The sequence below is a fragment of the Motacilla alba genome, chromosome 28 (assembly GCF_015832195.1).
Source record: "Motacilla alba alba isolate MOTALB_02 chromosome 28, Motacilla_alba_V1.0_pri, whole genome shotgun sequence".
NCBI lineage: Eukaryota > Metazoa > Chordata > Aves > Passeriformes > Motacillidae > Motacilla > Motacilla alba.
In genome coordinates, this window is record NC_052043.1 from 4,668,441 (window position 1) to 4,729,388 (window position 60,948).

Sequence of the window (60,948 nt, forward strand, 5' to 3'; positions counted from 1 at the left end):
AAATAAAGCAATGCCGAGGTGAAGATCTTGTCACATTTATAAAGAGAAAGTGTTTAGTCACATTGGCTTTTCCTCCCCCTTTTTACACAGCTCTGTTATTAAAAGCTGTTTTATGCCTTTATCTAATAGCTAGGTAAGTAGCAAAGATATAAACATCAAATGCATGATCTTAATCTATAAAGTAGATTATAGATTAGTAGGGAATAGTAGATAGATAGATAGATAGATAGATAGATAGATAGATAGATAGATAGATAGATAGATAGTAGGGAAAAGTTATTCTTTATTGCTCTCAGGAAGATCCTGAGGCATTGTGATGTCACAGGAGATGTCTGACTTTCTTCAGCAGCCCAGTGCTCACCTGGTTCAAACTCCATTGCACCTTTTCCCACACCAGTCCTCCAGGCAGCAGCAGCAACACACACATCCACTGCTGAACTCTGACTGAAACACGAGAGCTCATGTTGGGACCCAGCAGACCAACAGTAGAGGACAATTAATTATCATAGAATTGTCACAGAAGACAGGTTACAGTTACCCACATCACAGCCAGCTCAGCAAGCTGCAGAGGAAGGATGGGAAGGGCCTGTCAGCACCAACACTGGGATGTGACACCATCTGACGCCATGCTGGAGGAGCCTGGGGCCATTTGGAATCAGTCTGGGCCACAGCTGAGTGCTCACACGTGACCATGGTGGCTGACATGCCTCAGCTTCAACTGGGGATGAATTTTCCCCAGGAGCTCCAGCTTTGCAGCATCTCCAAGCTATTCTTGTGAGGGATTTTTGAGAGATTGTGCTTGGCTTCTGTCATGAAATCTTATAAAATTTTGCCAGCTGAGGTTTAGACCGGATATTAGGGAAAGGTTCTTCCCCCAGCGGGTAGTCAGGCACCGAACAGGCTCTCCAGGGAATGGTAACAGGCCCTCGGCTGCCAGAGCTCCAGGAGTATTTGGACAGCAATCTCCAGGGGGAGATTGTTGAGGAGTCCTCTGCAGGGCCAGGAGTTGGACTTGATGATCCATTTGCTCCCTTCCTACTCAGGAGGTTCTATGAATCTACAATGCTATGAAATAATAAATTCAAATGATATTTATTTTGTAGGCCATTTAAAGCAGATAAATCAATTAAGGCTTAGCCAGCCTTTGAATACAAATTCATTATGTCAGACAGAGGTGGTGCTGCCCAACTGACTTGAGAACTCTGAAGATTTTAGAACACTTATTCCAGATACAGAATCCATCACAGACTGAGGCAAGGGCTCTCAGCCTCCAGGAATCCCCTTGGGCATCCCAACCCACAGCAAGAGTCCTCAGCTGCAGACCTACTGCTCCAAGGAGGGCTGACCCCACTGACAGCCTGGCAGGGCTCCACCATAGCCTAGTCAGATCTGACTGATGGCCAGGTCAGGTCATGCCCACCTTGGTGGGCTCTGACCTGCTGCCCACCACAGCCGCTCTGAAAGGTGGTGGGGTCCAGCCTGCACAGAGAGGTCAGTGATTCATCCCTGAAGCCATGCCACAGCTCAGGCCAGTCCAGGTCCCTGCTGGGGAAGCACCTGCACAGGTGCTGAGGACATGGTCTCCTGACTGCTGTAACACCTAGCAAGCTCCTGACTGAATGACTGGAATCTCTGAGTTAACCCCTTTGAGGGCCACAGCTAATGTGGGTCATGTGAGCAGACATCCTTAAGACACCCCAGCTATTCAGAAAAGTGTTCAGCATGTAAACACAAACCATATTGTTGGAAACAGGACCAAAATATCCCACCCATCAGCAGTACTACTGGACAGCCACACACATGTGACACAGCAGCCAGCACAGCCACACACTGACCAGCACAACATCCTCCTGCTGCTGTTCCCCAGGGCTGGGGCAGCTCTGCAGGTGGGCTCTCACCTGAGCACAGGGGCACAGGGGCAGAATCCCCCCTCCCCTGCTGCCCACGCTGGGGGCTCAGCCCAGCACAGGGGGGGTTTCTGGGTCAGTGCCCATGGCCGGGGCAGGCTGAGCCTCTCACCCACCAACACCCCAAGCCCTTCCCCCCAGGGCTGCTCCTGATCCATTCTCTGGGTTTGTGCTTGGAATGCTTGATCTCAAGATTAATAAAGCACTCTCCAGTAACATTATTAAAGCACACATCAGGCTCTCCAAAAGTCCCCACTGCTAGTTCATACTATCACACATAGTGCCTTAGTGATTGGTAGGTTTTGTCAAACATTCAAAAGTACCAAAAAACCAGGTGCTTTCCCTAAGCTGTTGGGGAAACAAAAAAAAAGTAAATTAAACAGTGTGTTTACTGTGCATTTTACTTCTGCTTAATATCTTCCTGGAAAATGGGGACTGGAAAATTATGATAAATGTAATTAATATTGTCTAACTCACAGTCTGACAAAGTGTTTTTCACACCAACAGCTCGCTGGACAGATACAACTATGCTACAAATTCATTCACAACCAGAATAAAACCACACACAACCACAAGCTTCATAAACTGTGAGCTTGAAATAAAGATGACTCCTGGCAACCAGGAAAGCTTCTGGCTTGCTTCCTCACATTTTGTTGTTTTTCTGTTACATCTTTTACCTACTGATAAATTTTAAAGGACATTATTTCAGAATCTATGCTAATAGATGGTGGCTGCTGCACAACAGACATCATGAGGGGAGTATTTACAGAGGTCATTAATACATAAAGGAAAAGAGAAACCAAAGAAACAGTGAGGGAAAAATCAGCTTCAATAACAACTTGTAATAACTGCACATTTAAATTGAATTAAAACTTTTCCACATCTATCTGCAAATGATTAAGTGTGGCTCATTTAATTAGAGCAGCTCAGTGCAGAGAAGCCTGAACCAACACATTCCTAGCCACTGTGCTGCTGGTGACAGTGCTGCTTCAGGGCTCACACAGCCATGCCCAGCCTTTTCTTCACTGACCACAGGAAATCCAGAAAAAGTTCTACAAGTCACTGGGAATGTAAATGGGGGTGATCTTTCTGCAGCACAACTATGACAAACATGCTCCAGGTGACATAATTCACCTCACAAGTGAAATGACAGCAGAGGCAGAACAAGAACAGCAGTAACAGGTAACCTCAGGGAAGGTGACTCCCATGGGAGTGAAGCAGCAAGGGTGAGTCCATCCTTCTGCAAATGGCCAGAAGGGAATTCCAAAGATGGCAAACTGCTCCAGACCATGGATGTTATTCCTCCTCAGGGGAGGAAATTACATTTGGAACAAAGACAAAAGCATCAAGGAACAGGACAGCAGGAAGACTGAGGAAAGCACAAGGAAACACCATAGAAAGACAAGAGTTATCCAGAAGGATGCTGTTAGTGGAGCAATACAGGAGCCATCAAGTCTGGGTGATGGAGCCACAAACCCAAAGATGAGGGATCAGAAACCCAAAGATGAGGGATCAGAAAGGTTTGATAAGCAAAGTCTTGGAACAGAGCTGGGGCATGTGTTGAGGCAGGCATGAACCAGAGAATAATGGAGAACAGGGGCTGAAAGCCTGTGGAGAGGAAGACACAGGAGAGTGAAGGTGATCTCATAGAGGTGAGAAATCAGAGAACAACATGCAAAACCCTGAAAAAGGGAAAGAAATCCAGACACAGAGGAGCCAAGGAGGAATGGTTGAAGGTGCCAGGGCACATTTTCAGGGGGAATCACAGAATCAAAAAATGGTTTGGGCTGGAAGGGACCTTAGATCCATTACATTCCACTCCCTGCCATGGGCAGGGACACCTTCCACTATCTCAGGGTGATCCAGGCCCCAGTGTCCAACCTGGCCTGGAACACTGCCAGGGATCCAGGGGCTGCTGGATCCACAGCTGCTCTGGGCACCCTGTGCCAGGGTCTCCCCACCCTCCAGGGAACAATTCCTGCCCAATATCCCATCCAGCCCTGCCCTCTGGCAGTGGGAAGCCATTCTGTCTTGTCCTGGCACACCATGCGCTTGTCCAAAATCCTTCTCCAGCTCTCTTGGAGCCCCCTTAGGCACTGGAAGGGACTCTGAGGTCTCTCCCCTTCTCTTCCCCAGGATGAACATCCTCAGCTGTCTCATACTGAATAAGCGCAGGAGATCAGGGCAGTGCCGGCTGCCCAGGACGCTCCAGCATCCGCAGTACCCCTGTGCCTTGGAGTCAGCAGCCTGTGAGGGGCCAGACGAAAAATGCCCAATAAATTCCACGGCCGGGCCAGCCGGTGCCGCCATTTCACTCCTGAGGGCTCGGCGGCAGCGAGGCGGGGCCACAGCAGACCCCGCCCCCTCCGCCGGCCGCCATTTCAGAGCCGCGCCGGGGCAGCGGGCTGTGTCGCTCGGCGGCGGCCGAACGGCACTACCGGGGTAACAGTGCTGCTCTCCGGGGCTTCGCAGCGCTCACAGCCGCCGGAGCCTGGGGCGCAAGCGGCTGCGGAGCCGGCACTGTGCACTACGAGTGTGTACGGGGGCTGCCGCTCACGGCTGTAACCGGGAGAGTGCACCCGAGATAGGGCGGCTTCTGGAGCCTCCCTGCTGTTCTCCGTGTGGCGTCTGCGCCATTAGGAAGTCATCCATCCTTTATCCATCCATCCATCCATCCATCCATCCTTTATCCATCCGTCCCGCCTTCTGTAACCCGGAGTCCCCAGCTGAGGGCACTCGGCTCGTTCAGCTGGAGCACAGGAGACTGAGGGGAGGCTCCTCGGGGCTGCAGCTCCTCCCCAGGGCAGGCACAGGGCCAGGGGCTGAGCTCTGCTCTGGGACAGGGACAGGAGGCCAGCGAGGGCTGCAGCTGTGCCAGGGCTTGCCATGGAGCTCAGGGAAAGGTTCTTCCCCCCGAGGCTGCTGGGCACTGCCCAGGCTCCCCAGGGAATGCTCCCGGCCCCAAGGCTGCCAGAGCTCCAGGAGCGTTTGGACAGCGCTGCCAGGGGGGCTCAGGCTGGGGTTGTTGGGGTGCCTGTGCAGGGACAGGGGCTGGGATCAATGATCCCCGGGGGTCCCTTCCAATCCAGGACATTGTGATTTTATGATTCTGTGTTTATTCACAGCCAGGTACAGCGATTTGTCCTTATGCTGCTGCTTTCATCTGTCAATTCCCGCTGCACATTTCCCTCCTGTGTCAGAACCACGTTCACCAAGGGCTTCCTGGGTTGCCCTGTTTTCACTGAGCTTTTTTTCATGTTTCAAGATATCCCAAGACACGACTTGACCAAAAAAACTTGTGGTGTTCATGTTGCATTATCTTGAGAGGATTTCAGACACGACACTTGGCTTTACCTTGCTAAAGTTCCACATTATCATGAACCCTTCAGGCTGATCTTTTCATATTGAACTGAAACACTATAACAGACCATTAATGTATAGCAAAAAGCATAATAGCTTTTTTAAAAAGGAGATAGTTCCTTTAAAAACTCACACACTATTTCAAAGGACACCTTTTAATTGCCAGCACATCTTAAATAAGTGTTTATAGTGATAGATGAAAATATGAGATTGCAAATACACTGTCAAAAGATAAAGGCATCAACGCTCTGTGCAGTGTTGTACTCATGGCCTCAATTTTTGAAGATCTGAGACCCACCTCATGTCCAAGAATGGGATTGTTAATTAAAACCTGGATGATATGAGGAAAACATCAAATTTACAGTAAAAGAAAGCTGCCACTGATGTGAATGACAATATTGTGATTTTGGGTCTGGCAGGATGAGCAAATAACAGATGCACAAATGTCTTTAATGTTTTATGAGGCCTTGAAGGATATTTCCAAACCTGTCAGGCTTGGAATTTTCATGTGAGGATTCCCCATCTGGCACTGAGAGCTATTGTAGAGAGGAAAAGAAAATGGCAATGTTTTTAACATCGCTCTTAATCTAACATCCTCAGCAGGCTTTTCATGGAGCTGAAGATTAGGATCTCTGTCACACTCTGCCCATTGCATATGGCAGAGGCTGGGCTGTCCCTGGCTGTCACATGTGGAAGATCAGGACATGGCCCAATGTAGCAGGGCCACTTGAAAGGGTTTCTGGGTAGTTGAACCAGAAAACATCAGTGCAACCATGCTGGAAATTTACCAGACAAGGTCTTGCTAGAAGCCACATCAGGATAGGCAGAGAAAGATATTTGTATTTCCATTGAGTAATGTGCCACGTATTCCAGTAGACAGAGTATTTCCACATGTGTGCATAGAAATACCAAAGAACACAAACTCTTGTCTTGCTGCAATTCCCATCCTTCAGGTGAGATCTCACTCTTCTAGACTCAAGAAAGAAGCTAGAGAAGGAGAAATTTGATTTTCAGGTATGTCACTCAACTAAGTAAAACTCAAATGATGAATTGTCTGTGAATGAAAAGGAACATCATGTATTGTAATGCAGAAGCATTCCGATTTTTCTTCCCCAAAGTTGAGCACCTTAACGCAGGATTTACAGACCTGAAGCTTACATGTCACACACTAAGCATGCTGCTTTGTACCAGGGTATTATTGTAGAGTACTGTTGGCAATGACAAAAAGACTTATTTTTCTGCAGAATAGTGGAATTTTACTCTCACAGATGTCTCCTGTGCAGGGAAAATGGGTGCAGATACAAAGGGATGCCCTTGGCTACGAAAAGTGAAAAAGGAAGAGTGAAAACTCTTGGGCAGCTGGTCCTTCAGGCTGCTGCAGAATTTCTCAGAGCACAGTGATGTGCTGGCCACCAGTTTCTCTGACAGATCATCATTTGCATCTCATTTACACAGAAAGCATTTAATCTCCTAACCAGTCACCAGCATTCCCGTGGGCTGTGCCCGTGGAGATTCCCTGTGCCCGGGCTCCGCTGACACCGGCCCTCAGCCCAGGAGAGGCTCGGCTACCGGTGGGCCCAGGGCTGCCGTGCTCCATCTTCCACCCGAGCCTGGCTCCCTGGCACAGGGCACCACTCGCGTTTCTCCTGCTCCAAGAGCCCGGCCGGCCACCGGAGGCACGTTCTCCTCCGGGCTCCTTTCCTCAGAGCAGTGCACCCGCGGCCGGGCCGCCCGGGGCGCTCACACAGCTCCCGCTGCAGGGCCCCGGCCCCGCTCCCCTCCCCCCCGGTGCGCGGCGGGCTCCGCCCCCAGCCAGCACTTGACGGACGGGCGGAGGAGCCAATGGCGCGCGGGGCACGTGCGCGCGGCAGCCAATGGGTGTCGGCGGGCGGTGCGGGGGCGGGGCCGTGGCGCTGGAGCGGCTCGTTGTGCGCTGCGGACCGATCGCCTTCCGCTGCCCGGGCCCGGCCGCCGCCGCCGCAGGTGAGGCCGCGCGCGGGGCCGCGGCGCCCTCCTGAACAGCCCCGGCGGCACCCGCGGGGCCGGCGCGGGAAGGAGCGGGCGGCGGGGACCGGGTGGCCGGGCCGAGGCCTGGGCCTGGCAGGGTAGCCCGGCCTGTGGGGGGAGGGGCCGCAGGGCAGCGCGGGCCCGGGGCGGCGGGCGGGCGGCGGGGTCGCGGCCTGCGCGGCCCGCGGGGGCCGGATGGGGCACGGGCGGGGAGCGGGTCCCGGAGCCGCCGCGCTTGCGGCGGGAAGGCCGTGGGTCGCGGTGCTGTGATGCGCGGCGGGTCCGCGCCGCGTTTCAGGGCCTTTCTCCGTCCGGTTAATGGCCTCATCTTTCATGTTTATTTTTCCCGTGTCTGTGCGGGCACAGCTTTTAAATCTCCCACGTTGGTTAGGACCGGCACGTCCTTGTTGACTGGCGGTACCCGAGGGTCCATGCCAGCGCGGTCAGTGCCGGTTGGCATCAGTGCTGGCAGCGGCTCCGGTGCTGGTGTGGCGAGTGCTTGGGGCCGCAGGAATCGGGGCTAAAGCAGCAGCCGCTGCTGTTTGTGCTCGTGGGAGCAATTCAGTGCAGAGCGTTTGCTCAGTTTTAGCGGCTGGAAGAGGCAGGACCGTCGTGGGGCACTTTCGCGGCAGTACGAGTGAGGGCTGGCGTGGGACAGCCGTGGGGAGGCGAGTGCTTCTGCCGGGTTCTACTGGGAGTGCGGGAGCGTTTGCTGGGCGCGGAGTTGTACCCGAGACTTGCTGGGAAATGAAGCACGGTTTGTTTCTTGAGGACTTGCCCGGGGATCCTGTGATCACTTAATGAGGCATCTGGGGAAAACAAAAGAGGAAAGAGTTGGGAAGGGTTGGGATTAATTCCTTTTGTTAACGCCTGTTGTTACATTTGATAACTTTTTGAGGTCTTTTTAGTTTTGTTCATTTTACTCCCTGATGGTGGGTGTTGACTGCTCATGTTGCTCGGCTCTCACCTCTTTGCGAGTTGTTGTTTCCCTGTACTCCTGTTTTAACCACTTTTTTTTTCTGGAGCTGTGTGAACCGTTCTGTGACTTGTTACATTACAACTAGGACGATGCACATGTTCCATAGTCTTTATCAAACCTGTAGAGTTTATGGGATTTCTTAGATTCCTGTTGAGTCCTGGGTTATGTCTATGTGTGTGATGAATAATAAAATCAAAAGTCCTGAGCCTGTAAGTCTGTGCTGCATGAGATGTTACTGTGAGTGTCCTGTGTTTTGTTCTGAAGCAGAGTAACTGTGTATATAATGATCCCAGTGCTCCTGTGGTTTCCATGATTCAAGGTGTTCAGCGGTCAGGAGTTACAGCTGTGGTTGCAGTAGGCTCTTTCCAGGCCTGCCTGGAATATGAACAGGAACATCTTAAGCTGGTGTGATTGTTAAACGTGTTGTGCAGTGAGTTTATAGCCCTGCTGTGGGTGGTTCTGTGGGACCAGATGAACTCCTCAGGGAGTCTTGTGCGGTACCGAGTCTGTGGAAACAGCAGCAGCCGTAAGCGCAGTCTGAACGGAAATGTGAATGTTGTGTGTAGCAGCTTACTTATCTGTGTTTGCTGAGCAGTGTTTGGTGCTGACATGAACTTAAAGGGAAATGTGCTCTGAATTCAAGCACTACTTTCTTTCTGTTTCTTGCATGTTCTAGCACTTTTTTTTTCTTCTGGAAAAAGCCCTCCTTGTCTTGACCTGAGACATGCCATTTTACTTTCAGAATCCATCTCTTTCAGCTGTTGTACCAGCCTACTTTCTCTCTTGAAGCTTTGGTCTCTGTCTTGTTTCTTGCTTATTTGTTGTGAGCTCTCTGAATTGATTCCCAAAGTTACTGGCTGTCACTCTGACCACATGGGGATAAGCTGCCTGTGAAGTTGGTAGACTTTTACTCACCAAGTTTAGAAAGCTCAAACTTGCTATGTTCTTAGAGTTCAAGAAGAAGTTCAGAGAAGCTGTTCTTTCTGCACTTCCAGGTACTTCAGAAGTAGCCCAGAAGGCATTTAGGGAGAATGACAGGAGTATGCTGAAAATGATCAGGACACTTCTGTCTGATGTGCAGTTCTGTATTCAGGCACCTGCAAGCTTCAAACTGCTGGCCTAAATGATCCATTTGAGTATACAACCTCGTTCTATGTAGGTGATGTATGCAAAAATAGATTCTAATTTTTTTTTTTTTTTTTCTGAGGAGAGAGGGTGGAAATAAGCTATACTGAGAAGGCAGAGATGTTTTTCATGTGTGTGGGTTTGCTGCCTTTGGGGGTTTTTTTGTTTGTTTTTAAAATTAGTAGCAGTAGTATAGTACTGCAAAGGTATAATTTTCCTATCTCCTACTGCTTCCATGGCCTCCATATAGGAACACAGCAGCAAACTACATGTCTCACCAGGCCCTCAGTGATGGATTTCCAGCTAGTTGTTTTGTGCTGGTGAACGAGTTGGATGCTGTCTTTTCCTCCTGCTATTCGCTTGCCTTCCTGCCCCATCAAGGTGAAAGTATCTCAAGATGGGTCAGTGTTATTCAAGGTTAGATCAATGTGTGGAGCATCTGTTGTCAGAAAGTGTCTGGAATCTATAGTTCTTATGTCCACTTCTTCTCATCTCCTGCTCTCTCTCTCAGAAAGGAATCATTCCCTTACAGCACAGTTGTCTCCAGATATCTTTTGTGTTGGTAAAAAATTGCCAAGGGCAATTTATGGACAATCTGACACTGTCTAGAAAAAGGAAGATAATAAATTATTTCCTTTTTTTAAAGATCTGTTTATCATAAATCTGTTTTTTTTTTAATACCAGTGCAGAAGGTGAGATAGTCCAGGCTGCGCGAAGTTCTTCACTGTCTCTTCCCTGTGTAGAAACTTGGTGGTGTTAACTGGCAGCATCATTGACCCAGGGGCAGACAGCTGTGGAATCACAGAATGCCAGAACAGCTGGAGTTGGGAGGGACCTTGGAGACAATTTCATTCCACCCTGTGCCACAGGCAGGGACACCTTCCACTGTCCCAGGCTGCTCCAAGCCCTGTCCAGCCTGGCCTTGGGCACTGCCAGGGATCCAGGGGCAGCCCCAGCTGCTCTGGGCACCCTGTGCCAGGGCCTGCCCACCCTCACAGGGAACAATTCCTAATTCCCAAGATCCCATCCAGCCCTGCCCTCTGGCACTGGGAGCCATTCCCTGGGTGCTGTCCCTGCAGGCCTTGTCCCCAGTCCCTCTGCAGCTCTCCTGGAGCCCCTTCAGGCCCTGCCAGGGGCTCTGAGCTCTGCCTGGAGCCTTCTCCTCTGCAGGTGAGCAGCCCCAGCTCTGCCAGCCTGGCTCCAGAGCAGAGGGGCTCCAGCCCTTGCAGCATCTCCGGGGCCTCCTCTGGCCTGGCTCCAGCAGCTCCATGTCTTTCCTGTGCTGAGAAGTGTATTGTGATGTGAAAGTCTGAGCAGAGCCTGGTATCCTGTCTCTGTCAGGGCTGGCTGTTAACCTGGGAAGATGGGGAAATGTGGATCTGGCAGCAGATGTTCACTGTCTCAGCCACAGGTTTCTGATTGCCCTTGTTCCTGCGGCTCAAGCTGAGAGGAGTCCCAGTCCCTGCTGGGTGTTGGACCAGCAGCGGATGGTAATTATGGCCAGCCTGTATCTGATTTCTGACAGCATCCCAATGATGATTAATTTTGTTCCTAGGAATTGAGTGCAGTTCATCAGACTGGTAAAGTAAGGTCATTGCTCTGAAAAATGCAGCTAATTTTTTTGCCCTCAAATGCTTTTGTCTCTGAATGGCAATAAAAGCATTGACAAAAACACCTTAATGGTATTATTATATGAACATGAATAAAAACAACTAAGGGAGGCGTTAAAAACCCTTCCAGGCAAATCTGATTGCTAAAACTGCTTTACTGAAATATTAAAATCATGACAGTTGAGATTTGTTAGACCAAAAATGTGCTCAAAACTAAGTTTATGCCCAGTGTTTTTAAAACAACATTAAAAAAAATGCTTAAGATACATTGTACTGAAACGAGTGATTCAGCATATGGAAATAGAATTTGTGGAAATGCAGCAGCAGATTTTAGTAATGGCCGCTTCTGGTGCTGCGCTATTTTTAGTGGCAAAAGTGTTGGAATCTTAAGTGCAGTCAAACTGAGGAGAACAAGGGTAGTGTCCTCGTTTCAGGTGTGCAAAGGGGACAGGAATCAAAGAGATGAGTTCTGTTACCTCTGGAAAACCCAAAGGGTAGGCAAGTAGAAAGGTTTGCTTTTTTTTCCCTCATACACTGTATAAATGCTGCTCTTGAATTTAAGAGACAATCTGGATTTTGTGATTTCTCCCTCCCCCCAAAATAGCTTTTGATGTTTGGTCAGGATTTGAGGGGAATTTGAAGGAATAGTGCATGAATGCGCAGTGAATCAAATGCCAACAGGGCTTGCACTGCACTGTCCTTGTCCTGTGCTTTGTGTATTCATGGAGAGGTCTGTGCTTGTGGGGTGCAATATGCAGAGCTATTGGGGTCATGAAAAGAGGTTGTATAAAGAATAAAAGGTGTTTTCTTGTAGATTATGGGGAAAAGCTCTGTGATGTAGACAGGTCTGGATTAAGTAATGGAGAGACGGAGAGATAAGTGTTCTGACTGAAACATGTGGAGCACTAGGAAACTTTTTTTTTTCCTTGGGAGGCAGGTAGGCCTAGGGGAAGGTTTTCTGCTGGTGTTGCTATTCAGGTGAAACCTATTCTCTTGCTTACAGCAATTTCAGAGAAGACAGTATGTTGCTTTTTCTTTCCCCGGTGTCTGTCCTACTGTGTTGTGATTAAACTGTTGCTTCTCAATCCTGGTATGACAGCTGCCTGCAGAGCAAGTTTTAGCCTGACAATACTGTGTTGGGTAGTTATTGAAAACTGTTTTCCTGAAGCAGTTTAAATTCATGGAGGCTCTTCAGGCCCTTCTACATGTGTGGCTTTGATTTTGACATGTGTTCCAGCCTGGACATCTCAGCACCTCTGCCCCTGCCTTCTGGATTGGTTTGGCACTTGCCTGAATGTAGTAGTGTTCTTTTTGTGCTGTCTCAGGTGTGGTCTCCAAGAAACAGCTCGTCAGCTTGAGACAACATTGTTGCCTTGCAGTTAGCCATGACTCTGGGGGGGAGGCGTGTCAACAAATATCCGTGTGCTAGAGAAGCAGAAGGGCTCTAGTGACCTTGAGGTTGTGCTTGAAGCACCCCATTTAGATTCCTAAGTCCACAGGCAGAGCTCAAGAAGAAGCCTGTGAGACTGAAGTGCAAGTTGATGAAACAGCTCATGGGCAGAACTCTGCAGCATCACTTTTCAGGGCTCATTTACCACATGTTTCAGTCAGAACACTTATCTCTCCATCTCTCCATTACTTAATCCAGACCTGTCTACATCACAGAGCTTTTCCCCATAATCTACAAGAAAACACCTTTTATTCTTTATACAACCTCTTTTCATGACCCCAATAGCTCTGCATATTGCACCCCACAAGCACAGACCTCTCCATGAATACACAAAGCACAGGACAAGGACAGTGCAGTGCAAGCCCTGTTGGCATTTGATTCACTGCGCATTCATGCACTATTCCTTCAAATTCCTCTCAAATCCTGACCAAACATCAATAAATGTTCATTTACCACTGACACCACCACCAAGATTTCACCAGTTCAGGGACTCCGTCAGGCACTGTCCACTGGAGCCCATCCTGTATGGAGTGTCCTGGATGATGCTGCCTTGCACTTCATTGCAAAGAAAGATGGAGGTTTTGGGTGAGTAGCTGGGTAGCAGCTTTAGGTCTGCTGGGGTTTAAGGACCATGCTGTGCTCACTGTGGCCCATTCCCAGTGCTCCAGTCAAGGTTCCATGAGCTCTGTGCCACAGAACTCATTGATCCAGGAAGAATTTCCCATCTTAAGTTCTGCACTAGCTGATCCATCATCCATCCCACCTGAAGAGCTGCCTCCATCTCTGGGGACCCCAGCACAAGAAAGACATGGAGCTGCTGGAGTAAGGAGGCCATGGAGATGCTGCAAGGGCTGGAGCCCCTCTGCTCTGGAGCCAGGCTGGCAGAGCTGGGGCTGCTCACCTGCAGAGGAGAAGGCTCCAGGCAGAGCTCAGAGCCCCTGGCAGGGCCTGAAGGGGCTCCAGGAGAGCTGCAGAGGGACTGGGGACAAGGCCTGCAGGGGACAGCACCCAGGGAATGGCTCCCAGTGCCAGAGGGCAGGGCTGGATGGGATCTTGGGAATTAGGAATTGTTCCCTGTGAGGGTGGGCAGGCCCTGGCACAGGGTGCCCAGAGCAGCTGGGGCTGCCCCTGGATCCCTGGCAGTGCCCAAGGCCAGGCTGGACAGGGCTTGGAGCAGCCTGGGACAGTGGAAGGTGTCCCTGCCTGTGGCACAGGGTGGAATGAAATGATCTTTAAGGTTCCTTCCAAGCCAGGTATCCTGGGATTCTGTGAGCATCTGTTTAGGTGTCTACATATGAATTTGTGACCTCAGTAGTGGTCTGGTGCCTTTTTAGTCCTGTGACCAAGGTGAAGGTAGAAAAAGCCTCTTGCCTGATGTTGAAGGCGGGCAGTTCTTGCCAGTGTTCTCGTTTCACATGATCTCCACAGTTCCATACAGGTCTCCCTTCTTAGCAAAAATCTTGCAGTGAAATAATTAATAGCAGTGATTCCTAGAATTCTGGATGGAGATACAGTGTGTCATTGGAAAAAAACTTTTATTGCTCTCTTGCCAGAACCATTAAACCTGTGGGATCTGGTGTGCTTTTATGTGGAGATGATTGTCATGGTCAGTGCAACATTTCTGCAAATAATGCCCATGAGAGCTTTTCAATCCAGTCCTGGGAATGCTGCCTGGCTGAGGGGGCCTGAGCAGTCATTGGCACAGGTGGTGACGTGTTAGGCTGTGTGGATTCAAACACTTTCAGAATTAGTGGACGATTCGGGCACAGCACATATGATTCCCTTTGTTGCTTTGTGCACCCTTGACATTTTAATTTTGGGGCATTTTACCCAAGGAAGAAGGTGGCTGCTGCTTTTTCATACAAGTGTCTGCAGCATTTTAATTTTGGGGCATTTTACCCAAGGAAGAAGGTGGCTGCTGCTTTTTCAAACAAGTTTCTGCATACTTTGGTTTATTTTTTTTAAATGGTCATTTGAGGAAGTGCAGGGCAGTGGAACCTAGTCTTAAAGTTTTAGTTTTTTGGGATATATAAATGAAGGCCTGTTTTGGAAAGGTTGCAAACTACCAGTTTCTTTTCAGTCAGCCTTCCCAAATGGAGCTGTTGGGCCTTCTTGCCATCATTGACCTGTCCACGGGGAATATAAATGCATTCAGTCTTTTGATTTATGTAATTGTGGATTGACAAACATCGGTTAACGAAGTTCTAACTTGCAAATAAGTGTGTATGCCTGGTTCTCAAATCTGGAATATTTACTGATAGAAACGGATTGTTCTCTCTTTGGTGGAGAAGGACCAGGACATTCCCTCAGCGTATTTCAGTGAGAGCAGAATAAAAACTTGTTTTTCAGTGTAGCATTGCTTGTTTCATCCATCCTATCTTATAGCTCCTTTTCTTTTTGGAAATCTTTTCAGTATGCAGAGGTTACAATTCTTCAGGGGCTCTTTTTAACTTTGCTGGCATGAGAACTGTTCACCTGTTGAGGAATACACCTGGTGCAGGTTGGCAGCTGCAGTGTGAGCTGCAGGTTGTTCTGAGAGGGGATTCTTCAACTCTGACAGACTTGGGGCCGTGACCATTTCCCTGAGGAGCCTCTCCCAGAACCTTTTCCTGATATCCAACCTAAAGCTCCCCGGACACATTGAGAAGACCCTGGACTAAACATCAGCATCACGATGGGCACAGCCCCGGGGGGGCTTTGTCCGGGGTCCCCCCCCAGGGCACCAGCTCGAGCTGTTCTGTGTCACTGCACCACAAAGGAACAGGAGTCTGGGACTGTGCTGTGGGAAACCCGGGGCCGAGCTGGTGGGAGGAGCTGGTCTGACTGGGGGACTGTGGGGTTACAGGGACTCACACGGGGCCTGTGGGGTCACTGGAGCCTCTGCTGCAAAGGGGCTGGGATCCCAGCAGAGCCAGTCTGGGGTGGTGCCAGTGGGACCCTCAGAGGGGCATTAGACTGGTGGAATTGGGGGAGTTTCCTTAACACCTCACCAGCAGAAGAGGTGGTGCCCACTAACTTCCAGGCTGGCTGGACACTGTAAGTCCTGCAGCAGATTGTATAAGTGCTCAGCAAGAGATTAGGAAGAAGCATCTTCTGTCTCAGCGCTCTGCTCCTCTAGCTCTTCTCTGTGCCTTTGTTGCTCCTGCATGCTTGGTTCCTGGTATCCCATGGGAACCTTTGCCAGGCCTGTATGCAAGTGCTTCCTATGTTTGCTTTCTAAAAGCCTGAAGAAAAGCAGGTGGAAGCTTCCTTCCCACCTTCTAATGGCTCTGAATCAGCACTGCCCCAGGCACTGCTTGAGTATCCTGGGAGGTACAGACTAAGAGTGTTGTAGAGGGGTTCGAGGAGATGGGACAGTGATGGAAAGTCAGCAGCCACTTATCAAACTCTTGGCAATTCCGCTTTATGCCAGATAAAAGTGTGGTAACTTGTCATCCTGGTATGCTGGGAAGTTTTCTCTGCTGGGTATCTGACTGTGGTGCCTCCTTTTCAGGGAGCAGATACACCCTGGAGAATTAAAAAAAACCCCAAACCTCAATCTTTTAAGTATCTGTTCTTGAAATCAGTAGGATTTATAGCAATTTCTTGATCTCAGCAGCAGGAAAGATTTATATCATAAATAAGTGGCAATAAAGGGCAAAGTTGGTTAAAATGAAGAAAATTTAAACTTTTTCCTCTTACAGGTGGAAAAATCTCAGCATTTCTTCCTTTGCTTACTAAATATTGTAGTTGTGCCATACAGCTTGCACTCATCAACATTTTGGTGTGTTCTGCTTGTAGGCTTGAATTTTGTGGAGTGCGAAGGCAAGCAAAGTTGCCTTCTATTCAGATAATTCTGAAAGTGTGTGTTACGTGGTTTTACAACTTAGACATGGTGACCACAGACGATTCAGCTGTTTGAGTGTTGTTTACCAGAACAGGAAACTTCTCTGAGATTGTGCTCAGCAATTCTGACAAAGCCAGGAGGGAACGTGTATTTAATGACAGAATTTGTGGTACAACTGAGATGACCTGGCAGTTTAAAAATTGTCTGCTGAAAGGAGTCTGTTTCCCTGCTTCCAGCTTTGCAATGCTCCCCCTGCTTTCCTATCGTGTGGCATTAGCTGGTGCTTATCTTGCTGCAAGGAAAGCAGATTAAAACTGCTGACACAACAAAAAGGGCTTCCCTCCTGTGTGGTTTTCCATTGCTTTCACAGTACAGATCGGTTATCCCATGAGCAGAGGGTGCTGGAATAGGCTTGTGTTGACACTTAGAACACAAAAGTGAGGGTAGAACCTGATCTGTGGGTGAAGGGGAGCAAGAGCTGCCAGCTCTTAATGCTTCAACACATACTGAAAAGATAAAGATTCAGTTCAAATCCATACTGTGTTAAATCTCAAATTAGTGTAAGTGTTCTCGTGGTTTATTCTATAATCATGTACTCAGGTATTTGTTTAAAAATTGGATCTTCACTGTCAGACATGAATTAAGAGCAGCTGCTGGTGAGGGGCCTGGAAGTCCCTTCATGCAGGGAGCATTCCCTCTCTAGACTGAGGATGTCTGGTTGCTGTTTCTGACTTCTTCTGTTATTCAGCTTCTGGCTGGCTGTCAGTCATGGTGCAGTCTCTGGAAAGGCCTGTCCTTTAGCAGATCCAGATCTGGAGATCCTGTTGCAGAAACAGGATTTAGATGTCTTGATTTTGACTGTTTCAAAGTAGTTGAAGTGCTTTAAAAACTAGGATTCTGTCAAGCCATGAGAAGCTTGAGTCTGGTGTGAGTTTTAGTTGTAGGTCAACTAAAACATCAGGATTCGGTCCCTGATGGTGGACTGAGGCAGAGAGTATCTTCCTGTGATAGGAATTCTGTATGTTTTCTCAAGGCTTTCTTTAAAAAGCTGCAAAAATAGCAACTCTGTCAAATACTCAATATGCCCCCAAGTCAGTGTGCAGCACAGACTGACCAGTTTCATACACACAGTAAAGCAGCACCAAAGGCAGCATTAAACAGTAACAGGCCTTGGGGTGCAGGATGGACAATGTTTCCAGGGGAAAACATTCAGAAAGTTAATAGTCTCCAGTTGAAACACTGAATTGGATCAGATCTTGCTGCTTCTTTTCTTCCTGTCTGAAAAAGTTCTGGGTGCATAAGGTTGGAATTTAGGTTGAGGTGGCAGTTTGGTTGGGGCTGGTAAAGTACTTGGACGTGGGGGACCTGATTTTTACCTTGGCTGTTGGAATACTTTGGTGTTTACAGGAATGTCTTCAAAATCTATCTTGATGCTTTTTATTAATGTAAAAAAATATAAATCTTGAAGAGCTCTTTAATGGTACATAGTTCTGTAAAGTGTCGTGTTTGTGCTTTTGAAAGAAGTAATTGTTCTGGAATTTTCAACAAGTAGTATTTTGTTTTCTGAGTTGAAAAAATGCATTGCTGAAGCAGTGGCTTGTTCTTAGTTTTTTAAATAAACATTCAAACTTATTTCAGGAGGAGGAAGTTTGGTTTATGGAAATGTGAAGATCTAAACCTCACTGAGGATTTTTTTCACTTTGCAGATATATTGTAAAATGTCCAATGGTTATGAAGATCACATGGCTGAAGATTGCAGGGATGATATTGGTAGGACAAATTTAATTGTGAACTACCTTCCTCAGAACATGACACAGGATGAATTACGGAGTCTATTCAGCAGCATCGGCGAAGTGGAATCTGCAAAACTTATTCGGGACAAAGTTGCAGGTATGATTTAGTGTTTCAGAAATTGTCACCTGGTGATAGACTGCGTGAGCAAATACTTGATTGAATACAACTTAATCTAGAAATACTAAATATTTGTGTGTGTAATCAAACTATTGACACGTTTGCCTGGAGCTCCAGTAATGCCAGGATTGGGTATTGAGAGGATGGAATGCTCAAGGCTAAGTTAATGACTATTGTGTGTATGGCTAAGAATTCTAAGAAGTACAGTTCCCAAATTTGAACATTATTAGACAGGTCTAAAACTGGTTTAGATTTAGTCCCTGGCTGATTTATTCTTCCTACGGTCTGAGTGTTTTTGACTCCATCAGAACTCTGAATATACAAACAAACCTTTTGTTCTGATTTTGATCAGCAAAATAAAGGTGTGCTGGAGTTCTGAAGTGGCTGTAGGTCTTATCACTGTTGCAGAATTTACCTTGTAAGTTCCTTAAATAGGATTGGTAGTAGTAGCTTTAAAATATGAGAGGAATGAATTGTTCTGACTTGTGAAACTTAATGTTTCTTTGAAGCAAAACAAATGCTGACAGACCAACTGCTTCCATATCTGTTTAGTTGCAGGAGGTTTTAGCTGCTCTCTGAAGAGGTTTTAATCCTTGCACTGTTAAAATACTTCATTTACAAGTTTTGGTTATTCTTGTTCAGAATTTTGCAGAATCTTGCATTCAGTGAGAGCACTTGGTTGTTTCTGGAGGGGGAAAAAACAAAAAGTGCTGTTAACTAGCTGTGCACGGGTGTTTGTTCCCAGCCTGCAGCGCTGCTTGTGGAATTCTCTGCTGCACATGCTCAGTGTTGTATTTCAGAATCCAGCGGTACTGATCGTTATCTAATCCCTAACGGAGACTGCTCCCCAGTCTGTAAAAGCTGCATGGGAGCTGGTGGAATGCATGAGAGCTCTTTGTGCGTCATCTTTAGTGCTTTATTTGCTTGAGAATACCCATGAGAACCGAATAATTAAAAACTTCAGAATTTCCCTTCTGAGTAGCCTCTCTGATTTCCATGCCTCTGGCTTTCCTGATATTTTACAGATGAAGTATCTTGTGATGTCTCTGTCTAGATCTCTACTTAAGGGATGTGTATGTTCAGTCACTGTAAAATAGTTACATAAATACTGATTTCTTTGAATATTTTGTCCCAGATGTTGTCACGTGCTTTGCAGCACTCAGAAGTTGAGGCTTCCTCTGAAGGCTGGTTTTGTAAGGGGTAAGACCCCTTGCTTAATGATAGCAGGTCATAGCTGACCTGCACCTTAGACTGTAAAATAAGCACAGAATCACCTGTGTGGGAGGGAAGATATTTTCAATGGGAAGCAAGAGACTTAATCAGTCTCTGAAGTTGAGACCCTGCTTCACAGGTACCTGTAGCATCAAACACTCTGGTAAAGTCTGGTTAACTTTAACTTGGAACTTGACAGTGCTGGGTAGTTTAAAGTCCAAAATGTACACTTGTGTGCTCAAGGTTTTTCTTAACCTCAAGAATGAAAAGTAAAATTGCTGTTATTGTTGCAGAGAGCCCTTGAGTGCCTGTGGACAGAACAAAGTGGTTGCAGGTGCTGGATTCTGTGGCTGCTGTGGTCACGCCACTGAATTTTGTTGCTACCTAATTTTTCACTTGCTTGCAGCACTATTTGGAGCAGTTACCAGTCATCTCCCTGCTTAGTGATAGTTCTGGAATATCAGTGCCAAAGAACTGGCTCCTTCTGAGCATTTTTTCTTCCTCTTGCTTTTGTTTCTGCCCCTTAATGTTCACATTATATTCTTTATTCTCAAACTCTGTTAAACACATGGATGTGCAGCAGTCCCTGAACAGAAAAATCCTGTGGCACAGTTCTGCTTCTTTGTGCCTCCACTTGCATTTCTCTGACCCCATGGCAGACAGCAGGAAGCTGGAGCTGCAGAAAAACCTGTTCGGCTCCCTGACCTTGGTTTCTGGTCAGATAAGTCATAATATTGGCATGTGGGATAGAGCGGGTTGAGTGGCCTGGGCAGGAGGGAGGGAACCTTTTGCTTTTGTTTGAGTCAGACTTTTTGGATCAGTTTAGTTCTTTTCAATGAAGTCATAACTTTTGGTGCCCCCATAAAGTTTTAATAATCAGAATATTTTGTCTTTAAAGTTCCCTTTATTGTTTGTGTTTGTAGAGTTAAAATCAACGTTTAGTTGATAATGCTTGCTTTTTGTAAAACATTGAATGATACATACATTTCTTCTCAATTTATTGTCTGTTAATGAAACGTGAGGCAAAAAATACTTCTGCTTGGAATACAGTTTTTTATGACTTATTGAACTGGCGTAAGCTGTCAGGAGACTGATTACTGGGATTCAAGAACTGATTTGAAAGCCAAAGTTTGGGTTTGTTTGAGCAAAATATTTTATTATGATCATTACATATGTTGTTGCATTTTGCTTCAAATGCAGCAGAGTATTGAACAATCTGTGTTCCATGTGTTAGGTTGTGGTTATAAAATGTAGAGAAGCTCCTTGAAGCCTCCAGACTGCTTACCCTTTATCTCACTACTGATGAGCATTACAGAAAGGTGAATGTAGCAGCAAACCATAGTGTCAGTATACATTTCTTACCAGGAGCTTTTGGATTTGTGTTCATATGGGTTATAACCATTGATAAAGGTGTGACTGTGTGTCTGGTTTGTTGTTTGAGATGTGACAGCTCCTTTTTCTGCTTTTTTTTTCCTTTTTTTTCAGTACTTGTACAGAGAAACTTGTGCACAGTAGATGAGCATTAGAAGGATGCAGGGCTCCTCCTGGTCATACTGGAGGAATAGAGTGCTGGGCTTTGCATTCCCCAGTTGGTGTAGTGCACTCCTCAGCACTTCCAGACATGGCTTTGCTTGACCTGTGATGAATGAATCAGTGAAGTACTGGGGGTCAGCAGGCAAGTACTGGATTGTTGCTATGCTGCTCCCTGTACTTGTGTTTATGGCGAGCATGTCGTGGACACCCAGGATTTTCATAAGAGAATTATAGTATTCCTTGGACACTGTTCTTTCTGTCAGATCTTAATTGAACCCTAGGGAAATGTTAGAAGGCTGTTTCCCATTTCCCAATCTAGTATGGCACAGTGTCCAGCCTGCAGTGTAACTTTTCACCGGTGCATCTTCTGGCCTGTCATGATGATTGCTGAAGTCTGTGAGTAGCCATTGACCTGATTCCATCAATTAAATCCTCTCTTCCTGGGGCTCTGGCTCATGAGGCTGAAAGCAAGAACTCTGGGGTTGGTCCAGTAGCCCTGTGACATTGACTCTTGGGCAGGGCCAGACTTGTACTCTGCACTGATTCCCTCTCCAGGGATGTGTATGATGTTAAATGTCCACTTCCTTGGAGCAACTGCCTCGTGCTGTAGATGATCCAATGGAAGAAATCTGTCTTGTGCTGTATTTTGCATGGTCAGTGTTTGATTTTGCTGCAGCATCCAGGTTCTGGGGTCTGGATTTCCAGCCATTGTGCTGGGCTGGACTCATCTAACAGGTGAGTTTTTAAAAAACATTTCTCTACCAATACCTGTTAATGTAGGAATGCAGGCCTCTGGGCCCCTCTGGGGTTGCTCAGTTTGTTGCAGCACAGATGCTGATGGTTTGTGGTGTCAGGATGTCTGACTTTGCACAGCACAGGTGCTTCTGCTCAATAGCTCTACATTTTCCAAGAGAGCCTGGTCATCTTTAGCCTGCTGTCCGTGCAGCTGTACACAGACTGTCAGTCCTTCTGGACCAAATGCTGAAAGCCATGTGTGTTTTAGTTTCCGTCTTCCCCTTTGCTCTGCTGAAACATTGGTACTTTCAAACCAACATTGGTACTTTCAAACTAACTGTCCTAAAGCTCTGAAAAGGTAGAATTCAACTGTTTTTTTTTGTGGAATTATTAAAAATAAAAAGCTGCCCAGCTCATGTGCTATGGCAGCACATGGTAATATTAAAAATAATATTCCTTATTGGAATAATTGTGTGAGCTGTGGGGTACTCCCACCTGTGATACTGTACGTAGCTGTCCTCAGAGTGCAAGGGAAAAGAATTAATCAAAACTACCACAAAACTGTGTTGGAGGAGTTTAAACTGGATATTAGGAAGAGTTTCTTCCTGAGGCTGCTGGGCACTGCCCAGGCTCCCCAGGGAATGCTCCCGGCCCCAAGGCTGCCAGAGCTCCAGGAGCGTTTGGACAGCGCTGCCAGGGGGGCTCAGGGTGGGGTTGTTGGGGTGCCTGTGCAGGGTCAGGGGTTGAAAGGGTCCCACAAGGACCATCAGTCCAACTGAGAATATTCTAGGGTTCTATTCTAGGATTCTATGGACCTTTTTCCACATGTGTTTATGGTCTCAGACTTCTTCAGGGTCTATTTATTGCTCCTGACACCATATCCCCGCTCGGAGTCTCTGGTGACAGGTTACTGTGCGCACCTCATTCTGTGAGGGTTCCTTCTGACAGTGATTGATTTTGGGAAGGAGGCATTCAACTTCCTGAGAGTTCCTGTTCCTTCCTTCACACCTTCTGTACTGCCTGAGCAGGGAGTGTTTTCCCTCTGGTACTCATGACTGTCTGCTCTAGGAAGTGTAGGATATGATCCTTCACACTGTTCCAAAGGCTCTGTCTGTACCTGTCAGCTCCCCAGACATGGCCCCCTCTGTGCAGAGGCTGGGATCAATGATCCCTGGGGGTCCCTTCTAGCTCAAGATATTCCAGAATTCTCTGATTTAGGTTAATTGTATTCCCATACCCTTGAGAGAACTCAGTTACTATCTCTGAGGCAGTTTATGTGGCCACCTTTCTGACAAAGGGAATTAAGTGGAGCTGACAAAGCTGGTGTTCACATTTTCAGTATTTGGAAAATTTGTCTGCAAGCCATTTGCACTTCTCATTAAGTTAACCATTGCCACAAGGCATTCTTGAATGCACATTTAAAGAAATCACATACCACCAAATGTGATTAAAGAGCCAGGAAAAAAAATCCAGAGGTAATGATGCATTTCAATGCCACAGTTAACAGCAAACCTGCATAAACAATTTTATGGGTGCTTTGCATGCAAAAGGAAACTATTTCAGCCAAAGAGATTACTTAAGTATTTTCCACAAGCAAGAACACTTCAGAATTCCATTTCTAGACTGTGTTCACTGCACTGGTGAAATGAGTAGTTGCCCTGTCACATGAACTTGAGCCACTCACCACCCTGCAGCACCTAACAGCTAGGCAGTAAAAGCCTCCTCCCCTTTCTGCTTGAAAAGCTCACGTGGACAAGGACACGCATTTCTTTTTTAGCTGTTTAATTTCTGAGAATGAGTCTTCCAGAGAAGACATGAAAAGAAAAAGGCAGGGAAAGGGTAAAGCTTTACGTCCATTCCTGAGGAATTGCAACTATCTGAAAGTGACTTCTTTTGGTCCTGTAAGCAACATGTCCCAGGCACACCTGCAGAGAGTGAGCCATCACTACAGCAATGTTTGAGATGGACCCCAAATTCCTGCATAAAACCTTAACAAGTCACTCCAAAATGTCCTTTCTGCTCCACACTTCCCAGCAGCAGTGGAGAGATCCCTTTGCCTCAACAGCTGCTGATCATCTTAGCGACCTCCATCAGAACTCACACTGACACAGCAAATGCAGAGAGCTCCCTGAGCTCCATGGCAAGCCCTGGCACAGCTGCAGCCCTTGCTGGGCTCCTGTCCCTGTCCCAGAGCAGAGCTCAGGGAAAGGTTCTTCCCCCCGGGGCTGCTGGGCACTGCCCAGGCTCCCCAGGGAATGCTCCCGGCCCCTGTGCCTGCCCTGGGGAGGAGCTGCAGCCCCGAGGAGCCTCCCCTCAGTCTCCTGTGCTCCAGCTGAACGAGCCGAGTGCCCTCAGCTGCTCCTCAGACCCTTCACCTCCAGACCCTTCCCCATCTTTCTAGCTCTAAAGCTTGCCTGGGTTCCTTCAGAGAGATCAGAGCACAGCCAGTAGAAGCAACAGCTCTAGCACCAGTTCTTGGGCTCTGCCTCTCAATATTTAGGGCATATCTCGGATTTTCAGTGGATTTCTGGTACTCCTCTTATGACCCAGAGTTCTGGCTGCTGTCAGGACGGGATAGCTGCAGGATGCCTGGACTTGGAGCAGGTTGGTCTGAGCTTTGTCAGGTGTACTTGACCAAAAGGGGGTTGAAGTTTTTGTTCTGGTTGATCCCTGGTTGGGGACAGTCAAGCACTTGTTTAGCTGTTGCTGAAGCCAGGCCTGTGTACCAGTCTGTCCTAGAGCAGAGCTTCCAGAGCACTGTGGGCACTCTGCTGTGATTAGCCCATGTGCACTCAGGGCTGGTGATAATGTGCTGTGGTCTCCAGCAGTCATGGCAGCACCTGTTCCTGGAGCAGCAGAGGCCTTGGCAAAAGAAAAGTTGCCTTTGCTGAAAAGGATGGTGGAGCTGTGCAGGGAATCGCCCGAGTCTCTCACTCAGGCTGGGCAGATGTGTTTTTAGTGAGGAGGACCTGTGTCACCAGGAGAAGGGCCTGTGAGTGTGTTGGAAACCAGTCCTTGAGTTTGGGGTTCAGCAGCAGCTGGAGGGGAGCCCCTAGTGAAGTACCCAAAGGTTTGACATCAGGGCCAGATCTGTTAGAAATGATGGTCACTGAGCTGGCTGATGGTTCCGACTGCACACTCTGTGTGCACACTGGATGTGCACAGTGGTGCCAGACTGGGAATGGTGGCTGGTCACCAGGTGGTGGTGCTCCCACTCAGGGGGACCCTGAGAGTGTTTTCTGAAAGCTTTGAGGCAGGGCTAGCCACAACAGGCAGTGACTCCCTGCTGTTTTGGGCTCCTCGGTGTCCTTCTACTCTGTCTGGATACACTAAGGGTTAAATACAACCCTCCTTACCATACAAATCAAAAAGGCCAAGAGAACTGTACAGACCATTCCATCACTCTGCTTCCTTTGCTTTTTTTTTTCCCTCATGAAGCCATACAAATGAGCTATGTAGCAACACGTTTGGTTGTGTTCTAATATTTTTCAGCATGTTTTTAGTGGGAGTTATTTTTCTACATCTTAAAATACTTTCATTCTCTTCCAATGGAGCAGCTGTGTTTCTGCAGTGTAAAAGCTGGGTTCAGCTCAGCCTGTGATTGGGGTGACTGAGCGCTTGCTGAGGCTTTTGTACTGTAATGTTTGCAGCTAAAGAAGTGTTGTTATTTGAAAGCTGAAGTTTCTTCCTCAAGAGAAGGAAGAAGTGAATTTTTGAGCCCTCAGCATCTTGAACAGTCGGATTTTTTGTTCCAGCAACAGGTGAACAAATTTGGTCCTGTTTAAGTAAATGAGATCTTGCAGTAAGTGGGCAGGCATTTTCCTCCCAGACTCCCTCCAAAAAAACAAGCCTGTGGTATTTCTGTGCAGTTTTGGGCCTAGTGTTTTCTGTGTTCACTTTACAAATCCTTTCACTTCACAGAATCTTGGATGCTGGCAGTTCATCTGGAAAAGGAGCCCTGGAGCAACTGAAATTAAATCTCAATAGAGAAATGTTCTGGAACTGAGAGAAAGGGAAACAATAAATAAAGAACATATAAAAATTATAATTTTGCAGAGAGGCTTTGTGAAATAAAATTAATTACAAAAAAGCCCCCACCCTTTTGTTTTCAGGATTTAAAGCTGTTACTCTTATGGTTGAATTTTTGTAGTATTGTGGAGGTGGTGAGATCCCTGTGAGCTCTCTGAACCAGGGTTGACAGCAGACTTTTGTTGAGTTAGCTTTGTAGCTTTTTGACTTTTTCCCAAAGTGGTGTCTGAGTTGTTTGTCTTCATCTTTGTTTCCAGGCAAATATCACTGATTTTGCATAAGAAAGAGAGGCAGCTTTATTTGTAATTTGTAATGTTTTTCTGAGTTGTTTGAAGGTCAGGCTTTCCAAACCAGCTAAATGTGCTTTTGACCTTAAACTTCTGTAAATGAGACTCTTCATTGTTGAGCCGTGAACTGAAACAGAGATTGTGTCCTAAAGCCAGGGGAAACAGTGGGGGCACATTCTGGATAATCCACATTTCTGGATTGAAAAGTCATTATCAATATAACGAAATATTTTCTTTGTTTCCTCGCTAGTTCCTTTCTGTTGCCATCAAGTGTCTGTTCAGTAGGACGTGCTGGTTTGAAGTCTTGAGCAGAAGTGGAAATAGGCTTGGTGCGCAGTCTGGGTCACAGGAACTGCCACAAAGCTGGCTTCAGCTCCTGGAGGACGATCCTGAGCTGCTGCATGGACTGACAGTAAAGGGTGAAACATTGTGGAAATGCTGAAATAGAAGCCTAAACTTTCAGTTCTGTACTCTATAGGTGGAGCAGGTGCAGTAATTGCCCGTGAGGTGTTGGTGGGACTGACCCAGCCCTGCAGGAGCACAGTGCTCCCCGGGGCTCTCTAGGTTAGGCACAGCCTGGGGCTATTTGCCTGGGCTGAGCTTTGCCCTCAGCCTGACACAGACAGGACTGTGTGGGGTTTCTGGTGCTCTCTTGGTGTTTCAGGGACTAAATTGTGTGAATCGGAAAAACAGAAATTTCCACAGAGACTGAAAGATTTGATCTGCAGCCTTGAGATAAGCTGGGATTGATGTAAAAATACAATACACAGACATTAAGCAGAAAAAACATAAACTTATGTTCCTATAGTTGTAAGTAAGAATATGCCTTAAGTAAGTGAGAAACTGTATTGGGTGAGATAGTGAAGGGTTTCTAATGTAGGGATGTGGTTGTATAGAGTAAGCTAAGAGTTCAGAAGTTATAATAGAAGCAGATGTATATATGTGTGATTGTAGCCCATTGGATAAAAGTATCCACAGTGCAGCAGAAGTAAAGGTGATAGGTTAGAAAAGCAAAATAAACCCTGTGGCAATTGTCTATTGGTTTAGAAAGTTATGTATTGTCTTGTAACAAAGAACTTGTGACTACTTTGAGCTCTGGTTGACTGCCTGCTCCTCTAAAATCTCACAGCCTCTGAGACTGATGTTCATCTGAGCAATAAATCGTTCTTAGCCAGAAAACAGTCCCATCCTTTCATTAAAAGTAGCAAAAATGATACTAAATGATAGTTTTGGGCAGCATTTATGACTTAACTGAGATGAGGCAAATGAAAGTATTTCTTTGAATGATTAATTATTTACTTAGAATGATTAATTGTTACTTGAACAAATTCTTTGGGTAAACAAAAAAATATTTACTTCCATGTGGCAGAATTTTTGGTAGACAAAGTAAAAGTGAAATTTACTTTTAACTGCTTCAGTACCTGCACTGAAGCTTCTGTACTCAGTTCTGTCTCCAGTAGTGTGTTTTCTGGAATTCACTGTGGTCACCACAGCACAAAGCTTGTGTCAGAGACAGCAGCTGCTCAGTGATGGGGCAGATGAGAGGACATCCCTCAACTGTTGGCTAGAGGACTGGATAAGAGAAAATTTTTCGTTCAAAATATGGGTTTTAGCTACAGCTTCATGTGTTTCCAGAGTAGCTGAGATGCATAATCTAATACCATTAATGAAGGATTGAGTGCAGGGCTGGAGCCCCTCTGCTCTGGAGCCAGGCTGGCAGAGCTGGGGCTGCTCACCTGCAGAGGAGAAGGCTCCAGGCAGAGCTCAGAGCCCCTGGCAGGGCCTGAAGGGGCTCCAGGAGAGCTGCAGAGGGACTGGGGACAAGGCCTGCAGGGACAGCACCCAGGGAATGGCTCCCAGTGCCAGAGGGCAGGGCTGGATGGGATCTTGGGAATTAGGAATTGTTCCCTGGCAGGGTGGGCAGGCCCTGGCACAGGGTGCCCAGAGCAGCTGGGGCTGCCCCTGGATCCCTGGCAGTGCCCAAGGCCAGGCTGGACAGGGCTTGGAGCAGCCTGGTCTGGTGGAAGGTGTCCCTGCCATGGCAGGGTGGAATGAAATTGTCTCTAAGGTCCCTCCCAACCCAAACCATTCCATAATTCCATAATTTCCTGTATTTTAAAAAACATACTATGAATTATGTGCTAGAAGTTATTCTATTTATTACTGTCTATGTTGTGATTATGGAATTTGATCAACATAGACATGAAATGGAAAATCATGCCCTTAATTGTTAGTTTTGAAAATTGGTCATTAAATACTTCAGATGTTTGTGTACAAACACAGAAATATGTTTTGACAGAAATCCTTCATGAGGCTGCTTTCTTTTTGATATAAAGACACCTTGCAGTATGAAAACAAAACCTGCGAAGGATGTACCAAATAGCACTGACAATAGTCTCAGGAGCCAAGTGTTCTGTCTTATGGCTGTACAGAATGCTGTTACCCCTCTCCCTTGGGGCCCTGCTGGCTCATGCTCGGTCCCCTGATCCCCAGCTCATTTTCCCTAGAGCAGTCTCCAGCCACTAAGTGTCCAGTCTGTTGTTGCCAGGGTGTCTTTCTCCCCATGATCAGGGCTCTGCATCTGTCCTTGCTACATTCCATGAGGTGCTGTTGGCCTGTTCTCTTGACAGCCCAACCCTTCAGTCTGTGACAGGTTCCTCCCAACCTGGTGGGATCTCCAGTCTTGGTGAGAGTAGATTCCCATCACCTCTTCCACAACGTGGATCACAAGGTAAACTGCAGGTCCCAGTAGAGACCCCGCAAACTCTGTGAGCTCCAGGCATACAGTTACAGTGTATGTGGGGTGTGTGTGTGTTTTTGTCTCCTTTTGAAGATGGATGTTGTGCTTACCTTCCTTCTTCTAATTTCCTGATCATTCAAAGATGAAGCAGTTTTGGCAGGGACATGAGCTGGTGCATCATCACCCTTACACAGAGCCCATTTCATCCCCCCATGGGTTTGACTGGGACCAGTTCACTCAACCAGTCAGTCCCCGCCTCTGTTCATCCACTGGCCTTTCTCTGGGAGTTCTTTCCAAAGTGAAGAGCCTGTTAGACTCTGCTGGTGAGGTGAGGCACGGAAAGCATCCTGTGCCCTTCTGCTCAGATCACATATTAAATCTGCTGTCATACTTCCAGCCTTGTGCTGCTGGGACAGCAATAGAATATTTTCCTGTTACCCTTGATATTAATCTTTTGTTTCTTTCCATTCTTTTCAAGTCTGAACTGCATTTGAGCTCTGCCATTCCTCAGACGCAGTGGACAGTGTTTCCAAATTCCTCCTCTTGTAGCTGTTACTACTTCTATCTCCTGTCTCTCTGTTTCCCTTGGAGCTCTGCCATGGCTCCCTGCTCAGCCAGGCTGCTCTGCTCACACATCTGCGTGTTTTCCTGGCTGTTAGGAAAGAGAGGATGCTGTATGTGTGCTGGGACTCACTCAGCAGTTAAGGTGCAGTCTCTTGGTCTCCTGCTCTGCCAGCCCTGCCTTGCTGCACTTCTCCCCTGCCACAGCACTTGTTGGGAAGTTTGCAGGTTGGTTGTGGGCTGGTGTGATTGTGGAGCCCTGGTTGTACAACAGTGTAACTGTGCTAAAGAAGCCCACAGAAGGCACATCTGAGCACTTTAATCTGTTCTTATCCTCAGAAGCTATAGCCACTGCTTTGAATTCTGCTGATGCCTGGTATTTTTGTGGTACTTCTCGATGCATTCACACCTATTTAGGCTCTCTGGTTATCACTCATGGAACGGTTTATAAAGCCAAACAAAAAACTCAAACCCCGCTCATGTCCTCCAAAAACCGATTCCCAGTCCAGAAAACAAGTTCTAAACTAAATTGCCGTCATGCTGAGGTGCACTGACATAACAGGAGGCAGGTTTGATTTTGGGGTTTCTTGTGGAGGACAGAACAGGGAGGATCTGAGTTAGCTGCTCTCAGTGAAGTGCTCTGGTGTGTATCAGACTCCTCAGTGAAGCTGGAGTTGTCAGCACTGGGCTGGGAATAAGGAAGAAGCTGGTGACTGAAGCTGTGTGTCTCAGGAGCTGGGAAAGGAAGCAGGGACACAGACAGAAACCCAAGTGATGCACGGAAAGAAAAGCAGTGCCCTCTCTCCTGAAAGGGCCTTTTATCATGGAAACAAAACTTGATTCTTTCTGCTGAAGGAGTGTAGTATTTTGCTTAAAACTAGGTTTTGTAGTTACTTTGTTAATTATTTGTGCAGATAAGGACCTACTTGTTGCTCTTTTTTAGCTTTGTCTCTTGAGTAAATTTATATTTATGTATATGTGAACTTTAAAAAATATTTGTAATTACTATCCACTAAAATATTTTGGAAACTGTTACAGCACCAATTTCTTTTTTGCTCCAGGTTTCTATAGCAGGTGGGGAACATCAGGAGAAAGCAAAAAAACTTCTCTCCTTGCCTGGGGGTAAACACTTGACAGCAGTCATAATATTGTGTAAATGCTAATTCCTTATATATTTCCTGTCATCCTTAGCACATAGGTGGATTGTACTGTTTTGGAGTAAAATGATGAAACAAAGAGCATTCCTGCACAGGCATCTGTGAGGTGGAAATGTTTCCTGCAGTGACAGGACTGTGGTGTGTTGGCCCAGCCTGTGTAGAGATGAACACCATACACTGTGGGAGGAGATTGCTGAGGCTGATGCTACTGGGTATTTTAGAGCAAGATAAGTTAACAGATGCTGTCAGTTTTGCATGGATTGGGTTTTTCTAGCACTTAAAGACTATAAGGTCGTGTTATACTACTGTAGTTTAAAGGTGGTAAGTACAGATTAAAAGGGATGGTCTGCATTTTAGATTATTGTAGAGAAATACAGGTAATTGATAGTTTCTTACCTATTGTCAGGTAAAAGCTAATAGGACTGTAATATTGAGGTTCAGTACAAACTTGCTGTCAAATGCCTAGAGGGAATATGAGAATGAACCTTTGTGATCCTGCCACTTTCAGAGCCTGCTTTTTTTAGTCAGTGTTTGCTTGGGTAAACCACATTATGTCCCTGCCCCCTCACTTCCCAGGACATTCAAATTGTTGAATAAGGAGTAGTCACTGAGCAACATGTATAAAACTGGAAGTGAAAAAGATGCAGAATTTTGCTCTGACAGAAACAGTAAAGAAAGCCAGACAAAAACAGTAAAAAATATACAGTCGCTGTGTGATGGTACTTCGGGGACAGGTACTTGGAAGGACGTGTGTAAGGTCCAGGATAGAACTGGTACAGGAACAAGTGGACACAGAATATGTACACCTGAGTTTGTAAAAGGAAAGCGTTGGCTGGAGGCTGTAGAATGTGCTTTCAGAGTGCCTGGCAGACTGCTTTTAATGTAGGCTTGTGTGTGTGTATTAGGGCACAGTTTCTGATTCCAGGGACTGGGCCCAGGTCACATGGTGCCTTTTACTCCTGGGTGTTCGTGGATGTTGCAACTTAGGTCTAGTTTTATCCTGTATATAAGTAACTTAAAATTCCTTGTCACTGATCTCAAACTGTGCATAAACATGTAACTTGTGTGATGCTTTGGTGGTGAGACCCCATCTGCAGAGCTGCCTCCAGCCCTGGAGACCCCAGGACAGGAAAGACATGGACCTGTTGGAGTGAGACCAGAGGAGGCCACAGAGTTGCTCTGAGGGCTGGAGCCCCTCTGCTCTGGAGCCAGGCTGGCAGAGCTGGGGCTGCTCACCTGCAGAGGAGAAGGCTCCAGGCAGAGCTCAGAGCCCCTGGCAGGGCCTGAAGGGGCTCCAGGAGAGCTGCAGAGGGACTGGGGACAAGGCCTGCAGGGACAGCACCCAGGGAATGGCTCCCAGTGCCAGAGGGCAGGGCTGGATGGGATCTTGGGAATTAGGAATTGTTCCCTGGCAGGGTGGGCAGGCCCTGGCACAGGGTGCCCAGAGCAGCTGGGGCTGCCCCTGGATCCCTGGCAGTGCCCAAGGCCAGGTTGTGTGGGGCTTTGGAGCATTGTGGGATAGTGAAGGTGCCCCTGCCCATGGCAGGGAGTGGAATAAAATTGTGTCTGAGGTCCTTTCAAACCCAGACCATGCCGTGATCTCCAGTTCTATGCCTTCTGTGTTCTCTGGGAACTTGTTGAAAGGGAAGGATACTCGATGTACTGAAGACAACATAATAAATTTATGAGTGGAGTCCTGCTCTTCTTCACCTGTCAGGAAAATAGTCCCCCATTCCTCCCCAGTGCAGCATCCATCCAGGAAGTTAGAGTCCTCCGGGGCTCACTGTGGGTCGCACTTGGAGGGATTAGTCTTTTTTGGGCTGTGTTTCCCTGGTCTTTAAGGGCCCATTTCCATAATTTTTATTAGGACCTGGTTCTGTTCAGTAGTTTGCTGGAATATTCATGTTTATGTAATTTTTGGGACAGACTGAAAATATCCATAAAGCAGCTGTTGCTCTGAGCCTTCAGAGCAGGGCTGGACCTGTGAGAGATGTTGGATCCTTCCCATCCTTGCAAAAGTCATTGCCAACTGTCTACCTGGTATTTTTTCCCTCTTAAGCTTACTTTTGTTTTCTTAGTCTGGAGAAATAAGGTAGGGTCCAGGTGCTCAACATTTTTCTAATTGTTCAGTTACTCTTTTTCCTAATCAGAGGTAAATAATCTCAGTAGATAAGTGTGTGGGAACCAACCGTATTTGATGTCAATGACTGACCATCTTTGACTAATAAAACAAAAGGAATGTTTTATCACAACAACCATTCTGCGGGTACATGTTAGAAACATTGATCAGAATTTTGCAGATGTTGTCTGTGGGACTCCAGAGGACGGAGTTAAATCCTACTTGGCTGGCACAGAGAGGTTTGCTGTTAGTTGTGTTCTCTGTCTGGTGGCCCAAGAGGCTCTTTGGAGCTGCTTTAACACCAGGTCTCTAAGGGAGCAGGATGTTGTTTCTGTGTGAGGCTTGAACACAGGGGATCTGGCTTCTCTAAGAGTTTTAGCAGACAGCAGAAATTACCTGTGAGTGTTTATACAAAGGGTGTATTGACAGCAGGCTCTGACTCTGTATGGGTTCAGCTGAGTTACTGCTGGATTAGGTTTCACAAGAAAGCAGCCAGAGGCAGAGGCCGTGCCTGGAGCTGGTGCAGCTCTGCAATCAGTCTGTTGGCATGAAAACACTGAAGGTTATTTGGGGCTTCTTTCCATTGCCTTGTGGATCTCACACTTGCAATCTCGATGTCTCAGCAGACTGGGCATCCTTTTTTCTGTATCTGAAGTTAACCTACAGTTCTCTTGCAGCCCTTTTCTTCCTTTCCTCTGACATTTGTGCCACAATATCAGCATTGGACACCCGTGTCTGTCTTTGGTGTTCTGAAATGTCAGGAAAGGATAAGAAAACTTCCTTGTCAGCTAAGACCACTGCAGAGCCAAACAGTGTGATTTAAAAGGGCTATTTCACCACAGAATCCTTTACCATAACAATTAGCTTTGTTTTCTAGTGTCCTTAAGCCTCACAATAGAACTTAATAACTTGAAAGTAGTATATTGTTAGAGGAAAACAGCAGATTTTCCTATGCATACTTACAATTTTCTTTAAAAAATCTCAGAGATCTGACAGAGACAAGGAGAAGTTGGCTGAAAGAGGTGTGTCTTGGGTTGAATTGCAGTTTTTTTATTGCTCTGAGACAGTCTTGAAATTATTTTAGTTATTTTTAGGCCTACACTGATAAGAACCCTGTAATTATTGGGAAATTGCAACCAAAAGTTATCTTAGTATGTAATGTTATAATTGATAGTAGCAATTGTGGAGATTGGAGGTAGAAGCAGAGCACATAATAGCCAAATAAATATTCTTTTCCTTAAATATTTTAAGTTTTTTTATTACCAATATAAAATTATTCCTTTAAGAGTAAGCTTAAATAAGGTAACAGTACATGAATAATCTGCCTTAAAGAGAATTTTTCACTCTGCACTATGATGCTCTGTTTGGAAAACTGGCCGCTTGTTAGCTGTATTAATGAAGGATTAGAAACTTCTTTTTCCTTCTTGTCCCCAGGAGTGGAATCACGAGGGCCTTCATTTCTTACCTGACAGTTCACCCGTTGACATTTTCTCACTTTCTGCTCTCTGTCCACAAGACTTTGTACTGATGAACTTGGTGAAGTCACTGCCTTTGTTCCACACCCATGAAGTTTGCGAGACTGGTCAGAGTTGGTGTTTTAGCCCTAAATTTCTTACTGGTAAAGGGTGCTCTGCCCAATGCCTGCTGTCTGTGAAGGCAGAGGGATGTCCAGAGTGGAAATAAAAGACCTCCGAGTTACTCATGATGTGTGCCAGCCTTGGGAAACCTCCTTGGCTTACTGAAATATTTACTGTGTGGATTGTGCATGTTAAGTTCACTTCTTGTTTGCATTTCCTTTCAATTTAGTAGTGATAACATAATTTTGTTAGGATTAATTGTAAAAAATGTTCCTCCCTTTAGGACACAGCTTAGGCTACGGCTTCGTGAACTACGTAACTGCAAAAGATGCTGAAAGAGCAATAAACACACTGAATGGCCTCAGACTTCAGTCAAAAACTATCAAGGTAGGAGCTCTTCAGTCATCTGTGAAAACATCATTGTAATAAACTTTATTCTGATGGTAAAGTTTGTGTGCTCCCAGCTGCAGCAAGCATGAATCTGGGAGGAGAATAGCGAAGTGTTTTGAAACAGCTTAGTATTTGAAAGTTCCCTTCCTTTACATATTCCCACCATTTTTACAGCAGTAGAGGGACCATTATAGATGGCTGCCAGGTATTTAACTCACGCACATCTTGGATGCTTCATTATATTTATTGTAAATCTTGTTAGTACACGTGCACTCCTTTCCTTATCCAAAACAACAGCCTGTGCTCTATGTGTAGGATTCACTCCTGCTTAGGTGATTTATGCAGCTTTCTCCAGTAGCAGAAATTAGGACAGAAAACTGCACCCTACTCGTGCCATATTTTTATGAAGCTTTAGAAAATATACTGACAGGACAAGTTCCTGATGTGAGCTGTGGCAGGTCCAGTGGCTGAGTCAGAGCTCAGGATTCTTCACATGGCAAAAGTGTTTGCTGGGAGCACTGGTATTGGTCTGTTGCTGTCTCCTTACAGCAATGCTAATATAGTTATATCTTGGGTTAGCCCAAAATGATTGGCATTATGTAGGGACATGCCCTTTCTCCTGTTGTTTGGTTGATTTTTCCCTACTCTCTCGGTTCCGTTTTTTTGAACTCCAGTAAAAATGCATGTATTGGTAATGGGGGAGTTAATTAAATTGTCTCATGACAATAAATTGATCTTCCCTGTTAATGCCCTGAACATGTGTTTTTATTTCTTTTAAAGGTTTCCTATGCCCGCCCAAGTTCTGAAGTTATCAAGGATGCTAATTTATATATCAGTGGCCTGCCCCGGTCAATGACACAGAAGGATGTAGAAGATATGTTTTCCCGTTTTGGGCGCATCATCAATTCACGTGTGCTTGTGGATCAAACCACAGGTGAGTTCTGGGACCTTGGCTGCAGAAAACTGAAGTGTACAGCATGTGTTTGGTGTTTTCTGAGACTGGCAGTACCTAAACTTCAGGAAGTTAGACATCATCAAGCTAATCATGACATCTGCTGTCAACCATTGATAGAATTTTGACAGGATATGTTCAGTGATTTTTTTGTTAAACACAGAATGACTCACACTGCCTTTTCCAGCTTACAGCCCAAACCTCAGACCACATTAAAATAGGATTATTGTGATTTTTATCAGCTACTGATTTGCCAAATCTACTTTCTTGCTCTGATGCTTGCCGCCATTGCAATGCACTGTGTTTCTGGGCTTTGTGTGTAACCTGGAGTGCTGACCTTACCTTGACTTTACCCACGTGCAGCTCTTATCCACTGGTCAATCCCAGGCCATAGTTAGAGATTTAAAGCAAAACAAAACTGTGTTTTGTCTTTTGTACCAGCCTGGAACTCACTCACTCAGTTTTCTTATATTTTAAACCATGTGAGATGTCTTACAGGCCTCTGTGGTTACTGCTAAGCAAGGGAATTAATTTCATACACTTTAGTACTGCCCTGAAAGTTCTAAATGTATTTTGTGTATTAAGAAAAAAAAAAAAAAAAGAAAAAAAGAAAGATAAAAAGAAGTCATTTAGTTAGGCACTTGGCTCAGGGGAGACCAAAGTTAAGGTTTTCTTTGTGGTGGCAATTCTGACTCCGTTACAGTGTGCTTTCAGAGTTTTACGTTCTTACGCTGTTATTTCAGACAGTAAAACTGTCTGCCTTATCCTGTTACCCAGCTGTTCTGGGGTTTTACTGGTAGCCCATATGTCATGTGTTAATCTGGAGAGAGCTTTTACAAATACACTTTTTCATTGATTATGCATCTGGTGTGTTGGAATAGAAGACAATCCAATTCTAACAATTCCACATTTAACATTTATAACTGGGATGTGCATTTATACACTTCCTTTCAGAAGCAGCTTTCCTGCTCTGTGAGGAATCTGCTGTAGTTTGGAGTGGGCCACCAGCAGCTCCTTGATGGGCTCAGTCTGAGAGCACAGCCAGCTCCTGGTCCAGGCACCACTTGCAGGTGTTTGGTCAGAGGGTGCTGCAAATGTCACTGTGCATGAGAGAAACCTGAGGTGGCTTGGTGATACCTGGGGACTGACAGGGCAGACATTCCATGGCTGAGTGAGGAAATCCCATCCTGCCTGGAGAGTACTATTTGTTTTGAGCAACTCTGATACCTGCATGGCCCTGTCCCTAGAGCTGCTTATCTAGGATGCAGCTGTAATGAGAAGCAAGAAAAAGACTTGTGGAGCACAGCAAACTTAGTAACGCAAGTCTCAAAACTAGTCATCCCTTTTTGGCAATCCGTGTGGTCTGGAGGGCATCTGGATTTGACAGAGCTGTAAAATGAGATGACAGAAGTCATACAAATAAAATCTCCCCAAGAATAATATAGTTTTTATGGGTGTGCTGAGGCCTGATGCTGTGTAATTCAGCTCAGAACACACCACCTGCTTTCCCATAGCCTTAATAATGCATTGACTGAAGAGTGGGTTCTGTTATATCTCACAGTTAATGTCTGCAGAGCCTGGGCTTGCCATGCCACCAGGAATGTAGCTATGCCTTGGCTTTAAGCCTGCCTTTCATATCTTGATCTGCTCCCACTTAAGACACGTTTTAATTTGTACTTAACTGTACCTTCTCACAGAGGTGGTACTCCGGCTTTTGAAAATTATTCTGTTAAAAAATACACTTTCTAAGATATTTACATTTTAAATTAATGCTTTGAGAAGCACTAGGATGAGCAGCATGAAAGTGGAGGAGTCACAGTAAGCTGAGCTCTAGGATAGGCCTTGCTGAGTTCTGAGTGACGCTGCTGCACTGGGCCTTGCCATACCCTTCCCCTTGGCACGGAGGCTGACCTCAGTGGTACCTGAGCATACAGTGCTGTCAGCTCTACTCTGGTGAGCCCGTGTGTTGTTATTTATCAAAATGCAATCACCCTTTGTTTGCTTCAGGCCCAGGTCTTGACATGTTGCATTTCCTTCTGTGAAACAGAGAAAATGATCCTCAGCTGTTACCAACAACAGTTTATGATTTTGTGGTTTAGGATAAGATTAACTTCTGTATCTGGCTTTGAAGATGGTCCTGGGTGGATGTGAAGAAAACAAAGTATCTGAATGTCCCTTTCTGAAATAGAGCTAATGAAGTCTTATATTTAGTCTGGCCACAATACCTCCTTTGGAATGGCATTTAAGCATAATGTGCCCTTCTAGTTTCACTGTGATAAGCCATATTTTCAGCCTATGGTCAAGTCACAGATGAGAAGTAAGGGGAGGAGAGGAGAGCTCACAAGGCATAACTTGTACCTCAGTCAGAAGGAAACTGCATCCAGGGGCTGGGACTAGGAAAAAAAATACACAAATTTTTAACAGCTGTGATATTGGTTCGGTACAGCTACCAAGAGGTAATTCTTCATTGATTTAAATGAATAAAAATAATCTATGTGCCAGCTGGAAATAGCATATGTGGTGCAGGTGAAATTCTGACCTCTCCATTAAAAAAGGTGGAAGTCCTTTATTATAGTCAAACGTTTGTCCCCTCATCTCTGAACCTGAGTGTGTTTCTAGCATGGAAAAATGAAAACATTTACAAAAATGTGTAAATTCTGTGTTTGCAGATGCTCTTTAGTGATAAAGTAATTGAAACTAAGGGGTTTGGGTTTGTTTTTAACCATCTAGAGTTTTGGTTTTTTTTTTACTTAATTTAAAATGTTGAGTTTTTGGTGAATGGATATGTCAGTTGGTGATGAATATCACAGAATTCTACCACATTTTTTAAGTGTTTAGTCACTGTGGTTGTTACAGCTGAAATGAGTACGCTAACTTGTTTTTGGTTTCTTAATTTTGTACTTTATCCTCCAGCTGCTGAAGAAATATAAATGTAGAGAACTTGAAAGCTGTGACCATAGAAATACTGAACTTTTTTGGGTTTTGTTTTCAAAGTTATTTTGAGTTTATCCTGAACGTCAATTTTTTTTTTTGTTTGTTTGTTTGTTTGTTTTATTGGTTTGGTTACAAGGTTTGTCCAGAGGGGTCGCATTTATCCGGTTTGACAAAAGGTCAGAAGCAGAAGAGGCAATTACAAATTTCAATGGTCACAAACCCCCAGGTTCCTCCGAGCCCATTACAGTGAAGTTTGCAGCCAACCCTAACCAGAACAAAAATGTGGCACTGTTGTCGCAGCTGTGTCATTCTCCAGCTAGACGGTTTGGAGGGCCAGTGCATCACCAGGCACAGAGATTCAGGTAGGTTAGGAAGAATAAATGCATTTAAGGCTGTGCTCCTGTTCCCGTGGTTGTGTGGGGAGCTGTGCCCCTGCAGCTGGGCAGTGATACCTTCACTGCAGCATGTGTGAATGGATACACAGTGCATTATGTGTCCTCAGTGTTATATAAAGAACGTGTTGCATTAAAATATGGTTAAAGAAAAATATTATTTGTGAAATTTATATTGAAGTTAGTATGTAAAAGTACCTGCACTCTGGTGTCTGTTTCCACTACTGGATTACAGTGAGGGGACAGCAGCAGCAGGTTCCAGGTGAGTGTTAGTAGGTGCCTGTCTCAACAGATCCCCGTTCTGTGATTTATATATCTGAACAGAGATGGAATTTGGCAACTTAATTAAAGCTCTGAATGGTTGGTTCCAGCAGGGAGGTATTACAATAAGAGAGGAAAACCTTATTTCTGACGAGGAGGTTCTGTGGGATTCCTGCCTGCATTGCAACCTGTGCAGGGTTCTGCCTTCCCTCAAGGCCTGAAGAGTTTACTGATGAGACTGTTGAGCAGTTGCAGCTTCCTGTCTGCTTCCAGGGCTATAGAAGACACTGTGCTTTGCCATAACCATCGGCTTTGGTTGCTTTGAATAGTAATTGCTTGAATTGGAAGTGCCTTGGGTGTTCATGGAGGAAGCTGATGGCTGGAGGGTGCTCTGGAAAATGCAATGTATTGACTGTCTTGCAGAGAAGCAATAGGCTTTGAGGTGATATATGTTTCTGAGAGTAGTGGTTCCCTGTTGAGAATTTACTTTTTTTTTTTTTTTTTTTTTTTCCTGTTGTTCTGTGTTCTACTGTGAGGGATCCAATGAGCTCAGTAAAATGGGACTAAAATCTCAGCCACCTTTTAGCTGTGCTGCTATTCCAGTGTTGCTATCTCCTGTCCACAGTGCTGTAGCTCAGCATTTTGAGCACAGCTCTGTGTAATGGGTCTCCTGAGAAAATCCATACTGTGTAGTCAGTTGTGGTTTTATACTGAGAGTGGTTGAACAGTTTGCCCAAGGAGACAGTGAAGTTTCTGTCCTTGGAGATGCTGAAACCTGGCTAGAATTGATACCAAAAGGGTTAATCTAATTTCTACTGTGCCTGTGTAGTTTTAGCAGGAAACAGAGTGTGCGGGATCTGCTTTCTCAGCAAGGATGATTGGAAGATAAGAGGAAGACATCTGGCTTAGGAATGCAGCCACAGCCAAAACAAGGACTGAACCTGGGAAATTGGGGAGAGCTTTATGGTAAATGAGCAAAATATGCATGTGGTGACTGTATATAAGCAACACACTTGTAGAAGATCACATGCACACAAGGTGGAGTTATCCCCTGTGCAGCCAGGCCTATGATGAATAATGAATGCCCTTCTGAATGCTACAACATTGGTGTTAAAGAGTTCTATTTGACTGGTTTCTGGTGAGTTTTGGTGACAGGATGAGCCTGAGCAACCTGCTCCAGGTGCCTTGCTTCGAGCAGGGGATTTATTAGAGGATTCCCAAAGGTTCCTGCCAGTCTCAGTTGTTCTCCAGTTCTCTTCAGCTGTAGGCCAGGGAAGTCAGCTCAGGTGGCTCCTCGTTTCCCTGAAACAGTCACCCTGATCTCCACACCAAGCCTCCTGAGCCATGCTGAGGAGTGAAATCCTGCGTTGTTTGCATTTAGGTGAATTAATAAAAAGTCAACACATCTGCCCTTTGTCTCAGCCAGAGCTTCAGTGTGTCTGGATCCTACTCAAATCTTTTTCATTCTTAACGTTCTTAATTTACTTGGACATTTTCATCATCATTCTTCCCCCTAAAATTTATGCCAGGGTCAAAATGCATCAGAATAAGGAGTGCAAATAATATTCACATCCATAATTAAGAGACCAAATACTTTTAATTCAATCCTGTAATGATCACTCAGGAACAATAATAATTATTAATGTGTTTATATTAAGAGTTGCTGGTGAAACTTAATTTTAATAACCAGTTTGTTCATCATTCTCTTAATGTACCATTTCGAGCAGCATTAATGTCAATTGTGTGCATTTCATAGAATCATGGGCTGGTTTGGGTTGGAAGGGACCTTAAAGCTCATCTCATCCCACCCCTGCCATGGGCAGGGACATCTTCCACTATCCCAGGGTGTTCCAAGCCCTGCACAGCCTGGCCTGGAACACTTTCGGGAGCGGGGCAGAAGCATTTCTGTAGGCTTGAGGTGTCACAGTGGAGGTTAAGAGGAAGAAAAGGTTGTGTCTGTGTTCCATCCCTGCTGCTCTGGGAGCCGTGTCCTGCTGGATGTCTGTGCCCAGCACTTGTTTGTCAGCACACGTTGGCCGGCTGCTGCTCCCAGTGGCAGACCTGCTGGTGGGGAAAGAGCTGGGGTCCCGTAGCCTGGCAGAGCTGGGAGCAGAGCAGTTTAGGTAGGGCTGTGCTGTCAGCAAGACGCTGTGGACTCAAGAGCCCCCAGCAGACTTGCAGACACAAGCTCTTCATCTCTGCCTTGTCACAGACTTGTGAGAGCTCCAACACTTACTACAAAGCTTCCTTTCCTCAGTCACTCGTGCAGGCACGTCTGTACACGACCACAGGGTCATAGAATTGTTAAGGTTGGAAAAGACCTCCTGTATCATCAAGTCTGTCCCACAATCCTTTGTATTTTTCTTTAGTGTTAGCTGCAAGTTCTTCTAGTGAGTCTGTCTTCCTTGAAAGATGCTGAACTGAAGGAGTTGTGGTTACTGATGCTCTGGTTAAGCTCAGGAACCTGAGTTTGGGCTGAGTTTTGTTTGTTTTGGTAGTGAACAAGACATGATGAATGGATAAGCAGCTTCCACAGAGCCCACAGTCTGTATAAATTAAAGTTGTGATCTCTGCTCCGCAGAGGTTGAATACGTAACCTGATATTTTGATTACATTTCATCTCGTTTCATCATAATCCCTGTAAATCCAGGATTAAGCCTTTAGTATCTAATTTGTAATTATTAATTTCCTACAGATATTTCTCCAACCCTTTGTTTAATGTTCTTTTAATCCTTTTGAGTTCCTGTGGTGTTTGTGTCTCACATCAGGAACTAGTCTTAGTGCTGTGTCCCACTGGATTCTGGACTGATTCAAAGAGCCAGGCTCTCTGCTTCCATCCAGAGGGAATGATGCCACAGCATGAGGTTGTGTCTGGAGGACGGATAAAACATCTGGGGCTGGAGTTTCTTTAGAGTATAAGATTTGTTTACTTAAAGAAAATAGCAGATCTCCAGGTGCTGAACTGTGATGAAATGGAGGGGTTTAGCTACTGTAGCATGAGGCTGCTCAGGGCCCCTGGAAGTCCTGTGCTTTTGCAGCTCACCAGAGCTTTATAGTAGAACAACAATCTTTCAAACCTCAGTTTTTGCCAGTACAGCTGATACTGCTTTCGGACTTGTTCAGGGTTGGAGCCCCGTTCCCAGTTCCTGTAATGGGCATAACTCTGCCAGTATCAGCCCATGAGTTCTGCCCCGAATGCCTGAAGGGGAGGCATTTCTGATAGTTCTTTGATCCAAGGGGAAATGCAAAGAGACTGTTTAACCCTGTCAGTGATCCTGTTGCTCAGACAGCTGTTGTACACCTGCTTGGTATCACTCCAGTGAAATAGTTTAAATTCTCAGTTTTTAGACCAATTTATAAATTGGATGCAAACTGTGTGTATTGAGTAGAAACCATTTCATCCAGAGTAGTATTTCGTCAAAGTTCTGGAAGAATGTGGGAGTGAAAACCCAGTTGCTTCTGCTCTTCCTTACATGTTTGTTTGACCCAACACCCTGATTTTTTTCAGGCTTAGAGCTTGTGTCACTAAGTTCTCAACAAGATTTGTGTTGGCCACAGCAGATCTTTTCTGTCTATAACAGACAGCAGAAAAAATTACTTGTCAGAAGGACATTGTCAGTGTAGCTGAGCTCCTGCTCTTTGTGGAACCTATTAAAAAATAAAAAGCTGCCAAGCTCAAGTGCAGTGGTAACATAAGCTGGGATTAAAACTAATGTTCCTGCTTATTGGCAACCCTCCTGTGGTGCTGTATGGAACTGTCCTCAGAGTGCAGGCAAAAGAGTTCAGCAAAACCAGCACAAAGCTATGTTAGGGGAGGTTTAATTTGGATATTAGAGAAAGGTTCTTCCCCCCGAGGCTGCTGGGCACTGCCCAGGCTCCCCAGGGAATGCTCCCGGCCCCAAGGCTGCCAGAGCTCCAGGAGCGTTTGGACAGCGCTGCCAGGGGGGCTCAGGGTGGGGGTTGTTGGGGTGCCTGTGCAGGGACAGGGGCTGGGCTGATCATCCCTGGGGGTCCCTTCCAGCTCAGGAGTTTCTGTGGTTCTATGACAAGAATTTATAGGACTTGCACAGACCTAAACAGAAATTGCTTTCATTCAGGAGTGTCATTTCTGAGATTACATCCTCCAGTGAGTTAAACTAATGTCAGGATCTGTTAAACGAAGCAGGCTGTCTGTCTAATGGCCAAGGCAGCAAAAGGTCATTAATAGAAACAAGAAGTTTATAAAGTAAAAAAGAGTTATGATGGAAAATACACTGTTGTTGATACCTAATGCCCCAAGATGTTGGCGTATTAGGTTAGCGTGGTTTGAAAGAACCATCCACAAATAACACTCACTACAGATTCTTCGGGAGGGTTGAAAAAGCAACCCTGTGGAGGAGACAGTATAAAAATAATTTCAACAGAAATGAGGACACCAGCTCTAAGTGTGCTAAGACTGAGATCGTTCAAATTACAATATTAAAGGAATTTTAAAACCACTTTCTGTGAAACATCCTGGATCTCTGTTGTCTTTTGTGTTTGCCATGGTAGGGCGTTCTTTTAAACATCCTTCATAAGTGTAACTTCCTAAAGGTCATTTAAATTGGCATGGCCACAAAAATCTGTCCTGCTAAGAAAAGAGAGCTGTGTGTCAGCTGCTCCAGCCCTGCTCATGTAGGCTGTTAACCTGAGCTGAGTGAGAGTTCTGGGGTCCTTATTGTGCAGAATAGTATTTCCTACAGTTTTGGGTTTTTTTTTAATTGCTTTTCTAATATTTTAGGGGACTTCTTTGGTTTTACCCTTTTTTGTTTGGCTTGGGTATTTTAATAAACCTGTAACATTTTTGTGAGACAAAGCAGGAAGAGAGGACAATCTTTTTGAAGATAAGTGTATCCAAAGAGGAGGTACTTGTTAATTTAAATTATTTTGTCTGTATCAAGCATTTAGATTTGTTTTTTTGTATTGAACACCAGTTCCTCTTTGACAACTGATTGCATGTGATATGCAATATCATGATATGGTGTTACCTGGGCTCCTGGGCAGAGCCTGAGCCTTTGGAGCAGGCAGGGGCAGAGCTATACTGACTGCTGGAACCAACGTCAGGCTATTCTGAGCTCAGTGGTTTGAGAAGGGATTCAGGACTGGTGATCTGTTGAGATGGAAACTTGACAGATATTAAGATAAATTCATCCTACCAGATTATTACTCACTTGGAAAGAAGCTACAGAACTGAAGGTGTCTGTCAGAACAAGTAAGTGTATCAAGCATGCAAGCACAGGAACGTTTTTATACAAAGCCAAAAGAAATACCAGATGTGTCACCTCTTCATCAGCTCATACGGGTTGGTATGTCTCATTCACCTTATGGTACTTCTAACTGCTTTTTCAGTTTGGCTGTAGTACAAGGCTTCCTAAACTTGTTTTTTCTTGGGGCTGGCTGTCAGTGAGTTGCTGCAGCTCAGCAGTGTCTCACTGTGCTCCGGGAGCCCCCGGGGCTGCAGAGCAGCAGCAAGGGAGAGATGGAGTGATCCTTGCTCTGGGGACAGGAGAGTCCAGGAGCTCAGGTGTCCACGGCAGGGAGCTCTGAGCACCAAAGAGCCTGGGGGAGATGGGCACTGAGTGGTTCTCATGTGTGAGTGCACAGTGTGTGTGTGTGTTTGAGTGTGCACTGCCATCCCTCTGCTCCCCTTCCTCCCCTTACTCCTCGAGCCCTCCCTCCTCGAGAAAGGCAGCAGCAGCTCCTTGATGCAGGGCAAGAAAGAGTCAGAGGGGAAGCATTTGGCACTTACTGCAGCATTCACTGCCCAGACATCCCTTCCCTGTTTCCTCCAGGTCAGCAGAGAATCAGGATCTGCCACCGCCCTGCTCTTGGCAGAGAGCAGCTCGTGTACCGCTTTTAAGGGGTTTGCAAATCACCAGTGGTACACCTCAATTTGGGAACCCCTGGTATAGTATCATTATATTTCTATGATCACATGACCTCATATTTTAAATAATAAGCGCAAGGGTTCAAAGTGAGTTTTTGACCTTAACTTTCACATTTCCTGGCCTTTGAGTGCTTAGCTGTGCAACCCTACTATTGCACTAAAATATTCAGAAGCTTTGATTTTCTGGAGTGTAGGCTAGAAATAGAGTAAAGGGGAATTAGAAATGTGGGTTTTAGGGAAAAGAAATTAATACAAAACAAGACGTAAAAAGGAGAAGATTTTTGCTTTTTATTATGCATGAATTCTGCTGAGGTATTGTGAAGGAGGCAGGATTCAGGAAGAATGGGTAGGTGATTTTAAAAATCTGGTTCAGTAAAGTTAGATCTGAGTTTTCCTGGAAAAATTATTAAAACTATCCATACACATTGGAATTAAAACTGCACTGAGCCTGCTCATGTTGTGAGTGTTTGCCTGCACCTGCTGCCTTTGGGTGGAAAGGGAGTAGGTTTTGTTCTGCTCCACAAAAGAAGAAATTAATACATACAATCTTACTCCTAAGAACCCAGAACACTCATCCCCTGCCCCAGCAAACCCAAAGGAACTCTTTGACTTAGAGTTTCCCAACATATTCTTTTAAAGGCAAGAAAAGGAGCATGGGGTGAAAAAAAATCTCCTTCTGTGAAATAAGTGGGAAATGGCTGGGGATGTTTGGGGCCTCTGGAGAGGTGCTGCCTGTGCCCCTGAACTCAGGCAGTTCTGCAGCAATGCCCTGGACACTCGGAGCAGCCTGGCTGAGTTCAGGCACCCATCCAGGTCCCCTGAGAAGGTGATCATGTAATCTTGCCTTGCCTGTTCCTTGCCTATTTCTAAGGATAGTTCCCTGTTGATAAAGCAGTTGGAATACTTAACTTTTTTTTTTCTGGCAGCTGTCAATTTGATTGTCAGTTTGAATGGGGAAACATTTATGTGGCGGTTTTGATGTGCCATGTATAAAATATTCATTCTCAGTTGCTTCCCATTCAAGTTAATTTGCTTAATTGAACGTGAAATATTGTGCTTTTTATTTGCTAGGTTCTCTCCTATGGGTGTAGATCACATGAGTGGGCTTTCTGGTGTAAATGTTCCAGGAAACGCATCTTCTGGCTGGTGTATCTTCATCTACAACCTTGGTCAAGATGCTGATGAGGGAATCCTCTGGCAGATGTTTGGCCCCTTTGGTGCGGTTACCAATGTGAAAGTTATTCGAGATTTCAACACCAACAAGTGCAAAGGTTTTGGTTTTGTGACCATGACAAACTATGAAGAAGCTGCAATGGCCATAGCAAGTCTTAATGGCTACCGCCTGGGGGACAAAATCTTACAGGTTTCCTTCAAAACCAACAAGTCCCACAAATAACTTGCTCGTGCTTTTTGTATGGAATAGATAATGGAGTGACAGAAGTTGAAACATTTTTGTTAGTGTAAAACTCATTTTGCGCCAATTTTCACAAGTGTTTGTCTTAGTCTAAATGAGAAGTGAAAAGGTTTTATATTCTGGGATGCAACTGACATGTTCAAATGTTTGAAATCCCACAATGTTAGACCAATTTTAAGTTCCTTTAAGTTATTTCATTTAAAACATGTTAAAAATCCCCTGAAATCTTAAGTAGATTGCATTAACTAGACCCTCTGGATGGTGGTAAAATTGAAGCATGCTTTCACTTATGAGACTAACATTTGTTTCATTGAATGTTGTCTGCAAAAACTGGAATTTTCTGAAAAATATCAGGCTGAATTCATTGATTTTCTTTGGTTTTATGTTGTTCTTCCTGCCCATACCCCTGTCCTTTTGTTCCCCCTCAGTTTCAGTAGTATGGAAGAAAAGTTGAGAAATACTAATGTTTTAGTTGACAGTAAATTGTTTGATAAATTAATATTCATTACTCTGTGTCTAGTTGAGGATCAGGCTTTTTAAAGTCAAGGTCTTGTAAGTAGTAGCATGCCAGCCTAACTTTAACACCATTGAGGAGGTAAGTTGCACACTGAGCAGTGGTCAAGCTGTCCAATTCACAGGTTTTAGAAATGTGACTTTTAAAACCCACTTTGAGAGGAATGGACCAAAGAGTTTCAAAGAAACTCCGGGAAGATTTCAGAGTCAAAATGAAACTCCAAAAATGCGAGTGTGAATATATGTTGCTACTTTATCAGACTGAATCTCTTCTGTCCAAATATTTAATGCATGGTGCACTACTTACTGGTACATTATAATGCAGCAAGATACTTACTCATTTTCCAAGATCATTGTAGTTGGAATTCCTTTGGCAGTTCTATTTTGTAAAGAAAAACCAGTTATAAACATTTGAGCATTGTATTTCTCGCATCCCTTCTAATGAGTGCTAGTTTTTTCTATTTTAATAGGATTTTGTTTTGACAACTAGCTTTACTTACTGAACACTCAGCAGAAAAGTACTTACAACTTGCAAGTTAGATATTAACCAAAAAATCCCTTTGATTTGTAGATTTAAAGATTAATCCCCCAGGTTTTCTGCAGACTGCCTTGAAACTTTGAGTTGTTCTGTTTCTGTTAATTTTCTTTTGCTTTTTTGTGTTTTTTGTTTGTTTTTACTTTTGCATTTAAGAACATTAAATTTGATTTTGTTTTGCTCAAATTTTGTTTTGTTTTTTATTTTCTGTTCTTTTTTTTGCTAAGTATTGCACAAAGTGTCCAGCTTTCAGAGTGCTGTTTAAGGAACTGTAGCTCCGCTTTCAGAGAATTTTAATTTACTGCTTTGACAGATAAGTAGAAGAAAAGAGTTTTGAAACAAGCACCACAATAAATCTGTCACATAGAAATGAGTGTCACAGACTGATGTACACCCTCAGGTGTGCTTGGGTAGGAAACTGGGAAGGCTGACCATACCTGTACAGGTGTGTGAGCTGCTGTGCACACCTAGAGACTAGGCTCTGGTGTTTATGTAGGTAGGGCAGGTGTGAAAATAATGTCTGTGGCAGTTTAATGCAGCGTCTCCTTGTTTTGCCTGAATCTCTACCAGCTCCAGAGTTCATTTCCAAACTCAAGAGGCCAGTCCATGCTGCCTGCTTCTCTCACTCCATCCCCAGCTGACCTTGCCTTATGCTTGCCGCTGTTTGTCCTCTCCTTGTACTCTCCCTGCCATGGGATCTGCACAGCCTGAGGGCTCCCTCAGCCTCCACATGTGACTGAGTTGGTGCCCAGCTCCAGGGAGGACCTGTGGGAGCTGCTGATGTTTCTGGACCTGCCCAGGACCTATCTAAACCCTGCAGATAGGCCTTGGCCCAGCAAGCAGCCTTCTGCTGAGTTTGAGCTTGTGTGCGGTGAATGCAGGTGGGATTTTTCCTGTTAAGGCATCCAACCTTGCCTCTCCTCCCAGTCTGCTCCCTCCCTATCTCTTGAGGTGCTCAGTGGAACAGTGACTGTGACACAGCAGCCAGGCCACTCCCACCCCCCAAAGCTGCTCTTGACTGTCAGAGGTTTCCTTCCACCATCCATTTATCATGTCTATGATTATTTCCTTTCTGCGTACAAGCAGAGCTTGGGAAGCATTCTGGCTGTTCTCCCAAGTCAAAGCTGTGGGGTACAGAGAAGGTCTCTTTCATGTCCCATCATTGTTGAACCCTGCACTGTCCTGTTCCACAGGAGTTGGGCTGTAGTCGTTCCTAGTTCCTGTCATTCTCTCTTGCTTTATTCCATTGAAGATAAATTTGCTGCTAAACTAAAATGGGAGTTGCTGTTTATCACAATATTTAGCGGGGGTTCAGATTTCCAGCGAGTGACCCCTAAACATGACTCTTATCATCAGTACTGGTTCCAAGCACACTGGCCATGGCAGCAGCACATTGCTGTGCTGCCACTTTTGAAAAAAACCCTTCTCTTGAATGCCTTCTGGCATCACTGTTCCTTTCTTTTTCCACTGCTTCCCTATTTTTCCGTCTCTCGTTCTTTGCTAAGTAAGAAGGAAATGCAGGATATGGTTTTGTACTGCTACTACAACAATCTCTTTTAGGAAAGATCTGATTTCAGCTTTCTTTGATAGTTGCTCTGATAATAACTTTCAGGCAAATGGTATGAGCAAAGCACTGCTGCTTGAGTCAGGAAAAGAGGAAAAACTCCTGCTAATATCCAGAGCTGATACCAGAAGTAGTATATGATCTGTGCTATTCTAACAGTCAGTAAAATCTTGGCATAAATAGCTGAAGTCCAGAAAAATTTGTGTATATATTCTTGATGCTTTTGGTCCTATACCAAAATGCTTGTGCATCCTACTAGTAAAGACCAAAAGGAAGCTTCTGGGGATGGAAACTAAATTCTAACAAGACATCTGCCAGGAGTTTTACTGCCCAAAAGGTAGGAGCAACTGTTTTCCTCCTCAGACTGCTTTGAAGCTCTCACTTGAACAGACCTGTTTCAAGAGAGTTTTTGGCCTCTTAATTCTCAAAGAGTGCTCTGCTTTTTCATCCATCCATTTGATGGAAGCCAGGTGTTTCTGTCAGGTGATGCTTCTATCAGTAAGCACTTACAGGATCTTTGTAGAACCAAAGGCTGTCTCAAAGCAGAGGTCTCACATTGCTCATGAGATTCAGTGGTCTCATTGAGGTAGAGAGTTCTGGAAAGTCTTAATTGCTGGACTAGGATGTGATAATCAGATTCTGGAGAGCTGAATTTTTTGGTCTGTACTGTGAGATGTGCTACAGGAACAGCTGAGATGGGAGTGTTTTGGGGTCCTTTAGAGTAGGTTAAGAGTCTCTTGGGACAGCCCCTGGTGTAGGTTCTGAAGGACCAGGTGTAATTTCTGCTGAAAACACAGTTGTTTGTGCTGCTGCCTCAGGGTCTCATGCATAGATGCTGAGGGGAGTCACTGCATTTGCTTCCCAGTTGTCCACATGAAGGAATTCTTCCCATGCAGAATGCTGGCCATGAGCCTCATCACCTGTAAACCTCCTGTTAACCGTTAGCAGATAGGGAAATCCCACATAAATATGGAAGAGGAATCTCTCTCTGTCCTTGGTGTGAGCTGGCAAAGGCACATGCAGATCCTTCAGGTGAGGGGATGGCAACACCAGAAATCCAGACGTGAGCAGAATCAGAGCAGCTCGGTGTGTTCAGTTCTCAGTGATTCCCTGTTAGATGGTGTCTGTTCACGGATGTGTTGGATTTATTTTATTTTATTCTTCAAGCTGCATTATCATAAAATTTGGTTTACTTGACCTGCTCCACTCTCCTGTCAGAGACTGGCCAGTGCAGTTACTGTTGCCTCCTGAGCCTTCCTCTGCCAGTTCCTGCATCTCTTCTTGCTCTGGATCTGGGAAAGGCTTCAGGATCCAGCTCTTAGGGTGAGGAGAGAAGTCACATCACCACAGTGGTGTGTGTGGTCACACAGCTTTTCCTTCCATTTGCTTGGATATGTTTTTTGTACATCTATATCATGTGAGTATGAAAACCATGGAAAATCTAGAGACAAGTCACTGGAGCAGGATAAATTGTGTTCACTGCAGTGAACACTGGTTGGTCAGTGTGTGGTCACTTGCCCTTGTCCAGATGATCAAAGGGTGTTTGCATGGAGAGGACACCTATTTTTATAGGGGGATTGAACATTGCAGAAATGTTATTGATACAAAGCAGTTAAAAATCTTTTTTTGAAAAGTTTAAAAAAAAAAACTTGGTATCATTTATAGAAAGAATATCCAGCAGTCAAAACCAAAATGATGAACCAACTGTAAAGGTGATCCATTATTTTAAGGCTGAGTTTGGAAAATGAATAGTCCTTAAGGTCCTTCAACATTTGTTACAATTCTATGTTTCTTTAATGTTCTGGGTAAGGTCAATAAAGTAGAAAGTCTTCAAATATTTCAGGAGAAGTTTTTTTTCAGTGCATTTTAGACGGCAATAACTCAAGTTCCTTTTTGGATAGTTTATTACATACATGTTTTAAAACAACAAACTTGGAGAATGTCCCCACGTTTACTTTTCTAACATAATATACATATGATAAACTGTTTATTCAAAGTAGCTCCTCTGATAGCTCTGCCTGCAGAAGGTTAGAGTTTGTGGGAGGTTTTTAACACCCAGCTCTTGTGAGCTGCTGGTAGCCTGGTTCAATCACATAAACATGGAGCAGTTTGTCTGGAGGCTGCCTCTCTCAGAAGGTCACCTTACTTTTTATTTCCATAACGAAGAAATGTGTCCTTTATAACTCTGTCAGTGAAGCACCTTATTGTTACATTTCTACATTTAGTCACCTACAATTAGCTTTAGAGGGAAGGGACCAAATTCACCTTTAGCATAAAGAAACACCAACCCCTTGAGCTCTCTGAGTGGAGCTGCACTTGTGTTTTGGCTTTTTCTCATTTTGTTTTTATTTTCCAAGAGCTGAATTGTCACCTGAGGTATTTTAATCTCTGTTTGGAAGCAGGGGAGTCTTTTTGTGCCTTCAGCAAGTTCCTCTAACGTAGCTCTGCACTTCTCAAGGTTGGCTGCTCAGCACAGTAGAATGGATAAATCCAGAGCACAAGAGGCCAGTGGTTATTTTCTCTGATTATTGTATTTATTATTACTGGGTTTCTCCTTACTAATATAAAGAATGAAAAATGTGGAGTTCATAAAAAGGGTCTCAATTCCCTCCCTCTCGCTTGGAAGAGGCGGTGCCTCCATGACAACCAGTGGATTGAAAATCACCGGTCATTTCTGAGCGTCCGCTCTAGGTTGATCAGCTACGGCGTCATTTCAGTGGTTGCTGTTTGTAGTAGTCTCATGTAGTCAAACAAAACCAAACTCAAAGTGTTGCTTTCTCATCCTGCATGATTTAAAACCAGTCCAAGTCTTTATGATCTCTAAAGCATAACTCACCACCCCATGGGTGGGTTTGACATTCAACTCTGGAGATTCCTTCTAGATGACAAGATCACACTCGATCAAACAGCAACAAAGGTTTAGAAATATTTTTCTGTTGAGTGGAGTTTTCAGCACTGAAATTCTCTTTTGTTGCTAATGATGGGAAAACAGTAGTGGTAGAACTGCCACTTGAAACTTTGGAAAATTGCTTCTGTGTTCACATTTTAGAATCTCAATATTCTCCTACTGTTGTTCCTGATTTCTAAACATTTTTGAGCAAGTTTTTAGTGGTATGGCTGAGCTTTTTCACTTGGTCATTGGGAAGAAAATTACTTGAGACATTTGAAACATAAGTTGGGATAAACCTTTATTTGATGAGTAATTTGAATAATACTGTACTTCTAGTCTTTTTATTGATTTCCTTTCCTTTAACTTATGTAATCTTTTGTTTATAAATTAATCTGTTTGTGGGACAGAAGGTTTTATCAATTGCTTTCCATACTGTACAGTATATGATTACACATTTTGTATATTTAGTGTGTTTTTAAGTTATTGATTTGTTTTATATCAAATAATTTATTTTTCAGGTACCATTTTCATTTAAACTTTGTTTTTACATGGGTTTACTTTAAATAAAGTATGACACTGCTTTCCAAATGTCTAAAATGAAGTTGAATCCCATTGTGTTATTTTGAGATGATTTATGTAAATTAACTTATTTTAGAAATAACTGCAAAAATGTACTGAGTTCATACTTTGGTTGTGCGTCAATTCAAGTGCTTGGAAATTCTCTGCAATGATTTTTGAGCAGTTCGAAAAAATTGAGTTTTCATATTGAAACAGTTCAAAGATTTGTTGATGAAGCAGCAGTTTTGTAGAATCCTGTGGATGGAGTTATGAACATTGTTTTCTATATGGATTTTCAAAATTAAATGAAATAACTCATAGATATTTTACGCTGGTGTTAAGACTTAAATGACATTGTCTATGTTAATAGTGCAAAGGAGTTTTTGTACTTTTGCCACATGTTCATGGCTGGTTTTATTGAGCACTTGTTTGGAACATACTTGGGATGCTTTGACTTGAGCCCTGTTGAAGGGTGATGTACTTCAAAATAGAATTAGACTTTTACTTAATTGTTCATATTTTGTCTTTTTTTCCCTGCAGGAATTGGATTATTATTGTACAGTTTGGAATTTGACATGTTTTCAGAAGAATCTGAACTGTGTTCAGGAATAGGCCAATCAAGGTTCCTTCACTAATGATTTTGTAACTTGTGGCCTTGTTAGAAAGATCGAATTAAAAGTAGGGGCTTAGTTTCCTTTTATTTTTCAGGGAAAAAATTGTTGTCTTTATCTTACTTTTTTCTTCCTGATTAAACCAAACCCAGAGCCCAGCTATACTGTTACTCAGAAATGTGTGTGAAACTTCTTCAGGGAGCTCCTGGGGAAACACCTCGCGTTGGCCCATTGGATGTTTAGATTGGATGAAGATTTTCTGCAGATTGTGCCGGGGTTGTCAAGCCCTGGCACAGGCTGCCCAGGGAAGTGTGGAGTCACCATCCCTGGAAGTGTTCCAGAACCCCGTGGCTGTGGCACGGGGGTCATGGGCTAGTGGTGACCGCAGTGGTGCTGCCAGCTTGATGGTTGGGCTTGATCGCCTTGGAGGGATTTTCCAACCTAACAACTGTGATTCCACGAGAAGGGACCCTCAGTGCAGATCAGGCTCCCTGGTTCCTTGGGTGAGGCTGGGGCAGGACAGAGACCCCAGGTGAAACCCTGGGGGAGGTTCTGTTAGAGGCGTTTTCCAGAAATGCTTCTGAGAGCGTGTCCTTTTGGTTGAAGGATCACGTATAACCCTGCTGGCCCTGCACAGACTGTATTCCAGTCTTAATCCTTTCTTCACCAAAACAAACTTAGTTTTGGTAAGCTGAAATCTGTCCTGCTGCATTTCAGCAGGTGCCTCCTGTCCTTTAGTCACAGAAATAATCCCTCTGAGAGCTGGGCTAATTGTTGTACCTTTGACACATTCCCTCTGAGTTTTCTCTTGCTGAGAAAAGTGATGTAAGGTAAGAGATATAGATAGTGTTTTATGTATGATATCATGGAACGTGTGGCAGTGCTGCCTCAGCTCAGGATCTCTTCCAACTCGGGAGTTTTTAGATTTGCAGTTATTTTTTTCTGTGATGGGAATTTCTCAGTTCAGCACTGTTCACCATATGGAATTATGTGTTGGGCTAAATTGGTAAAGAGCAGAATTGAGAATTTCTGTTCCTACCGTTATATCAGTGGATTGTTGAATGTGCAGCATCTGGTGTATTCAGGAATGCTTCATCAGGATTTAGACCTTTCCTGGATTTTCCTTTGCATGGAGCTGGAACACCTTCTCCATTTTTGCTCCCACCAGAGTTCATCCCATGTGGTTCATTTTGCTCATGTTCATTTGACCACTATGGTATTTTCCATGTTTTTCTTCTATGAAAAATCATGAGGGGAAAAAATATATTAAATTCCAAAAAGCTTAATAACAGACATGGCCATGTGAAGTTCTAGCCCCTTAGAAATGGGCTTTTTTTAAAAGCAAACAAAAAAACTTTGTGTAGACCCATTAACACCTGGACAAGGACTCTGGTTTTTGCAGAATTCCTGGCAGATTCCCTGGCTTTTGACGTTGCCCTTCCTTGCCCTGCTCTTGTGGTATCCTGCTTCCAAATTTCACCCCCTTCATTTCCAGAACATTGAAGGGGGGGCGGGGAGAAAAAAGATGTTAAACCGAAATGTCAGAGAAAGACGTCTGAACCCTTTTCTATGTATTTCCTACCCTTAAAAAAAAAAAAAAAAAAAAAAAAAAAAAAAAGAAGAAGAATATGACTGTAAGAAGTGTCCTGGGTCATGCTGACAGTATACTTGCTCCGGATTCTGTCCCGGCAGTGGCAGTGAGCAGCTATTTAAGGAAAGCCTTGCTGCCTTCCCCCCCTCCCTTCATTCCCCTTGTGCTTCCCCAGCTCAGTGTCATGGGGCCTTAAATACCTCCTCTTCTTTATAATCCTGATTTTTGAAACTGCCTTTCTTTTTCCTAAACTGTTCTCTGCTTCACCCTGTACTGACAGCTGGAAGAAGAAGTGGAGCATTTGGGAGTGGTTTAACACATAGGTGTTATCTGAGCAGCTGAATGAAGGTGAATAAATCACAATGTTTTGCTCTTTGCACTGTGACACACTTCCTTTTTTTGTGTTTTTTTTTTTTTTTTGTTTATGTATAGAAACAGTGATGAGCAAAATGGGACTCTGAACCTAGTTTGTCAGACTATAACTTGTACTAACATGTCTAGCAAATAATGTTTCATTGCATCAAAATCAATTTAAACCAAATTTGGCACAGTTAAAATACAGATTTTCTTTATTTGAATTTTAAGTGTGGTTTATAACGTTCTGAAGGCTGACCTTTCCAGAATGAATTGACTTCTCCCTGCAGGGCTGGAGCTCCATGCTTACAAAGGAGCATGTGCTCAAGCTAGAGCTTACAAAGAACTGAGTTTAATAAAAATGAGTTTGAGGCTTCCTGTGTTCTCAGCGTAGGGATCAGAGGAGCTGTTAGACCTACTTTAACAAACCTGTTAAACCTACTGTTTGAATGTGTTGGAACAGATTCTGCCCCAAGAGAAGGCTCATAGAGGAGAGCAGAGCAGGAGTGGTTTGGCTTGGGAGCAGAGTTGGGGCAGTGTGAGCAGTGCTGAGCTGCTTCCTGCCATGGGCTCCAGCTCTGCTGTCATGGGAGGAGGAGGCACTGGCAGGACTCCAGGCCTGTCTTGCAGCCCGTGAACAGCTGTGGTAAGTAGCTTGTGCTTCTCAGTCCTGGGCAGAGGGGTTTGGTCTTGGTCTAACCAGACTTGCAGAATTTGTGATTAAACACTTTTGTGACCATGTATCCTGCTTTACTTTTCTGTCCCAGCTTGTTCCTTCTGTTTTTCATCTTTCAAGAGACACAGAGTGCATATATGTTTGTGTGCGTGTGCACACACGTATAATACCTGTGTGTAATAAACTGTGTAGACTGTAATTATACATTTAGAGTAGGTACACATCCCTGTCAGTTGTGTGTTACTGTCTCTGCTGTATAGGTGCTATATATAGCACATGTGGAATGGCACATCTGCACTGTCCCACATCCTGCACAGTGCAGAGATGTATGTCCTTGAAAAAACAAGATTACGGGAGGCATTTGTAAGGCATTGGTCACAACTCTGCAGTGGTGTGAGGAGCAAGCTGTGGAGGTTTAAGAAAATTAATGCCCATCTTAAAAAGAATTTAACATCCCCATTTTTCTAACTCTGGAAAACTGCCCTATGTGCATATTGTGTCTCAGTGTTTTTCAGCAGTGGTCCTGTACTGTACCACATCACTGCTGCTCAGGGAGCACCTCCCATTCCCTTCTCCCTGTGAGACCGTGCTGTCACTCTGTGGGAGTCAGTGACTTCAGAAATCAGTGATTTTGTTTTAAGCCATCTTTACTCTGTATTTTCCCCCTTTCTGTTTTTACTATATTCCATGGGTCTTAATGTTTTAATCTTTTCTTGCTGCAGGAATGGAGGAAGGAAGACAGTTCAGCTGCAAGAAGAAGTGTGGTTCTAGAGAGATGGCAGTGGCTGAACCGCGCATGCCACGGCACACGGCACGACAGCCTGGGCTGCATGGCCAGGCCCCCCATCCCCCATCACTGTATTCCTGGAGGGACATCAGGGCTGCACATGCTTTTTTAGATAAAACATGGCAAAGCTTTGTTCCAGTGTGTTCAGAGCTGCTTTTCTGAACAACACAAATTTCAGGTTTGAGGTTTGACTCACTGTGATGTCTGTGCCTTGTTTAGTCACTGAGGTAGCTCATAAAGACTTGCACCAGGTGTTTTATTTCAGGGCAGTGGTGCCTCTAACACTGTAATAGTTTCTGGAAACATTCTGGCTGCCCTGATTTGCATCTTATCTTAATTCAACACAGCGATGCTCAAAGGAAGAACAAGAGCTGTATGATGGAAACTGGTTGAAAAGCTTTATGCTTCTTTTCCGATCTTGGTGCTCTGTGCTCAGCTGGGCACATGAGAGCCTCGTGTGCTGTTGGACTGCTGGGGGCCTTGAAGAATGAATGTTTGCAATGGAATCTTTGCCCTGATTTTAGTCTTTCCATGTTCCTATGACAAATCTTGATGTTACAGAAGAACTTCTCTAACATCCACTCAGTGGAATTCCAGCTTCTTTGTCATTATCCATTCTGGTTTTGGGTGAGGGAATAATAAGAGCTGCTTGTATCCAAGAAGAAATAAAACCAAAAAAAGGACAGACTTGTTGAATTGGTGAGATTAAGGCAGCCTGGTGTAATTTGTGAAACGTGACAGAAAGGATCCCTGTTGGAAGCATTGGGGTCAGCACAGGGTAGGGAATTGATTGATTAATTGATTGATAGGAACTGTGTCAGCCCTTTGCTCAGTGAGGATGGTGAGCAGCATCTAGTCCTAACAGAAGATTTGCTTAATTTGCTGCACAGGGAGGGAGGGAAAGGGGTGTGATGTGTCAGCGTGGACAAGGATGAAGTGATTTTGCTCAGAAACACTTTGCATTTGGTGCTACAGCTGGGAGGCTGTGGGGCAGTGCTGCTGACAGGTGTCAGTTGGGCACTGTCCATCTGCTGTTTCTTATTAAAGATGGAGGAGGAATTCCTTGCAGTGGGTGTATTTTCACCCTGTGTGAAAGCTTAATAGGTTATTAAAATAATGTTACATGGTACAGCTTCATAAATGTTTTTGTATTAGAAGATTTTAGATATTGAGGTCTTAAAAAAAACCCTATAATCATCATCATCATCATCAAATGTCTTTGAAGATGTAAATATGGCTCCAGAGGTGAGCTCCGGATATGTTTTAGGTGCTGGTGTTGCTCCAGTGTCCAGCATCTTACACCAACCCTCCACCATCCTCTTACTTGTGCTGATAAAACTGTTGGTGGGCATTTCTTTAGTTAAAAGAAAGATAAGTCTTGCCAGTGGTTCCTTTAAACCTGGATCAGTTCTTGGATCTGGTTCCCCTGTAGTCCCCATTCCAGCCATGTTAAAGGGTTGGGATCAGGCTGTGTAATATGGCACTTTTATCAGAAAGTGCACTGGATTGTGCTTGGGGTCAGCTGGGGGCTCAAGAAAACAGTAGGAATTAATTATTCTGGAAAGCCAGCTAGACTAGAGTGTGGACTATGGATGTGAAGGACAGTCCTTGGAGTCACTTCTTAGTCAAAACTCTTGGTGCAATCATCAGTCCATGTACCTGGCAAAAGTCAAAAAACCTGCACTGGCAAAAATCCAATCCAAGGTATTAAAATCGCAGTAAATGGGGTAGTGGAGGACTGGTGAGAAACCAAAGGTACTTTTCAAAGGTCAGGAAGGAGATGAGCCATTTGTAAGCTGTGAAGTGGGGAGGGAAGCAGCTCTGTGTTCAGCTGAAGGAGAATGTGGTGTGTTGGTTACAGAAGGTTGGGCAGTGGAGGTGCAAGGACCTGCAAGGTGTTGGCCACACTAAAACCAGGAGAGATGTGATCCTCAACAGAGGAGTTCTGGTAGGAAGTACATTTACTTGTCCCTCCTGGCAGTGTCTCATTTGTGGAAAATCACACATCACAGACAAATGTGTATTAGGAGTGTATGGCATGGGCTGGTACAACCCTGTTAAACTAATCCCTCTGCTGTACCACGTGTTTCCGTAGACAGGACACTTAGCCCTGCAAAGTGCTGAAGTAGGGAATGAAGGCTGTGGCAGCTTCTTCCAAGGGGCTCTGAACTGAGGAGGCTCCATCCCACCAAGGCATGGTCAAAAAACTGCTCTAAAGCTATATGCTTCGAATTCTGAATAACAGAATTTAGGGATACCGAGCTAAATGAAAATGTTCAAATACATTTTGTCACAGAAGAATTAATTTGGTAAGTTACTTTGAGAATAGTAAGTAAATAGATTTTTAAAATTCAGTAACTCCCATTTACATAGACTTTTGTAAAGCATTTCATATAGTATTGCATACCACTAAATAGCCTTTGGTAGTTACAAATACAGGAAATTTAGGGTGGGAGTTGCTTTAAAGCAGGAAGGCAGCATGGAAGGGTTAGCAGGACGTTTTCAGCTGGTGGGATAGTACTAATTTCCCAGATCTTTGGGATGTGTTTTCAGCATTTACCTTTGTTGAAGTATCACGTATGTGCTATGGCATCCTCTGCTGGAAATTGTGGAGAGATGCTGTAGCTCTTCCTGACTTCCCCATTCCCACGCTCCTGTATGAGGAGAGGTTTTGGAGAGGCAGGAGGAGTGTAAATGCTCTGGCCCAGAGCGTGGGTTGGGTGTGATGCAGAGTGCACAGACAGGTTCAGGAGCCAGGAGCTGCGACAGGGGTAACGGGGATGTGGGACACAGCTGTGAAAGGGAGCATTGGGTGCAAATTGCTCAGGGCCTGTGGGAGTAGGAGAGTCCCTGTGAGTCCTGTAGGCCCAGTCATGTGCTTTGTAGCAACTTGTGACACAGGACTGAAGCTCTCCAGAAGAGCTTCTTGCTGGGGTAGTTCATCTACATCTGTGTGTGCTACCAGTCTGTATCTTTTGGCTGGGAGATGCTGGGAGTGGGGAAATCCTCCCAGGACAGGATCTACTGGCAATATTGTCACTTGTTTATTTATGAAAATGCAGTGGAAGGCTGTTGATGAGAAGTTCAAAATCTTGATGCATCTGTTGTTCAGGGGTTGGTCTCACAGGTGACATAGGGGGCTCAGAATGGGCAGATAGTGAATTCTTTCTCCCAGAGAAGCTAAAGTAGAGAAGCTTTTTGGATGTCCTGTTCCCAGGTGCAGCATGTGGCACTGCTGTTGTGCTGTTTTTGATTATGAGGAAATAGATGGAGAAGCCCAGACCTTGTGATATGTGTTTGTGCTAACTGAGCCATCCTGCCTTGCTTATTCTGACAGGGGACCAGCTGAGCGATTTGGTGATTTTCCTCATGGGGCTGGGAGATGAGGGAAGTGAGCGTTGTGTAGGGTAATGATGCAGTGATGAGAATGAATAGTACACACCAGAACCTGCCGTTGACAACTTCAACCAGCTCAACACGTTTCTCAGGTGCAGTCAGTGCTCACTCTGCAGTGACGATGGATGTGGCAGTTTGCTGTCCAGAGCCAGCCAAGGACTTGTGGGGCTTGTCACTGAATCAAATCCTTCTCAGAGCAATCTTTGCAATCCTGGGTTAAGCAGTGTGTTCCTGATGGTTGCAGGTGAAATCAGCTGAGGGGTGGTTTGGTGAGGAGGGCAGAGCTTACCTGCTGTGTGTGCCTGGAGCACCAGGAGTATCAGGGCTGTACAGCCAGGGCGGCCCCATGAGCTGCGCACACAGGAGAGGATTGGCTCTGCCATGGGCTCACTGCCACGGCTCTGTTGGTGCAGGCACCCAGCCCTGGGTTCTTCCTTATGAAACAGGGTGTTGTTACCTGGCCATCTTCTTTGGGCACCAGGATGTGGTGGTCCTTGTCCCCCGCCCGACTCAGAGCAGGTGAAATCATGTGGCTTTTGGTGCTGGCAGCAGCAGATGTTCCTGGTGGATGCTTTTTCTGCTGTGTTTGAGTGCTTGAGGGTATGATGGACAATGGAAGAGGAGTCCTGATTGTTCCTATCTGCCCATTTGCAGGGTTTTTGTGTCTCTGGTGGTTCTATATCTGCCAGTTTTGGGGGGTTTAATGGCCCAGTAGAGCTGCTGGGGGACACGTGGTGTTCACCCTGAGCAGCGGGACTCACCAGGTTCTTTCTGTCCTCTGCTGCTTGGCTGTGTCACTGCTGAGACTTACCTTGGCTCCTGCCTTTGCTGGATCATGAGGGGAAAGGCAGGTTTTATGATTGTGGCTTCAAAAGGGGAGATAATTCAAGTCCATAGGTGAACCCAGAGCCTGAGCACTTCCCTGTGTGTTTGGTTTACACCTGGTTGGAAAGGCAAGAGGATGAATTAGAACAGAGATCTTCTTTGGTAACTAGTTGTGAGCAAGTGGGTAATTGCTGCTCTTGAAGGATACATATGAATGTTTTATTTCCTACTTAAGGCTTCATGTCTAGGAAATGCAGACTGGTGCTGAGGTTAGA

General features: G+C 45.0%; 1 protein-coding gene across 3 annotated transcripts; it reads left to right on the top strand.

Moving 5' to 3' along the window:
* Positions 1-7,151: 7,151 nt before the first annotated feature.
* Positions 7,152-52,762, top strand: ELAVL1 (ELAV like RNA binding protein 1). Of its 3 annotated transcripts, XM_038163511.1 has the most exons (7): positions 7,152-7,250; positions 17,971-18,154; positions 34,409-34,512; positions 35,296-35,449; positions 38,538-38,763; positions 44,865-44,978; positions 46,031-52,762. In XM_038163511.1, exons 2-7 carry the CDS (start codon positions 17,983-17,985, stop codon positions 46,353-46,355), a joined length of 1,095 nt encoding a protein of 364 aa, XP_038019439.1. In that variant the 5' UTR covers positions 7,152-7,250; positions 17,971-17,982; the 3' UTR covers positions 46,356-52,762. The 3 variants fall into 3 exon arrangements, with proteins under 3 accessions (XP_038019439.1, XP_038019440.1, XP_038019441.1); XM_038163512.1 differs by lacking the exon at positions 44,865-44,978; XM_038163513.1 differs by lacking the exons at positions 44,865-44,978; positions 46,031-52,762 and adding an exon at positions 44,232-44,858.
* Positions 52,763-60,948: the final 8,186 nt, after the last annotated feature.

Excerpts from the sequence above, each read along its gene's own strand:
- ELAVL1 (XM_038163511.1), top strand. The coding sequence starts at position 17,983 with ATGTCCAATGGTTATGAAGATCACATGGCTGAAGATTGCAGGGATGAT. Across the intron at positions 34,513-35,295 it reads TTCAGTCAAAAACTATCAAG|GTTTCCTATGCCCGCCCAAG; the intron begins GTAGGAGCTCTT and ends TTTCTTTTAAAG. Across the intron at positions 44,979-46,030 it reads CCTCAATTTGGGAACCCCTG|GTTCTCTCCTATGGGTGTAG; the intron begins GTATAGTATCAT and ends TTTATTTGCTAG.